The sequence below is a fragment of the Bos indicus genome, chromosome 6 (assembly GCF_029378745.1).
Source record: "Bos indicus isolate NIAB-ARS_2022 breed Sahiwal x Tharparkar chromosome 6, NIAB-ARS_B.indTharparkar_mat_pri_1.0, whole genome shotgun sequence".
NCBI classification, from domain to species: Eukaryota; Metazoa; Chordata; class Mammalia; order Artiodactyla; family Bovidae; genus Bos; species Bos indicus.
In genome coordinates, this window is record NC_091765.1 from 68,922,498 (window position 1) to 68,994,586 (window position 72,089).

A 72,089-nucleotide genomic window follows, 5' to 3' on the forward strand; every position below is an offset into this window, starting at 1 on the left:
ACTACCAGGGAAGACCAAGAATACTGGAGTGGGTAGCCTATCCCTTCTCCAGTGGATCTTCCCAACCCAGGAATAGAACTGGGGTCTCCTGAATTGCAGGTGGATTCATTACCAACTGAGCTACCAGGGAAGCCCTGACGAGGGGGCAAAGGAAATCATGATGTGGGTGAAATCTCTGGGAAATTCAAAGTCACTGTAAAATCTAAGGTCATAATTACCAGGTAAAGAATCTGTCTGCAATGCAGGAGACACAGGAGATGCAGGTTCAATCCCTGGGTTGGGAAGATCTCCCTGAGAAGGAAATGGCAACCCACTCCAGTATTCTTGCCTGAAAAATTCCCACGGTGGGCTATAGTCCAAAGCATCACAAAGAGTTGGACGCGGCTGAGCAACTAAGCAAGCAAGCAAATTACAAATGCAGCTTCCCATTTTACCAAACATAGAAATGAAGCTCCAAATTTTTATTTTCTGGCCCCACAGCTCCATAGTCCTTCATGGCACAAACTGGTGTTTCTTTCTGTTTTGGAGCATCTTTCAGAGCTGGGAAGTTTTAAGACTTGGAGGTCATTTAATAAATAATTCTTAGTTAATCCAGCAACTCAAAAAAAATTCAATGACCTGATCTGACCTCTTATACCACTCCCATAGAGATCAGGCCTGCCATTTCCTTTCTCCATCAGTGATGGACTTTCCTCTCTCACCTTCCACCCCAGAATGTATAGTAATCTACCATCTTGAAAGGAAATTCTGTAAAAATAAAGTTTCACGGAAATGATGGATGAAGGCCACCCTCACTGTTAAGATGTTAGATTTCCACAACAGCAAAGCAGACTGTAAGTTTGAACCTTAACAGAGGCAGCATCAATCTAAGATATGGTCTAGTTTCCTAAGGCTAGAGTCTACTAACATTACAAACAGAGTTTGATTAAGGACAAAGTTAAATGATTTTAGAATTATGCTGAAGAGGAGGAAGGAGAGAGTAAAATCCTTTGGGAAACAGGAAAAGGCCTGGAAGATCAAAGGCTCTTGTCCCCAAAGTAAGCGTTCATTACTCATACAGTTCTTTTTTAAAAGCCAGAAGGATGCAGAGGAAGCCCAGTTGGAAAAGTAATATTCGAGTCTGGGAGGCCTCCTCTAGTTTCTGAGTAACACAAAATACAAGAGAGTCATTGAGCATGAGGGTGCAGGGCCTCTGCTATTGGAGGAAGGAGGGTGGGGATGCTCAAAGCCGTGAAAGCCTTGGGATGTAATGTTGTTGTCGTTTTTCATTTCTTTAGAGTCTCAGCACTGTTGATATTTTGGACCAGATAATTCTTTGTCATGGAGGCTGTCCTCTGCACTGTCGGATGTTGAAAATAGCTCCCTGGCCTCTACCCGGTACATGCCAGGAGCATGCTCCAGTTATGACCACCAAAGTGCCTCCAGACACTACAGTGTGCTTTCATTGACAAAATAGCCCTCCTCTCCCCAGCTTGAGAGTCTTATTCTAGAGACTGCAAATATTGGGAGTGGCTTCTGAGCTCCTCACATTCATGTTTAGTTTAGTTTTGTGTAGTTTAAAAATGCAATACTGCCTTTTTGTTTACTCAGACATCAACAAAACAGGCAAGGCTGGTGCGAAGGGTATAGATGTGGGAGGAGGGCAGGACTGATCTAGAAGGAACCGTGGGGACCACGGGTAGGGGATGAAATGCTCGGGCAGGGTGGGTGGGGGTAGGTGTCTGGGGAAGAGATTCAGCTGGTAATACTGCAGGAAAAGTATCTGGGCAGAGAAGATGCTTTGAGTAAAATCAGCTCAGATAGGGAGAATCTGGTCAGTACCACAGGCCCAGGCAAGTAAGATTCAAGGGTACAGAGGATGCAAGAACTAATATTAGTAACAGTCATGAGAAACAGCCAGAACTAAGTCTCCTGTCCCTAAGTCTGATGCACTTTTCATTGTTTGTGCTTCACAATTGCATCTTCACTATGCATTACAGATCTATGCAGGGGTGTTTCCCTGGGGCGCTTTGGGCAACATTTATACATAATCCAGTTTAAACTGGCCTAAACAACAAAGACATTTATTATCTCAATCAGACATGTGTTATGTACAAAAAGACCAGAAATCAAATGTCTTCAGGGGCTAAACAATATCATTGACCACCCAGGTTCCTCTCTCCTTTCTAGTCTGCCATTCTCCGTGGGTTGGCTTGTCCTTAGCTAATTCTCTTCATGCTTTCAGAATGGCTGCCACAGCTCCCAACATCATGGCATAGAAGAAACAGAGGAAGAAATCAGTTCCTATATATCTCTAACAAATGGAGAAAAATCATTTTAATTGGCCTCCCTGGGCCCCAGAGATGGAGTTCACCTTTCTTGAGCCTGTGCTTCTGCAAATCCCCAAACAAAACTGTGATCTGTCAGCAAGTAAGAAATAGAGAACTATTGAATAGGCATCCAAGGGAATCTACTATATGTGAATCATTTCCTTCCGTTTACACTTTACTACAGTCCTGTACAGGAAGTATATTAACTTCATTTTACAGATAAGGAATTTAGGCAAAGTTAAATGCCTTGCCCACAGTCATTCAACGGGCAAGTGGTAGGGCGAGGTTTCAAATAGGTGGTCTGACTGAAGACCCCATGTTCCATCAGAGTTATTCTACATTGCTCTGATTGCCCCACACTCATACCTACATTAACTGTACTGAGAACTGGGCTACTGCTGGCACCCTGCCCCACTAGGTTCTAGAAATGGATCATAATTTCAAGGTCTAATCTGAAGAACGTGTAAATTTGTATGAGTTGCATGTGTGGGCGTGGGTGTATGTGTAAACACAAAAGTCAATAGGATACTTTTATTTTTTCCTTCTTCCCTCTTTCCTGCATCTCTCCTGACTTACTCTTTCATTCTCTTTAAATACCTAAGCCAAAAAAACACACTTTCTGAGAATAGCTCTTCTTTCCTTTTAAACATCACCCAAAAACCCGTGGAAATAGCTCCTGGACCACCCAAGACACTGATACCTTATCTCCAGGTTACAAACAATTTGGTCATAATGTGTTAAAAGGAGTCTCACTACATAAAAAGAAAACCCAATAAACATATATCCTGTAACATACTGTCATACTGCCCAGATATTTATTTTCAACAGAGCCTCAATCTCTACCTTTGTTAAAGAAAGAAGGAAGAATTCACCAAAAGCCAATTCACTGAGTTACTTGTTTTTTTTAAGTACTTGCAGAGCATACAGTCCCATTCCTGAATACAAGGGCATCTTTGGGAAAACTACTTAGCCTCTGAACATCATCTTTCCCCTGTGAACGCAAGACAACAGTGCCTGACCCTCTGAGCAACAGTCATGTTCAGTGATAATGGGGATGCTGTGTGTTGATCACAAAGCAGAGTCTGGTCCAGATAGAAACAGCTCACTTTAGTTCTCTCCACATTCCTGTTTGCTGATGAGTTACCCATCAGGCATTTCCTTCTCTTGAGGTTCACTCCACCTCTTCCCCATGATTTACAGCACAGCTTGAAGATGCCCGCTTTAGTGCTGCCTACCTATGAGCTCCTTCTGCAGGAAACCCTTGCCCTGCCCACTCCCGGGTCTCCTCTTGAATAACTTACTCATCCTCTGTGTCTTTTCAACATCACTTCCCTAAGAAAACCTCCTCTGATTGCCTCCTAGACCAAGTCAAGTCCTCCTGTTGAAAACTCTCTTGATTGCACGTGTTTCTCCTCCACAGCCCTCAATACATTTGTGATCAAAGTACTGACATGATTAACTGTGTAATGTCTCTACCTTCAGACTGAAAGCCATTCAAGGGGAGTGGCTCCACCTGTCTTGTTTGTAGTTGTATCACAAGCATATAGAACACACTCATAGAAATATCAGTTTGCTGAACTAATGAGCTCCAAGTAGTGCCTGGTCCTCCCCACCTCCCATTCCCCAAGCTTCATCTGACAATACATGAGAGCTCCTATAAATTGCCTTGGACCAGGCAAGAGGGCCCCATGCTTTAAAGTGTCCTGCTCTGGCCAACACTGGGCAGCATCCTTGCCCACTAGGTGAGGAATCAGTGGGCTAAGCAGATGTGCCCCTGGAGTCTATGTTCCAGAAAACGGACCACACCCAGTATGTGTGCTCCCTGGACCTAACACGTGACCATGGGGCCACTGTTTGTAGGCATGTGGGTAGAGCTGGGACAGTGAGGCCAGGGCATGCGGGACAGGATGGGAGTGGGAGGGAAGGAGAGAGGAGAAGCCTGCAGGGTGTGGCCAGGGATCTATCTTCCTGTGCTGCCATGTTCAAGCTCAGATTTCAGAGGAGTCCAGGAATTCTGAATTCAAACCAGGTCTTTCAGGTCTTTCTAATGGTATATTTGTCAAAGTCAGAGGAGTTAACATTTTGTTTAAAATACCTTCTAGATGTTTAGACATAAGATATACAAGCCTCCATTTGTATCTGGCTGTAGGCCTTGCAAATACTGGGGGCAGGGCTGTACAGCAGAGGATGGAAACTTCCCAGGGGCCCTTCCTCTCTCTCCACTGTTGATACGAATGTTCCTCCCTAGGCCCCATGCCTCCTGAGATGGTGGTCCACCATGGCCCCAAGAGCTCCCTTTAGTGAGTTACCTTGGAGTTAAAGAGGCCCCTTTCTCCGATCCGTTAGAGCCAGTTGCCATGGCCACCCTCGGTCCTTCCTGAACTAGGTCATCAGGAGCTAAAATCCTCATCATGGTGCTAGGGCGATGAGATGGAAAGGTGGGAGGAGGCAGGGGGAGTACTTTAGGGAACAGTTGGAGGCAGGAACCACTGCTCTGCACCCTCAGCTTCCAAAAGAGCTCCAAGTGGAGGATAGGGTTTAAGAGAGCCCTCTTGACTTGGCTGGACATGGCCAAAAAAGGCAAGACTTTATAAATCAAGCACCAATCAGAGAGGAAAAATTCTGTGAGACCATCTTCAACACTAAAATGAGTCGGTCATGGCACACTGCAAAATGGAATTTCTGTGAAATTCATTGAATGTTAAATCCACTGAGAAAATTCTGTGCATGCAATTAGTCAGACACTGGATTAGCAACACTGATACCCAGGATGACTTGTCTCTTAGCATTCTCAAAGCTTACAAAATATTTTCTCCTAAACGCAGACTGGTCCTGATGTGTTTAGAATGCAGAGAGCCCAGATCAACTAATTCTGTGTCATGTGGTCACTTCTGCTTTGCATTTTGGTACTGCAGGAGCTAAGAACTCTACATTCTTCAGTGCTCCATTTCTAGAAGTTACTAGAACTAGCCTGTAGCAGCTTGCCACTCACTTAGGAGTTAATTGGCTAGTTAGTAGATTATCCTTAATACTGAAACAACAGCCAGGTCAGCTAGCAAACTTCTGTTTTTGCAGATAGAAAGCTCTCTTCTATTTCTCTGCCTTTGTCAAGATTTGTCCACATTTGGTGGGGTGGGGCGGTGGGGTAGGAGAAGGAACCTCTACAGGCCTATCATCAGAGCTGGGCTTGGCACAAAATACCTCTCTTGGGGAATGAATGACTTTTGAAGGTTTCTTCCTGCTGGTGAAAGTTTTAATGGTTTAGAGGTTTGTTTTTTACCATTATCATAAGTTGTGTCATCAATTTGTCTTTATTTTTATAGGCCTTAGCTATTAAACACTGAAATTCATCCAAGTGTCCAAACTGTGTTTATCTTTTTTCCCCCAAGGACTCAAGGACTTTATGTTCCTCTCCAGACAAATGATTTTTAATTCTTTTGCTGTTAAAAGATTTTCACAGCTCCAGTTAATGTTAGCATTCTGAAGTGCTTGAGGGGAAATATATTGATGTCTGCAACTCTTTGAAATGCAGCAAAAAATAAAATAGATTGATGGATGGATAGAGCATTGGCTAGATGGATGGAAATGTGATAAATCCAGTATGCTGTTGCTGTTTAGTCGGTAAGTTGTATCCGATTCTTTGTGACCTCAGGCTACTCTGTCCATGAGATTTCCAAAACAAGAATACTGGAGTGGGTTGCCATTTCCTTCTCCAGGGGACCTTCCCGACCCAGCGATGGAACCCATGTCTCCTGCTTGACAGGCAGATTATTTACCATTGAATCAGCTGTGAACCAAATCTAGTATAGTAAAATGTTAATTGTAGAATCTAAGTGGTGAATATTTGGGGGATTGCTGTAAAATTCTTTCATGTTTTCTATATATTTTTAAACTTCCATAACAAAATGTTAAGTAATATAAAAATGACTTTCACAAACTCCCTGATTATGAGTAGTCAAAACATTCCTTCAGTCAAAGCATCTGAACGGTTATCAGCTTCAGGCTCCATTTGCAAATAACAAGGAAAAAAAAAGTGCACATTTGTGTCCAGTTTAAGAGAATAAAAAAGTAACATTTTGATTAGCTTTTTAAAATAAAGAGAATTTAGAACACTTTTATAAAGTCAGAGTGTATGGTGATTGCATATGCTCAGCTGATGTCCTTCAGTTCAGTCACTCAGTCATGTCCAACTCTTTGCAACCCCCTGGACTATAGCACTCCAGGCTTCCCTGTCCATCACCAACTCCTGGAGTTTACCCAAACTCGTGTCCATCGAGTCAGTGATGCCATCTAACCATCTCATTCTGTTGTCCCCTTCTCCTCCCGCCTTCAATCTTTCCCAGCATTAGGGTTGTTTCAAATGAGTCAGTTCTTTGCATCAGGTGGCCAAAGTATTGGAATTTCAGCTTCATCATCAGTCCTTTCAATGAACACTCAAGACTGGGCTCCTTTAGGATGGACTGGTTAGATCTCCTTGCAGTCCAAGGGACTGTCAAGAGTCTTCTTCAACACCACAGTTCAAAAGCATCAATTCTTCAGCGCTCAGCTTTCTTTCTATTCCAACTCTCACATCCATACATGACTACTGGAAAAACCATAGCCTTGACTAGACCGACCTTTGTTGGCAAAGTAATGTCTCTGCTTTTTAATATACTGTCTAGGTTGCTCATAACGCTCCTTCCAAGGAGTAAGTGTTTTTTAATTTCATGGCTGCTGTCACTATCTGCAGTGATTTTGGAGCCCCCCAAAGTAAAGTCTGCCACTATTTCCACTGTTTCCCCATCTATTTGCCATGAAGTGATGGTACCGGATGCCATGATCTTAGTTTTCTGAATGTTGAGCTTTAAGGCAACTTTTTCACTCTCCTCTTTCACTTTTATCACAAGGCTCTTTAGTTCTTCTTCACTTGATGTGCTTAAACTTCTAGTATCATATAATACCTTGAAAACAAGATTTACTGTGGCATCTGGGTGTCATATTCTATACACAGTTGCCTTGTGTTAGATAACCTAAATAAATTTCCAAGATGATCATTTCAACAATACAAATCCAGAGAAATGACAACCTATATTACTTCCTTAATTTCCTCTTCTAATACCTAGACTGCTTTTAATCTTTTGATATGTTAAAGCTTATATATCAATTAAGATTTTTAATCTTTTATAATTTCCTTTATTCAAATTTGAACATTACATGTCCACAAAATGAAAGATAAAATTTTCATAGACAATCTAACCATCATGTATTTTTTAATCTCATTAGAATATTTTATCGCCTCTCTCAACCTTAACTGTTCATAAAAATCTCAGTTCAATTGAGACATGTAAAAGGAAATTATTCTCAATTTTCTACTTGCTTTCCAAAAAAACATAGTCACAGAAAAACTAAAAGTATCATACTCCCCAAAGTGAATTTCTATTTTCTTAAATGTACAATTACTTGTTAATTTTCCCCCTTAAGATGGTCTTACACTAATTGAGCTGCCTATTTAAAAATTAAAGAAAAAAACAGACTCTTAGAACATATAAAAGAATACATTTTCTTTGGCTCAAGATTATCAAAATACAATTGCTATATTTCTAAAATATCAAAGGCTATTTCCTCATTCATTTTTTAAAAGTTACTTTTACTTATGGAAAGATGTTAGATTCAGATTTGACAATTTAGTCTAGAAGAGAGAAAATTACACCTATTTAAACATCTAATTCAATTAATTTAGCCAAGAAGCACCAGTCAACTAAAATAATACTATTCTGTTCACAGCAGCTGTATCTTTCATTAAGGGAGTAGCTTTATAATATTGAGGAGTTTGAGAATGGCTGCATATCAGGATAGAAGCAAATCTAACACATATGTACATACATGATCATATGTGTATTTCAGGGCTGCCTCATGCATCCTGGAAAAGGAGGTGTATGGTGCATGCAAGTTATGACACTAACAACATTTATATATGGTGCAGATATAACCACTGATTACATTAAAAATTAATAAAAATGATATAGCAAAGAAAAAATTTGCTATATATACTCATTCCATTTTTATAGCATGAAAGTAGGTCAATCAACTGTTTCTTTTGTAATAATTCTTATCAATGATTTAGAATTTATATGAGAGCCATGAAAATGCCCTCATTTACAGTCATCATTCACTTGGCTCTAACATATACTCTGCATGAAGTTCAGTTTCTCTGTATTTAACACTCACTCTTCAGTGTAGATCTGTTGCTTTTTTACATTACCTTATGACTTCCAAGGAAATTTTCCCTGAAAAGAACAGGTGAAATTAAAAGCACAAGGTGAACGAACGCAGGGACCACCAGAAACACGTGTGCTCTTATGTAGACGATTAGAACCGTGTCTTCAAATGGAAGGAACACTTGGAGAGAGAAGAATCTGTGACAATATCTCTTTCCAGTTGTTCAAGCTATGTAGAGAGAGATACAGTTGACTTTGGACATTGGTCATGTATCTTGCAACCATTCAAAACTGACTTATTAGTCCTAGGAGCCTTTTTGTAGAATCTTTGGAATTTTCCTTTCAGTCAGTTATGCTGCCCAAAATGAGATACAGCTGGTTTCTGTTTTTCCAAGTAAAACACCAAGAACTGTTGACCTTGTGGGTTTAAGTACTGAGCACAAGACCACTCGGGATAAGGAGAAACTAAAACCATCCCAGTGACTTCTATGAAGCTTCAAGGTAGCACATCACATTTGTCCTTAAATAAGTAGAATCTTCTCAAAACCTTTATTATAATTTTTCCAAGAAAGTGGATCACACTGCAGGAAGACAGCTACATCAAGAAACTGCCTTTTATCTCTACACTGGCTGAAAGGATGCTTCTGCTGGTGACTGATTCCATTTGTGAGAAATTTTAAGCTGCTGCTGCAGAACAATTAGTGCCACCATTCTCTTTAAGGGCTGTGCTATCCACTGTCACAAAACGTATCCCTTTGCAAGAAAGGAGCTTTTCGGAGTTGACAATGTTCTCACGTCATCTTACTCTGTGTATCTTCATCTGATAGTGGAAGCCAGCTGTCATGGTGGCCAGCAACTACCCAGACCTACATATATGGTAGATGACTGAACACTTGATGACATCTCCACTAACTCATCCATCAGCCCAGAAGGAGCCCCACGTTCCTTCTTCTGAGGCCTTAATCAGAGTAAAGATGGTTTCAGATTGCAGCAATGACGAATAGGCTGAAAGGTTCTCTCTGTTAGTTATTTTCTTAATAACCCATCTACCTCATGACCTTTTATTTCCCCAAGTAAGTGGCCAAAAATGATCCATTTTAGCAAAGGATCAGGGAACATGTACTTTGCAAAAAATGGCATTTGCACCTCAGGCCAACTATATTGAAAGATTACTAAGTAATAGATTAAAAATTCACAAAAGAGAACAGCTGTGAATATCAGCTGTAAAAAATTTTTCCTTTTTAATGGAAAAAAAAAAAATCTGCCTTCTGAATCCTAAACTGATTGGAGCCTTTTCTTCTGCATAAGCTGGGTTCTAGTGTTGACATGTTGGGTCAACATCATGTGATATCATTTATATGTGGAGTCTAAAAAATAAAAATGTCCCTTTCTAGTTGTTCAAGCTATGTAGAGAGAGATAACAATTGATTTTGGACATTGATCATGTACCTTGCAACCATTCTAAACTGACTTCCTAGTCCTAGGAGCCTTTTTGTAGAATCTTTGGAATTTTCTACGTGGATTGTCTTGTCATCTGTGAATGAAGCCAGTTTTATTTCTTTCCTTTCAGTCTGTATGCCTTTAAGTCTTTTTCTTGTCTTACTGCACTGACTAGAAAGTAAAAAATAAAATCTACCCCTGTATCAGTCATTCTTCAAGATTTAATTTTTCTCCCCATATGCATGCTGTAATTTTCTCTTCAGCATTCTCAGATAGCTTTATACATTCTGTCTAAAGCTGCAATCAGGGAGATACTGTAAAGCATGCTTAATCCATCACAGTCACTCAAAGTTAATTTTGTCTATAAGTTATTTTTGTTTTTCTCACAGACTTTGGAATCTAACCTCTGATTTAAGATTCACTCCCATTCTTTTGTTTTCTCTCTTATCATAGCAACTTTTTCCACGTGTCATCAGATTTCTCTAGCTGTCATTTCTTATGTGAAAGCACTGAACGTTGTAAAGAGACTCACAAATAGTAGGAACATTGTGTCCCATAAGAGCGTGGGGTTTGGTGTCAGTAGAAGCTGGGCCAAGTCCATTCTGCCACTTATCAGTTAGGAGGCCTTGAGCAAGCTATTCAGTCCCTTTGAACTGCAGTTTCCTCATCCAGTAAATAAGGATCATTATAAAACACTGTAAAATTGCTATGATGATTAAATCAGACATTACGTGTGCAGGGCTTGCCTGTGCTAGGCACGTAAGAAATGGTAGCTATTTTTATTGCCAGGTACAGTTTGCTTTGTTCATGTTTCTTTAATCAGTTCTGGCCAAAAGACATTCTCCTTTGCTTTGCGGTCTTTTTTCAGAGCTCATAGTAACAGCAATCATCAGACCTCAATCGAGATCATTGCAAAATCAATTAGAAATATCTTAAAAATGAAGACTCATAAGGAATCTGTTTGCTTGTGTATCTTTTGAGGATGTGGTTATGGCAGATGGCAGTGACCCAACAACCAGCAAAAAAACAATGTTTTTCTCTCCCAGAAAAACATTTACCAGAGGTTTGACCCCCCCTAAATGGAAGAATCAAAATAGTTGTGGAAGCACAAAGGAGGGCGGAGAGAGTACAGTGACATCTTGTACTTTTAGCAGAAATTGTTCAGCCCAGTAGCCTGATTTCATCCTGTAGCTTGGACTGGTTTCTCTTTGTTCCCTGAAATATTCCAATACAGGTTCTTTTCTATTCATCAATCCTCATTGTAAGTTTAAAAGCTTGTCACTGCCTGGAATTTCTTTGTTAAAACTGAAGAAGCATTTTCCATAATTCAGCTTCTATGGGGCCTCTAATTATCTTTTTCCATTTGCTAATTAATGGTCACACTGTTCTGTTTCTTTTCTTCTCTTTTTTGATTTTCTGTTGCCTTTCTCATATCTGGCAGGTGATAACAACACTGGCTTCTTAAATTTCTTCGTCTTGCTAGCTCCCTTGTTTATGAGCTTATAATGCTTGCCTGGAACTTTTTAATTGCACTCTATTTGAACACAAATGGCTTCTGAACTTTTTATTCTTCACATTTCTGCAATGATAATAAGTAATAGAGTCAAATTTAACTAAAGAAGAATATTACAAATTCTCTTAAGCAGAACACAGAATAATACAGCATTTCATTAGTTTTCAACACCCACACTAGAAATCTCACTTGCTGATAATTCTTTTTTATTCCATTGCTATTGCTCCTGCATTCAAAATGTCTGCCATTATTTCAAAAGTGCCCAAATAAAGCAATGATTCCTTCCACAGGGAAATGTAGGGCTGAAAATGAGATGACTGTTAATAAAGGAAAAATACCAGTTATGCTGAATGTTGAAAGTGAAGTGAAAGTGTTCATCGCTCATTTGTGTCCAACTCTTTGCGACCCTATGGACTGTAGCCTGCCAGCGTTCTCTGCCCATGGGATTTCCCAGTCAAGAATACTGAAGTGGGTAACCATTCCCTTCTCCAAGGGATCTTCCCAACCCAGGGATGGAACCCAGGTCTCCTGCACTGAAGGCAGATTCTTTACTATCTGAACCACCAGGGAAACTTTCTGTATACCCAGCAGTGTACAAAAATGTACCCTGTACAGTGTACAAAAATTTCATGAAAATGAAATATATCAAGACCTCCTCCCATCTCTATACCAGTTCCTGCTTCCTTTCATTTGAGAAAACCAATTTTTATCCCAAATATGCTTTCTTGAAAAACAGTACCTTAGAAGCTTTCCCAAATTTGACTTTTGGCCCCCCACACCCCAGAATGTGTAGGTATAAAGAATCCTGAGAGTTCCCAGAGTGGTCTACCAGAGCCCCACTGTGCAAATATGCAAACACCACTGAGGTTTGTGAGCAGAACTGGTTTGTGCAGGAACACATCATGAAGCTCTTCTGTTTTGGCTGATCTGTCAGGAAAGCTGCCATGAAACTGGTGTATGTGATTAATTCAATTTTTGAAAAAAGGATATTATAGGGATGGGAGGGGGAGGAGTGCACATCTGAATAGAGACCTACATTAGCCAAACATTCTGAACTGTGATCTAGGTTTATAGCTATTTCCAAGTTTGTTAAGCTTTTGTAGTCAACTAAGGAAAAATATATCTTAAAATGATAAAATAGTATTAAAAATAAATTTCTAATAAAGATAATGAAAATAAATGTCTTTGAAACTGGTTATCAAAAGCTAAACTGAGATCTTTTTTCTTCCTAACCTGTTTGAGGATTGGCCTTAAACCAACTCTCCTATTGAAAATAACAATAAAACTGATAAAGGAATACAAGCCATTGAGTTTCTTTGACTATAAGAATGCAGGATTATGATCCCAGAGTAAAGGGAAGCAAAGGGCATGAGCCCCACCACCAGCCCAGCACTTCCTGGACTGGGGGGCAAGAGGCAGAAGGCTCATGGACACTGGTTATCTCAGAGAGCTGAGGACACCATGCAGATACTGACTGGGTTGGCACTAATGGGGCCCACCTGTCTGCAAAGCACTCCCCATCAATTGTCATGACCTTCTTGAAGCAACCTTCAAGGAAAGATAAAAATACTTGGCCTAACACCCTAACAAGCAGCACTGGCTCCAAAGACCCCTGCCTGCCAGTTGAAGTTAGCAGAGTATTTGTTGAAGTTTAACTTCTAGCTTCACCCCATACTCCTCACTCTCCCAATAGAGGTGTTGCTGCTGCTGCTGCTAAGTCGCTTCAGTCCTGTCCGACTCTGTGCGACCGCATAGACTGCAGCCCACCAGGCTCTGCCGTCCCTGGGATTCTCCAGGCAAGAACACTGGAGTGGGTTGCCATTTCCTTCTCCAATGCATGAAAGTGAAAAGTGAAAGTGAAGTCACTCAGTCCTGTCCGACTCTTCACGACCGCATGAACTGCAGCCTACTAGGCTCCTCCGTCCATGGGATTTTCCAGGCAAGGGTACTGGAGTGGGTTGCCATTGTGTTAAACACCAGCAAATATCTTTCACACTCAAACTCCAGCTCGCCTTTGTTACAGAGATTCCAACTTGCCTTACTGATAACTTCTAACATTTAAAGAGGAAATAATAACAATCTTATACACACATGGGAAATAGAGGAGATGAAAACACTACTGATCTATGATCTGTAGAACCTGATACCAAGATCTGACAAAAGCATTATAGGAAAACCAAAGATCAGTATCTCTCATAAACATGCATTTAAAAATCAAATTTAATTGACTACATTTAAAGCAAAGCTAAATCACATGACCATCTCAATAGATGCAGAAAAAGCTTTTAACAAATTTCAGTGTGACTTCGTGATTTAAAACTCTCAACAAAATGAAATAGAAAACAATGTCTCATTTTGATGAAGAACACGTACAAAAAATCTACATGTAACATGGTATTTAATGGTGAAAGAATTAAATCTTTCCTCGTAAGATCAGGAATGAAGCAAGGACACCTAATCCTATTCCTCTGCTCACACTATACTGGAAATTCTAGCCAGCTCAATAAGGCAACAGAACAAAATACAAGGCAAAAAGTCTGGAAAGAAAGAGGTGTTAACTGTTTTTATTCACAGACGACAGGACTGAGTATGTACAAAATTCTTATAAATATATAGAAAACATTAAGACAACTCAGTGAATTTAGTAATGTTGTAGGGTAAAACATCAATACACTGAAATCAAATGTATTTATTTACACCAGCAACAAGAACCTAGAAAATACATTTTAAAACAATACTATGTACAATAACCAACAATATTAAACTACCTAAGGATAAATATAATAAATAACACATATTATCTCTATGTTGAAAACTGAGACATTAGAGACTGAAATAATTGGAGAGTAATCCTATGTTCGGGCTTCCCTGGTGGCTCAGCAGTAAAGAATCCACCTGCAATGCAAAAGACTTAGGTTTGATCCCTCGGTTGGGAAGATCCCCTGGAGAAGAAAATGGCAATCCACTCCAGTATTCTTGCCTGGGAAATCCCAGGGACAGTGGAGCATCAGGAGCCACAGTCCGCAGGGTTGCAAAAGAGTTGGACACGATTGAGCAACTAAACAACAACAATCCTATATTTATAAATTGTAAGAGTTAATTTTATTAAGAGCTCATTTCTCCCCAAATTGATCTATAGATTGAGAGCAATGACAATCAGAATCCTAACAGAATTTTTGTAGTAATTAATAAGTTGACTTTAAAATTTATATAGAAATGCTAGGACATGATAAATAAAACGTGGCATATCCATATAATGAAGTATTACTTGGCCATAAAATGGAAAGAAATTCTGATAGATCCTACCATTTGAACAAACCTTGAAAATATTATGTTAAGTGAAAGAAGCCAGACTCAGAAGCCTGCATATCACAAGATTCAATTTTTGCAAAATGCCCAGAATAGGCAAATCAGTATAAACAGATGAGTGGTTGCCAGGAACTGGAGAGAATGAAAAATGGAGAGTCACTGCTGAAAAGTAAGGGGCTTCTTTGCAGGGTGATGAAGATGTTCTGGAATCAGATAGTGGTGATGGCTACACAGCATTGTGAATTGCTAAAAACCACTGAATTGTACACTTTAAATGAACTTTACCTTACATGAATCATATCTGGTTTTTTCCTATGTAGAAACATAACATTGGCACAAATTCTCAGAACACCTCGATCATTATCTCTAGTTCCTATTGTTACTGTTGTTGTTCAGTTGCTCAGTTGTGTCTGACCCTTTGCAACCTCATGGACTGCAGAATGCCAACCTACCCTGTCCTTCACTATCTCCCGGAGCTTGCTCAAACTCTTATTCACTGTGTCAAGCCATACAGCCATTTCATCCTCTGTCAGCTCCTTCTCCTCCTGCCCTCAGTCTTTCCCAGGATCAGGGACTTTTCCAATGAGTTGGCTCTTCACATCAGGTGGCTAAAGTATTGGAGATTGAGCTTCAGCATCAGTCCTTCCAATGAATATTCAGGATTGATTTCTTTTAGGACTGACTGGTTTAATCTCCTTGCTGTCCAAGTGACTCTCAAGAGTCTTCTCCAACACCACAATTCGAAAGCATCAGTTCTTTGTTACTCAGCCTTCTTTATGGTCCAGCTCTCACATCTGTACATGACTATTGGAAAAACCATAGCTTTGACTATACAGACCTTCATTGGACAAGTTATGTCTTTGGTTTTTAATACACTAATACACAGGTTTGTCATAACTTTCCTTCCATGGAGCAAGCATCTTTTAATTTCATAGCTGCAGTCACCATCTGCAGTGATTTTGGAGCCCAAGAAAATAAAATCGGTCACTCTTTCCACTTTTCCCTCATCTATTTGCCATGAAGTAATGAGACTGGATGCCATGATCTTAGTTTTTTGAATGTTGAGTTTTAAGCCAAATTTTTCACTCTCCTCTTTCATCCTCATCCTTTCAGGCTCTTTAGTTCCTCTTCACTTTCTGCCATTAGAGTGGTATCATCTGCATATCTGAGGTTATTGATATTTCTCCCAGCAATCTTGATTCCAGCTTGGGAATCATCCAGCCTGTCATTTTATGTGATGTACTCTGCATATAACTTAAATAAGCAGGATGACAATATACAGCCTTGATGTACTCCTTTCCCAATTTTGAACCAGTCAGTTCTTCCATGTCCAGTTCTAACTGTTGCTTCTTGACCTGCATATAGGTTTCTCAGGAGGCAGGTAAGATGGTCTGGTATTTCCATCACTTTAAGAATTTTCCTCAGCTTGTTGTGATCCACACAGTCAAAGGCTTTAGTGTAGTCAATAAAGCAGAAGTAGATTTTTTCTGGAACTCCCTTGCTTTCTCTACAATCCAATGGATAGTTCCTATGAACTCTTTCTGAAAAGTCTTTGCTGACATGACCTAATTTTTGGTACAGAAAATATTGTCATAGTATGCACAGAAATTATGATTCTTCCTGGTGTCTGTTCCAGAGAGACTATTTTTTATTTCCATCCACACACAAGGGAGAATGAGACACAGGGCTACTTATATAAACATTGCCATAGAGAGTTAGTTTATTTTTGAGCTTTGAAAGTAAAATTGGATTCTAGTCTGCTAAATCCTGAGTGCTTACGGTATTTCTCTGCTCTAACATTTGTGTTTTTACTTTGGTGATATTGGCATTTGTTTGCGGAATTCAATCACCAATTCAGCTACCAGACAGATTATAGAGGATGTTCTGTTCCAAGGCAGACCATTAAAATTGCAAAATATGCTTGTTTTCCACATCTTCCCATCATTTTAGCCTAGGAAAAACCTTCATATGAAAAGTGAATTTTTATTTTTCAGTTTCTATGGAGATTATTCAAATAATAGGAAACCTAAGGTCAACTGTGCTTTAGAAGCAGTACATGAATATGCCTTTTAGTAAAATATAGTGTTTTCAACAGTAATATGACCTGAAAGACAAGAAAACACTCTATAAAGAGAAAATTAGACTGATTTGTATAAGATTAGATCTAATCCTGGATTTGTGACTGTCTAGTTTATGGGGTGACGGCAAGAGGAGCTACCCACACCCGAGGTCAGGGGTGGCGGTGGAGAGGAGCAACCCCACGTCCAAGAAGCTGCGGCTGCGCGGGCACAGGAGGGCCGAGAGGAGCTACTCCACATTCAAGGTCAGGAGGGGCAACCTAGTCCAAGGTAAGGAGCAGCGGCTGTGCTTTGCTGGAGGGGCCATGAAGAGATACCCCACGTCCAAGGTAAGAGAAACCCAAGTAAGACGATAGGTGTTGTGAGAGGGCATCACAGGGCAGACACACTGAAACGATAATCGCAGAAAATTAGCCAATCTGATCACACAGACCACAGCCTTGTCTAACTCAATGAAATTAAGCCATGCCGTGTTGGGCCACCCAAGATGGGCGGGTCATGGTGGAGAGATCTGACAGAATGTGGTCCACTGGAGAAGGGAATGGCAAACCACGTCAGTATTCTTGCCTTGAGAACCCCATGAACAGTATGAAAAGGCAAAATGATAGGATACTGAAAGAGGAACTCCCCAGGTTGGTAGGTGCCTAATATGCTACTGGAGATCAGTGGAGAAATAACTCCAGAAAGAATGAAGGTATGGAGCCAAAGCAAGAACAATACCCAGTTGTGGATGTGACTTGTGATAGAAGCAAGGTCCAATGCTGTAAAGAGCAATATTGCATAGGAACCTGGAATGCTAGGTCCATGAATCAAGGCAAATTGGAAGTGGTCAAACAGGAGCTGGCAAGAGTGAACATCAACATTCTAGGAATCAGTAAACTAAAATGGATTGGAATGGATGAATTTAACTCAGATGACCATTATATCTACTACTGTGGGCAGGAATCCCTTAGAAGAAATGGAGTAGCCATCATGGTCAACAAAAGAGTCCTAAATGCAGTACTTGGATGCAATCTCAAAAATGACAGAATGATCTCTGTTCATTTCCAAGGCAAACCATTCAATAACACGGTGATCCAAGCCTATGCCCCAACCAGTAACACTGAAGAAGCTGAAGTTGAACGGTTCTATGAAGACCTACAAGACCTTTTAGAACTAACACCCAAAAAAGATGTCTTTTTCATTATAGGGGACTGGAATGCAAAACTAGGAAGTCAAGAAACACCTGGAGTAATAGGCAAATTTGGCCTTGGAGTACAGAATCAAGCAGGGCAAAGGCTAATAGAGTTTTGCCAAGAGAATGCACTGGTCAAAGCAAACGCCATCTTCCAACAACACAAGAGAAGACTCTATACATGGAGATCACCAGAGGGTCAACACCGAAATCATATTGATTATATTCTTTGCAGCCAAAGATGGAGAAGCTCTATACAGTCAGCAAAAATAAGACCAGGAGCTGACTGTGGCTCAGATCATGAACTCCTTATTGCCAAATTCAGACTTCAATTGAAGAAAGTAGGGAAAACCACTAGACCATTCAGGTATGACCTAAATCAAATCCCTTATAATTATACAGTGGACGTGAAAAATAGATTTAAGGGACTAGATCTGATAGACAGAGTGCCTGTTGAACTATGGACGGAGGTTCGTGACATTGTACAGGAGACAGGGATCAAGACCATCCCCATGGAAAAGAAATGCAAAAAAACAAAATGGCTGTCTGAGGAGGCCTTACAAATAGCTGTGAAAATAAGAGAAACAAAAAGCAAAGGAGAAAAGGAAAGATATTCCAATTTGAATGCAGAGTTCCAAAAAATAGCAAGGAGAGATAAGAAAGCCTTCCTTAGCAATCAATGCAAAGAAATGAGGAAAACAACAGAATGGGAAAGACTAGCGATCTCTTCAAGAAAATTAGAGATACCAAGGGAACATTTCATGCAAAGATGGGCTCAATAAAGGACAGAAATGGTATGTACTCAACAGAAGCAGAAGATATTAAGAAGAGGTAGCAAGAATACACAGAAGACTGTACAAAAAAGATCTTCATGACCCAGATAATCACAATGGTGTGATCACTCACCTAGAGCCAGACATCCTGGAATGTGAAGTCAAGTGGGCCTTAGAAAGCATCACTATGAACAAAGCTAGTGGAGGTGATGGAATTCAAGTTGAGCTATTTCAAATCCTGAAACATGATGCTGTGAAAGTGCTGCACTCAATATGCCATCAAATTTGGAAAACTCAGCAGTGGTCACAGGACTGGAAAAGGTCAGTTTTCATTTCAATCCCAAAGAAAGGCAATGCCAAAGAATGCTCAAACTACCGCACAATTGCACTCATCTCACATGCTAGTAAAGTAGTGCTCAAAATTCTCCAAGCCAGGCTTCAGCAACATGTGAACTGTGAACTTCCAGATGTTCAAGCTGGTTTTAGAAAAAGCAGAGGAACCAGAGATCAAATTGCCAACATCCGTTGGATCATGGAAAAAGCAAGAGAGTTCCAGAAAAACATCTATTTCTGCTTTATTGACTACGCCAAAGTCTTTGACTGTGTGGATCACAATAAACTGTGGGAAATTCTGAAAGAGATGGGAATACCAGACAACCTGACCTGCCTCTTGAGAAACTTATATGCAGGTCAAGAAGCAACAGTTAGAACTGGACATGGAACAACAGACTGGTTCTAAATAGGAAAAGGAGTATGTCAAGGCTGTATATTGTCACCCTGCTTATTTAACTTATATGCAGAGTACATCATGAGAAACACAGGCTGGAAGAAGCACAAGCTGAAATCAAGATTGCCGGGAGAAATATCAATAACCTCAGATATGCAGATGACACCAGCCTTATGGCAGAAAGTGAGAGGAACTAAAAAGCCTCTTGATGAAAGTGAAAGAGGAGAGTGAAAAAGTTGGCTTAAAGCTCAACATTCAGAAAACTAAGATCATGGCATCCGGTCCCATCACTTCATGGGAAATAGATGGGGAAACAGTGTAAACAGTATCAGACTTTATTTTTTTGGGCAGATGGTGATTGCAGCCATGAAATTAAAAGATGCTTACTCCTTAGAAGGAAAGTTATAACCAACCTAGATAGCATATTAAAAAGCAGAGATATTACTTTGCCAACAAAGGTTCGTCTAGTCAAGGCTATGGTTTTTCCAGTAGTCATGTATGGATGTGGAAGTTGGATTGTGAAGAAAGCTGAGTGCCGAAGAATTGATGCTTTTAAACTGTGATGCTGAAGAAGACTCTTGCAAGTCCCTTGGACTGCAAGGAGATCCAACCAGTCCATCCTAAAGGAGATCAGTCCTGGGTGTTCATTGGAAGGACTGATGCTGAGGCTGAAACTCCAATACTTTGGCCACCTCATGTGAAGAGTTGACTCATTGGAAAAGACCCTGATGCTGGGAGTGACTGGGGGCAGGGGGAGAAGGGGATGACAGAGGATGAGATGGTTGGATGGCATCACCGACTCGATGCACTTGAGTTTGAGTGAGCTCCGGGAGTTGGTGATGGACAGGGAGGCCTGGCGTGCTGTGATTCATGGGGTTGCAGAGTCGGATGTGACTGAGCGACTGAACTGAACTGAACTGAATTTATGGGAGCCACTTAATGGTTCTGGGCTTCAATTTCTCCATCGGTTACATATAGGGACTATATCAGTGTCTTCTAGTCTTTTTAAAAGTTGTGTATTAGTCAGGATTCTCCAGATAAACAGAACTGATAGGAGATAGAGATAGAGGAAAAGATAAAAGTAGAGATATTATAGAGAGAAATAGAGAGGTTTATTGTAAGGAATTGATTCACGCAATTGTGGAGGCTGAGAAGTCCCAAGATCTTCAGTCATCAGGCTGGAGGTCTGGAGATTCTGGAGGTGTAAGTTCATCTGAAAGTCAGCAGGCTTATACCCCAAGAAAAGACAATGCTTCAGTACAAGTTGGAAAGTAGGAAAAGGCTATGTCCCTGTTCAAGGCAGTCAAGCAGGGAAAGTTCTGCCTTATTCATGGAAGGTCAACCCTCTTGTTCTATTCAGGCCTTCAACTGGTTGGATGAGGTCAATCTGCTTTACTCAGGCTACCAAGTCCAGTGGTAATCTCATCCCCAAACACTTTCACAGACATAATCAGAATAATATTTGATCAAACTATGGGGTACCCCCCATGGCTCAAAAGAGATGACAAATAAGTTAACCATCACAGCTAGGTAACACTTTATTCAAATAGTATCTTATCTGAAAGTCAATATATGAAGCAATTGAAGGAGATCCTGCTGCGCTTGTTGAAAATTTATTATAGGATCATCTCTCTATACCTCCTCCTCATCTTTGTGCCTATCCCACGGGTGGATGCCAAATAAGATGCAGGCCAGCCACTTGCCCAAGTGCCAAACTCTAAGGAAGAACCAGAAACATAACACATCATAGGATAAGAATACAATTGAAACAGAGACTGCTGCTTTTATGCAGGTATGCATCTTCCTGTCTCCTACAGTGATTTTTTTTTTTTAGCGAAGTATAAGGCCAGTCTGACTATAGGCTATCTGCCCTAGGCACCCTTGTGACTGGCCAAGTACTGGTCAAGGATAAGGATAAAGTGATATGTGTAACACTAGGTTCTGCCCTTAAAGGGAAAGGAAGACACCTACTTCCTCCTCTTTTCTCATTCCCACTAGCTGGAGTACAACAAACATGGGGGTGAGTTGTCTTGAAACTTGCAGATGAGAACTACACCACACAGTTGGTGGGTCAACAAGCAAGAAGGAGTCTGGGCTTCCAGGAATCTTGCAGAGCAAAGCTGCTATACCAGCAAGATTTTTCTGTGTGTGGTGGAAATAGAGTACTATTTCATTTATGCCACTGCTATTTTTTGTGCTAACAAGAAATGTGTATCTATCAGAATTTTTCTAAAGAAGATCAATATGTTATGTTAGAAGGAATATTTGAAGTAAAGAAGTGAGGTCCATAATAAAGGGCATGATAATGGACATATTGTATACCTATGAGGCAGGCAATCAGTGCTGGCAGGGTCAATGCTGGCATGCCTGGCAGAAAAGAGAAAAGGTTGATAGTGACCATCAGTCTTCTATCCTCCCACTCAGAGAATATGGTTCAGTTTCTCAGTTTCCTCCCTACAAAAATTTAAACAAATGTTTTAAAAATATCAATATGAAAAAGAACTAAAGTCCTAAAACATACCCAAATTAACTGTGTGAGCCTATCCAATCCTATCTTGAGGGCGAAGCTCCACAGGTTTTGTTAGAATGCTTCTTGAAAATTACTGGAGGATACAGTTCCTAAGTTCTCGTCTAGCATCATCATTCTCTAGTATGCGTGCATGTGCATGTTGAGTCGTTCAGTGGGGTCTGACTTTTTGCAACCCCATGGACTGCAGCCCACCACCTCTGTCCATGGGATTATCCAGGCAAGAGTACCGGAATAGGTTGCCATTTCCTTCTCCAGGGGATATTCCTGACCCAGGAATGCAACCGCATCTCCTCCTTGGCAGGTGGATTCTTTACCACTAGCATCACCTGGGAAGCCCCCATTTACATACTAATGACTCTCAAACTTGTAAGTACCAACTTGCATTTCAGACTTACATATCCAACTTATATCCAACTCACGCTGACTGCTTCACTTTGATGTCTAACAAATCTAAACCAAACATATCTAAAGTCAACTGGCATCCTGCTGTCATCCCTTCAGCTTTCCATCCCAACAATAAACCAAATACCACCCAAACCCTGAAACTTTGACCTCTCCCTAAAATTGATCAACTCACAGAAAGTTAGCACAAATCTTCTCCATTTGAATTTTACAATTACTTACAAAGGTCCGTCTAGTCAAGGCTATGGCTTCTCCAGTGGTCATGTATGGATGTGAGAGTTGGACTGTGAAGAAAGCTAAGCGCCAAAGAATTGATGCTTTTGAACTGTGGTGTTGGAGAAGACTCTTGAGAGTCCCTTGATCTGCAAAGAGATCCAACCAGTCCATTCTGAAGGAGATCAGCCCTGGGATTTCTTTGGAAGGAATGATGCTAAAGCTGAAACTCCAGTACTTTGGCCACCTCATGCGAAGAGTTGACTCATTGGAAAAGACTCTGATGCTGGGAAGGATTGGGGGCAGGAGGAGAAGGAGACGACAGAGGATGAGATGGCTGGATGGCATCACTGACTCGATGGACGTGAGTCTGAGTGAACTCTGGGAGTTGGTGATGGACAGGGAGGCCTGGCGTGCTGTGATTCATGGGGTCGCAAAGAGTCGGACACAACTGAGCGACTGAACTGAACTGAACTGATGCTATACAATAGGACCTTGTTGCTTATCCATTCTGTATATAAAAGTTTGCCTCTGCTAATCTCAGATTCCCAATCCTTCCTCCCCTCTCCCTGTCTTGGCAACCACAAATCTATTCTCTCTAACTGTGACTCTTAAACAAAGAAGAAAACACAGGGGAAACTAGAAAACACTCTGAGATGAATGAAAACTAAAACATAACACACCAAGACTTATGGGATGCAGCAAAAACAGGGAAATTTGTAGCTGCAAACACTTATACTTAAAGAAAACAAAACCAAAAAAACCCTCAAATTTCTAACATAACCTTCCACCTGAAAGAATTAAGGAAAAACAGCAAAATAAACCTAAAGTAACAAAAATAAAAACGATTGCAAGCGAATACTCTAAACAACTGCATGCCAACACATTTGATGAGCTAGATGAAATGGACAAGTTCTTACAAACACACAAGCTACCAAAACTGACTCAAAGTATAAACAGGAAATCTGAATGAAACTGTAACTAGTAGGAAGATGGAATCAATCAACAAAAAACTTTCATCAACAAAAATTCAAGACCAGATAGCTTCACCTGTGAATTTTAAGGCTTTAAAACTCAAAACTCAGGAGAGGGTTAGATTGAGAGTTTGGGATTCGCAGATGCAAACTATCGTGTACAGAATGAGTAAACAAGGCTCTATTGCATAGCACAGGGAACTATATTCAGAATCCTGTAATAAAACATAATAGAAAAGAATATGAAAAAGAAATTCTAAAAAACTCTCAAAATTCAATAATGAGAAAAGCATCTCAATTAAAATGGACAAAATATTTAAACAGACATTTTTACAAAGAAGTTATAGAGGGCAAATAAATGCATGAAAATATGCTCAAATGCATGAAATAATGCTCAACATTCTTAACCATTCGGTTGAATGACAATAAGATGTCAACAGGGCTTCCCTGGTGGCTCAGTGGTAAAGAATCTGACTGCCAATGCAGGAAGCACAGTTTATCTGGGTCCAGAAGATGCCCCCTGGAGAAGCAAATGGGAACCCACTCCAGTGTTCTTGCCTGGGAAATCCCATGGACAGAGGAGCCTGGTGGGTTACAGTCCATAGGGTCGCAAAGAGTTGGACATGACGGTGACTAAACCACCACCAAGATGCTGATACCATCTTGAGAATGGCAAAAATTGAACAGCTATTCTAAGTGTTGGTGAGGATGTGGAGGAGTATGAACCCTCATGCCCTGCTGGTGGGAGTGTAAAATGGTGCAAGTACTTTGGAAACCTCTTTTACAGTTTTTGAAAATATGAAATGTACATCTAGCATCTGACCCGGTCTTCTCTCTCCTAGGTATTTACCAAAGAGAAATGAAAGAATATGTCCATACAAAGATGTATGTGTTATTGTTCACAGCAAATTTATACTAACCAAAACCTGAAACAATCCAAATGCCTATTAACCAGTGTCTTTATCCGTTCAGGCCACTAGAACAAAATGCAACAAACTGAGTAGCTTATAAACAACAGAAATCTATGTCTCATAGTTCTGGAGGCTGCAAGTCTCAGATCAGGGTGCCAGCCAGGTGGGGCAAGGGCTCTCTTCTGGGCTGCAGACTTCCTGTTGTACATTCAAGTGCCAGAGAAGCCAATCAAGCTCTCTAGGCCTCTTTTAATATTTTTATTTATTTATTTGGTTACATCGGGTCTTAGTTGCACTTAGGATCTTTAGTTGCGCATATGGGATCTAGTTCCCTGACCAGGGATCAAACCCGGACCCCCTGAATTGGGAGCATGGAGTCTTAGCCACTGGACTACTAGGGAAGTCCCATCTCTGGGTCTCTTTTATGGACACTAATTCTATTCGTGAGGGCTCTGTCCTCATGACCTAATCACCTCCCTAAGACCCCACCTCCTAATACCATCACCTTAGGCTTTACGTTTTCAACATATAAATTTCAGGGGGACACCCACATTCACACCATAGCAATGGGTGAATCAAAAAACAAATTATGTTATATCCATACAATGGAAGAATACTCAACACTGAAAATGAATGAGCTTTTGATACATGCAAAAACACAGGTGAATCTCAAGGCAGACAAAAAAGTGTACATATTGTATGAACGCATTTATATAAAATTCTAGAGAATGCACAGTAAAGCAGAATGACAGAAAGGAGATCAGTGGTTGTCTGGAAATGAGGGAGGCAAGTCAGGGAGGGAGGGAGAAATTTAAAAGGGAATTTTTGAGAGTGGTGGATATATTCATTATCTTGATCGGGGTGATGGTTTCAACGGATGTGCTCATACCTCAAAATTTATCAAACTGTACACTTTAAAACATAGGTAGTTTATTATATTTCAGTTATACCTTAATAAAGCTGTTTAAAGAGATAACTTAATTTTCCAAAACAAATTAGTGAGCAAAGCACCATTGCTTGACATTTTTACACATCTGCTTTATGTCATACTTAATAAAAGACAGCTGGGTTCTCATATCTGCTTGCTATTCAGTATGTTGTGTTATGTTGTTTTAGTTTACATATGTAAAGAAAACCCATCGACATACAAATGCATGGTTGGAAAAGGGAGAGATTTTTGAGATAATTGTGGATATTCTTCCTTGATACCACATCAGAACTTGACAAGTGGCAGTTTCTTAAAGGTTAACTTCAGTATGGATTACATCAGATTAATGAATTTTCCATATTTTGTTATATTAAAATCCTTTGGTCCATTTTATAGTTTGAATGGATCTTTCCCCATGCATGTTTGTACAACAGCACACATTGGTCACTTAAAAAATATTGGTTCGCTGGATTATGTAGATCTTTCAGATGTTGACACATTTCATTTTATATATAATATCATTTTTATGGAATATCAAAATTATATATAAGATGAAATATGTCAATATCCAAAAGATCTCTGTGCATGTGTATGTGTGTGATCTTATCTCAAAGTCTTCAAGTATTGGAAAGCTGTCAAATTCTAATTTTCATTTGAAAACTCAAATTTTATAAATGGCAACAGATGCTGTTGGTTGTTTTTCTTGAAATTATCATCTCATTTCATTTATTTTCTAGAAAATGTCTCCTGAACATTCAAATCTAAATAACAATGTCAATCATTCTTATAAAAAATAGTTTATCCAAAAAAAAGATTTATCCAAAAGAAAGTGGCTATTTCAACTTGCAGCTCAAACAAACTCACAAGGCTTTTCCTAAAGACAACCATTATATATTACCAGCTGAGCTACCAGGGAGTCCTTACTTATCTTTATACAGCAAAAGTGCTTTTTATGCATACTTCTCATTTCCTAACGCCAAATGTCAAAAAGTTATTTACTCAAGGGCTGAGACAATATAGTTTTTACATCAAGGACATTCTTAAGTGAAACTGGTAATTCTTTTTCCTACGATGTATGATGGTAAATTGTATGTATGTATGATGTGAGAGTTGGACTATAAAGAAAGCTGAGCACTGAAGAATTGATGCTTTTGAACTGTGGTGTTGGAGAAGACTTTTGAGAGTCCCTTGGACTGCAAGGAGATCCAACCAGTCCATCCTAAAGGAAATCAGTCCTGGGTGTTCATTGGAAGGACTGATGTTGAAGCTGAAACTCCAATACTTTGGCCACCTGATGCGGAGAGCTGACTCATTTGAAAAGACCCTGATGCTGGGAAAGATTGAGGGCAGGAGGAGAAGGGGATGACAGAGGATGAGATGGTTGGATGGCATCACCAACTCAGTGGACATGAGTTGGTGGACATGAGTTTGGGTAAACTCCAGGAGTTGGTGATGGACAGGGAGGCCTAGCGTGCTGTGGTTCATGGGGTCACAAAGAGTTGGACACGACTGAGCGACTGAACTGACTGACTGATGATGGTAAATTAGGTAATAAGTGTAGTGCTAAGAGTACAGCTTGGTTCTACTGCATTAATTTTTGCAACATTGTCAGAAATTTTGCCAGCATTGTTTTGAACTATCAGTCCAAATAATAACACAGTGGGAAAAAAGTCTCTAGGACCCCCTTGGGTCTCCACAGATCACACCTTGAAAAATGTGGATCAAGCCCATGTCTCCTGTGTCTCCCAGATTACAGGCAGAGTCTTTACCTCTGAGCTACCGGGGAACCCATCAATTGGCTATAGTGAGTGAGTGAGTGAAGTCTCTCAGTCGTGTCCGACTCTTTGCCACCCCGTGGACTGTAGCCCACCAGGCTCCTCCATGCATGGGATTCTCCAGGCAGGAATACTGAAGTGGGTTGCCATTTCCTTCTCCAGGGGATCTTCCCGACCCAGGGATCGAACCCAGGTCTCCTGCATTGCAGGCAGACGCTTTAACCTCTGAGCCACCAGGGATATACTCCAACATAAAACAAAAGTTTAAATAAAAATTAAAAAAAAAAAAAAAACCCAAACTAGCTTGAATAAAAGTAGGACTTCTTACAAAGATACACAGCCTTCAGAAAGTTGAAGGTATTGGACCCAAGGCTCACCCAGGAAAGCAGCTCTGGTTTGGCTCCAGTGTCCTAGGTGGGAGTGAGGGTTGTTAAGTTGAGCAGGGGCTCTCCCTGGACTGCAGCTGATCACCCACAGCCTCTGTGAGAGCTTGTGTAAAACAAACTTCAAAGTTACTTGGAGGCCTAAGGAGAAAATAAAATTGTTAAAATATATTTTATGTGACTTATTAAAAAAAATTATAAAGAGCACTCTGCATTGCCTCTGGGTGAAGGAGTGTGTTTGATTGCCCAGACGCCCCTCTGTTCATCTCTCCTGCTCTTTTTCAAACAACTGTTGGCAGATGGATTCTAAGAGTCTTGCGAGAGCTCTTTCAAGCAGTCTCACTCTGCCTGCAGTGCTCTCCTCTGGTCTTTCATCTCCATCCTCTTTGTGCTTCTCAGCCATTCTTTTCCTTCACACACTCTCTCCGCTGGCTAGCGTTCTCAATGATACCTTCTTCCTTAAGTTTGAAAGTGAAGTCGCTCAGTCGTGTCTGACTCTTTGAGACCCCATGGACTGTGGCCCACCAGGTTCCTCTGTCCATGGCATTTCCCAGGCAAGAATACTGGAGTAGGTTGCCATTTCCTTCTCCAGGGGATTTTCCTGACCCAGGGATCGAACCCGGGTCTCCGGCATTGCGGGCAGATGCTTTACTGTCTGAGCCACCAGGGAATCCCTTAAGTTTAACTTGGTATATTTAACTAGTTAGCTGCTGCTGCTGCTGCTGCTGCTGCTGCTGCTGCTGCTGCAAAGTCGCTTCAGTCGTGTCCGACTCTGTGCGACCCCATAGACGGCAGCCCACCAGGCTTCCCCATCCCTGGGATTCTCCAGGCAAGAACACTGGTTTGTGGCATCCCTTTATTTAGCTGCAACACTCATTCCCTATGATCTTCCAATGCAAATTAGCAGTCTCTGTAAATCTTCTCAGATGAGAGAATGAATTAGGAGTTTGAATTGACATATGTACACTATTGATACTATATAAAAAACATAACCGATGACAACCTGCTATGTATCACAGGGAACTAGAGTCAGTGCTCTGTGGTGACCCAAGGGAGAAGGAAATCCAAAAAAGAGGGGATATATGCAAACTATAGCTGATTCACTTTGCTGTTCCATAGAAACTAACACAACATTGTAAAGCAACTATACTCCAATAAAAATTAAAAAAAAAAAGATTCTCACAAGAGGGAGAATGCTTGTTGGAAGGTCATCCAGTAGCTAAGTAGGACTGGGTCAGCAGTGATATAATCACTGATATAATCGGAAGTGACTGAAGAAGGAAGGTGATCACTAGCTAGCTGTATAGGAAGAGGCATAAAAAGCCAGGAGGGAGTTAGGATGTGGCAGCAAACAGATCAATGTTCTCTGCTCCTAAGTCTCCCGGACCCCTTGAAAGAAACAGCCCTGAAGGCAAGGGTTTCTAATACTCAATCCAATGCCACATTCACTACAATATTTGCAGTGAATATACTAAAAATGGAACTCCTTCCTCCAGAAATGGACTTACATATTGCTTTCACTTGATTTACAGCAGAAGTGCCATCACACTGCAGTGAGAAAGGCTGACCTTTCCAATAAATAGTACTGGAGCAATTGGATATTCATAACACTCCAGTGTTCTTGCCTGGAGAATCCCAGGGACGGGGAGCCTGGTGGGCTGCCGTCTATGGGGTTGCACATAGTTGGACACGACTGAAGCGACTTAGCAGCAGCAGCAGCAGCAACAGGGGAAGGAGGCGGATAAACTTCCACAATTCCTCATTTGCTGTTGATGTTGTTTAGTTGCTCGTGAGTGCATACTCAGTCATGCCCAACTCTTTGAAACCTCATGGACTGTAGTCTGCTGGGCTCCTCTATTCATGGGATTTCCCTGGCATGAATACTGGAGTGGGTTGCCATGTCCTCCTCCAGGGGATTTGCCCAACCCAGGGATCCAATCCATGTCTCTTGTGTCTCCTGCATTGGCAGGTGGGTTCTTTACCACTACCCCCACCTTATCACCTGTTTAGCTGCTCAGTCGTGTCCAGCTCTTTGCAACCCCATGGACTGTAGCCAGCCAGGCTCCTCTGTCTATGGGATTTCCCAGGCAAAAATACTGGAGTGGGTTGCCATTTCCTTCTCCATGGGTTCTTTCCAACTCAAGAATCTAACCTGTGTCTCCTGCATTGGTAGGGATTGACATGCGGATCCTTTAGCGCTAAACCACCAGGGGAGCCCCCACTTCCTTGTCATACTTAAAAGCTAATTTGAAACATATCCCAGATATAATGTGAAAGGTACAATGACAAAGCTTCAAGAAGACACATGGGAGAATATTTCCTAGACTTAATGCTAGGCAAAGATTTCTTCAATGATACACAAAAAAGCAGCAACCGTAAAAGTCTTACAAAATTGTTTGAGAATTTGAGTCTCAATAAAACAAAGAACTTCTGTTTTTCACTATCAAGCTGGAAAACAGACAAGCCATAGAATGGGAGAAAATATTAGTAATGCATAATACAATGAAGGACCCATATCAAGAATATATAAAGAACTCCTCCAAATCAGCAAGAAAAAGACAGTCAATCCAAAATTAAAAATAGGCAAAAGAAATGCACGTCTCAAAACAATGTATCCAATTGGCCTATAGGCTTATGAAAAGTTGGTCAATGTCAGAACTTCCCTGGTGGTACAGTGGGTAAGAATTCGCCTGCCAATGCAGGAGACACAGGTTCAGTCCCTGGTCTAGGAAGATTCCACATGCCTCAGGGCTACTAGGGCTTCCCTCATAGCTCAGTTAGTAAAGAGTCCACCTGCAATGTGGGAGACTTGGGTTCGATTCCTGGGTTGGGAAGATCCCCTGGAGAAGGGAAAGGCTACCCACTCCAGTATTCTGGCCTGGAGAATTACATGAACTGTATAGTCCATGGGGTCACAAAGAGTCAGACAAAGTGAGCAACTTTCACTTTCAGGGTTACTAAGCCCCTGCGCCACAACCAGGAGCCTGAAAGCTGTAGAGCCCTTGCGCTGCAACAAGAGAAGCCACTGCAATGAGAAGCCCGAGCACCGCAACAAAGAGCAGCCCCCCCCTCTGCAAATAGAGAAAGCCCATCAAAGCAATGAAGACGCAAAAATAAATCAATAAAATGAAATAAATAAGTTGGTCAATGTTATTACTCACCAAGGAAATGCAAACTAAAACCACATGATCAGAAAGAGAAAGACAAGTATCATTTGTATGTGGAAACTAAAAAAATTATGCAAATGAATTTATTTACCAAGCAGAAACAGACTCACAGATTTAGAAAACAAGTTTATGATTATCAAAGGGGAAGGCAAGGAGGATAAATTAGGAATTTGGAATTAGCAGATACAAATTACATAAAATACATAAACAACAAGGTCCTACTATATAGCACAGGGAACTATATTCATTACCTTGTAATAAACTATAATGGAAAAGAAAAAAATAAAAACCACAATGAGTTACCACTACATACCCCTGGAATGGCTAAAATTAAAGACTGAGATACCAACACTGGTAAGGCTATTGAGCAATTGAAAATCTTACATGTTAGTGATGAAATCTCAGCCTGACTTATCCTCCCTGCCTTCCCCTTTGATAACCATAAATTTGTTTTCTAAATATCAGGAAACTGTTTGGTAACAAGCACTGAAATTAAACATATACCTACCCTTGTTTGTTTTGTCGTTCAGTTGCCAAGTTGTGTACCACTCTTTGCAATCTCATGGACAGGGCACACCAGGCTCCTCTATCCTCCACCATCTCCTGGGGTTTGTTTAAATTCATGTCCATTGAGTTGGTGATGGTATCTAACCATTGCCCTCTCTGCCCTAGAAGCCAACAATTCTCCACTTGGGTATATAATGAAAAGAAAAGAGTACTTGTGCCAACTAAAATATAAATGCCAGTATGTTCTTAGCAGCTTTATTTATAATGACCCAATATTGAATACAACCCACATGTCCATTCAACTGGAGAATAGATCCATTCTGATACAGTCACATAAAGAACACAATTGTTGTTTAGTCACTAAATCACGTCTGACTCTTCCCAACCCCAAGGACTGTAGTCCACCAGGCTCCTCTGTCTTTAGGAGTTCTGCAGGCAAGAATACTGGAGTGGGTTGCCATTTCCTTCTCAGGGGATCTTCCTGATCGAACCTGCATCTCCTGCTTTGGTAGATAGATTCTTCACCACTGAGCCACCAGGAAAGCTCCATCCCTGCTGCTACTACTGCTGCTAAGGCGCTTCAGTCGTGTCCGACTCTGTGCGACCCCATAGACGGCAGCCCACCAGGCTCCCCCGTCCCTGGGATTCTCCAGGCAAGAACACTGGAGTGGGTTGCCATTTCCTTCTCCAGTGCATGAAAGTGAGAAGTGAAAGTGAAGTCGCTCAGTCGTGTCCGACTCTAGCGATCCCATGGACTGCAGCCCACCAGGCTCCTCTGTCCATGGGATTTTCCAGGCAAGAGTACTGGAGTGGGATGCCATTGCCTTCTCCACCATCCCTACTCAGACCCTATTATTTGGATTGTATCTAAAACAAAATTTATTAAATCATCCATTGCGAAAAAAATAAAATAAAATTCAACAAAGTTGATAAAGATGAATGTACCCGAAATTATCAAACAAGAATTGATATTCTGAAGATAGTTGAGGATAATAAATCTATGAAATGCTATTCCCAACAGTCCTTAGTTCTTAGCTTCCCCATCCTCAGTTTTACAAAGAAAAACCTACTGATGCAAGCAACAATGTAAATGAGTCTCACAGTCATGCAGAATAGAAGAAACCAGACGCAAAAGAGAAATAGAGTTCAATTCCATTGATATGAGGTCCATGAAGAGGCAAAGCTATGGACTGTGGTAAAAATCACTTTAGTGGTAAACTCCAGAGAGGGCCAGGTATGTGCAGGCAAGAGCATGAGGGAACTTTCAGGAGTGCTGTAGATTTTTACATCTAGATCTGAATCGTAATTACATGACTGTGTATATATATATAAAATAGAAAGAACTAAACTTTACACTTAGGGTTGGACTTTTTGTGCACTTTGATGTTCACGTAAATTTTGTACCTCGGGGCTTCCCTAGTGGTCCAGTGGTTAAGATTCTGCACAGCTACTGCAGGGGCACAAGTTCCATCCTTGGTCGGGGAACTAAGATCCCACATGCTGTACAGCACAGCTAAAAACAAAATGTGCCTCAATAGGAAAGAAAATACATAAATTCTAAGTAAAAGACCAAACGGTGGAAGCAATGATGCTTCTCATTGTTTGTCCTTTCTAGACTATACTTGAAGCCATAATGAAATAAGGGAGTAGAAAGTAATAGTACTGATACTATAATAAATTGTGAATAGTTTTTAAAATAATGATGACATTGATATCCATATGACAAGAAATCCATATATTCTCTTATAGGGAAATGGAAAATGCTGTTCCATTTTCTGTGTTCTGGGGTCTTAATTTTCCTTGAAATCTACTGTTGAGCTTTAACAAACACACAGCACACTCTCTACCCTTAAAGCATTCTGGGAATCTGTTAGTTCAGGAAAAGTGAAGAGGGAAACAGTTTTTATCTAATCTGCAAAAGACGCACTGATTTCTGTAAAGGACAGAATGAAACTGTTAATGCTTATAGTTACCCTGTGTGCAGTGGTGCCTCTGGAGGGCAATACAGCTGTAATCCAAGTACATCCCACACTTGGCCTCCTGTTTGTTAGGAAAATAGGAAACAACACTGACATCAAGAAGACAAATCATGGATGGAATGCTGCTCCAGACAAAAGGGCAAATAGAAGCAGCCACCAGTGCCAGCCTGGAGGAGAGAAGAGTGTGTTGTATACGTTGGGACAAAGTCGGGAGGTGTGAGGTGGTATCTGAAAGCAACATGCAGAAAAGTAGAAATAAACTTGAGCAGATGGAAACTCCTGGGTCTGAAGGACAGCTTGCCTTCATCATTATGCCCTCATGCTGACCTCCCAGAAAATTAGATTTGCATCTAGGAGTAAATGTTCTTAGCCATAATTTATTTCTTAATACTATTTAAATACTAATAAAATAATAAGACTTTAAAGAGGAAAAAAATTGCATGGCAGGATGAAACAGAACTTTCCAAACATTTCTTGAAGGCCTGGTTCTATGATGAATGGGTTACATGGCCTTGTGCGTGTCCCCCAACTTTTCTAAGCCTCAAGAACGTTTGCTGCCCTAAAATTTAGATCAGTCTCTGAAAAAGAAAGAATTCACAGTTTGTAAATTCAATACAAAAGGCGTTAGACTTTGGATCAATCCACCAAGTTTCTGACTCAGGATGTACCTTTTTTTTTTTCTTTCAAATAAAATGGACTTTTCTCCTATATAGCTCAGCTGAAGATAGTACCACTAACTGCACTTCATGATTCAAGTAGGCCAGGAAGACACTGACATAATCTGCTAGGTTGAGCAAATTAAAAATACTCTTCATCATAAAACTTTCCATGTTTTAGCTGGGAACTGCCAGGAAGGCATAAGGTAAAGTGCTTTGGCCACAGTTGACCCTGAAAGTGGTGCTTGGTATCAAGGGCCAGTGATCACCAGCTTCAACAAAGTACACAGGGGAAGGACAGATTCGATCCCATTCTCTCTTCTAATGGGCTTCCCTGGTGGCTCAGTGGTAAAGAATCTGCCTGCCAATGCAGGAGACCTGGGTTCAAGCCCTGGGTCAGGAAGATTTCCTGGAGGAAGAAGTAGCAACTTCCAGTATTCTTGCCTACAAAATCTCATGGACAGAGGAGCCTGGTGGGCTATCATCCATGGAGTTGCAAAAGAGTTGGACACAACTTAGCAACTGAACAACTGTCTTCTAATACTTCTACAATCTGACACTCCACTCTTATCTTTTAACCTTTTCCTGCTTCTGGAATTTGTATTTAAAAATCTCAACTGCAGTCACAAAATAGCACTTTAAAAAATATGATTCCCCTAAACATGATCAATGGATAGCCAGCATCACTGAGTGGGGAAGTGGGGGATGTGGTCCTTGAGAATACACAGATTCCTAGGCCCGGGCCCAGAGCTTCTGAGTCAGGATCTGTGGATAGGAAGCTGGCAATGTGTGTTTCTGACAAACATCCCTAGTGATTCTAAAACACAATGAATTTGAGAACTGTTTACACAGCTTCACAGCCTGAACAAAACTAATTTTCACTGTTACATTTTAACAACAGCTAAAAAAAGATAAAGGATAGAGGGTTAGAAGTTTAAATCATCATAGCTTTGGTCCCATAATATAGGGTATCATTTTTAAAGTGCTTTTTTATGTGCACAAGGCTCACCCGGGGATCTTGTTAAAAGGCAGATTCTGATTCAGTGGCTCTAAGGTGGGTCATGGTGTCTGCGGTTCCCAAGGCTCCCGGGTGATGGTGCTGCTGCTGATTCTTGGACCCCATTTTTAGCAGGAGGGATATAGAATTTGGAGATCTGCTCTAGAGCTCTGTATCTGTCTCATAGCTAAGGGATCTGGTCTCTGGCATTCTGTTAACCAATACATCCTCTTGTCAACTCGTCTGCATCTAGAATGTCATGGTAACCAGGGAACAGCCCTTCCGGGTGCTGACAGTACTCTAGAAATAATAATTCGGATTTGGGAGTTAATCAGTTTTGCCTTCGTGTCCCACTTTAACCACCTAGTTCTTGTGTACGACCTTGGGCAGAAAATTTCATAAATTTCATAACCTGTGCCACAGTTTCTTCGTCTGAAAAGAGGGTGCACTCCTGATGCCTAATGTCTGAGTTGTTGGGAGAATCAGATGAGATGAAAAGTAAAAACAGTCTGAGCTATAAAGTGCAGCATCAGTATGGATCATCGAGAGCACAGTCTCCAAAGTTCAGCGTTCCAGTTGTGCGACTTTGAATGAGTCCCATAATCTCTCAGGGCTTCAGTTCCTTCATCTGTACCATAAATGTGTCTCAAGATGTTGTTAAGAGAATTAAATCAGATACTGTGTAATGTAAGGCATATATCTGTTAGATGCCACTTAAGATAATTGCTATATTTAATATGATTTGCATATTAATATCATTGTTATATTTTTATTTCACTTGTTTAGTCACTAAGTCATGTTCAACTCTTTGTGACCCCATGGATTGTAGCCCACCAGGCTCCGCCATGGGATTTCCCAGGCAAGAATACTGGAGTGGGTTGCCATTTCCTCCTCCAGAGGATCTTCCTGACCCAGGGATCAAACCCATGTCTCCTGTGTCTCCTGGCAGGCAGATTCTTTACCACTGAGCCACCAGGGAAGCCCTTTATTTTATTACTACAAGTATTTTAGAGCATTCTAATTTTTTAAAAAAGAAAATGTGCACTATATTCATTAATCAGATTAATAAATCCTTGCTCTTATTGTGACAACCTTCCCTGAGTTTACCTAATGTCTCAACTCAAAACATGAATCTCCTGAAAAAGGGCATTAAGAGGAATTGATGATGGGAATTTGGGCAGAGAGAATGTTAAATTTAAACAAGGCCTTATGGGTGGGGCTCTAATCCTATATGTTTGGTGTCCTTATAAGAAGAGGAAGAGACACCAGGGGTGTGTACACAGAGGGACGGCCATGTGAGAGCATATAGAGAAGACTGCTATCTACAAGCCACGGAAAGAGGCCTCAGAAGTAACCGATCCTGTTGACAGCTTAATCTTGGACTCCCAGACTCCAGAATTGCAAGAAAATAAAATGTTGTCTAAGCTGCCCAGGCTGTGGGATTTTGTTATCGCAGCCCTAGCAAATGAACACAAGGAGAAGGAAACCCTGGGATGGAAGAAGATTTTGTCATGAACAAACATACCTCAAAAATACGCTGCTGTTTTTAAGCAGCGCCTCCTATTCTACATAGTTATTGCTATGTTCAGTAAAAGCATTTACTGCACAGCTAATGGTGTCGTTTTCATACTTTCACGTGAGTCTGAGCAGTTCCATGAACATGGAGGGAGGAATCCTTGCAGGGCCTCTGGATGAGTTTGGATTCATACTCTGGTCTTCCTTCCTGCAGCAGGTGTGAGGCTCCTACAGAACAGCCACACTCAGGCATCCCTCCATAACCTGGCAGGCCTGGGCAACTGGGCAGTTTGATGGGCATACCATGGGCAGAATAGTGGCACCTCAAAGACATTCATATCCTAATCTCTGTGAATATAGTAAAAGGGATCATGCTGTGTGATTAAATTAAGTGCTCAGTTGCTCAGTCATGTCTGACTCTGAGACCCCATGGACTGTAGCCCACCAGGCTCCTCAGGGAGATTCTCCAGGCAAGAATACTGAAGTGGGTTGCCATGCCCTCCTCCAGGGCATCTTCCCACCCCAGGGATCAAACTCAGGTCTCCTGCATTTCAGGCAGATTCTTTACTGTCTAAGGCACCAGGGAAGCCCAAGAATACTGGAGTGGGTAGCCTATCCCTTCTCCAGGGTATCTTCCCGACCCAGGAATCAAACTAGGGTCTCCTGCATTGCAGGTGATTCTTTACCAGCTGAGCTACCAGGGAAGCCCACATATTATGTATATGCTATGGATATTCTACGTTTATGGTGGTTTAGTCAATAAGTCGTGTCCAATTCTATGTATATACCAGCTAAACCTGTCTTACTTGAAGTTCCATGGGTAAGTGTATTCCTCTGTGTTCTTTGCTACCAAGGAGTGGAGAGTGTGCGTGCTTGTAGAGTGTGCATGCATGGGTTTGCACGGTGTGTTTGTGTCAGGAAGATGAAGAGAGAAGTGAAAAGGCACAGAAGGCAGAAAGCAGTGACGATTTGGGGAGAACAAGGAGATAATGGGGTAGGAGAGCCTGGCCATGGGACTAACAGAAATGGACAAGGTCATCATCGAGGCTTCTTGATACGTTTGGCACATGTGGCTTCCTGTGTCCCTCGGAGTCCCTTTCTCTTAAATATACCACATAGAGAAGAGGGCACAGTAGCCCTTCTATCTACATTACTGATCCATCATTGGATTTACTCAAAAAGTCAGTTCATCTTCTTCCAAAGAGCTGGTCTGTAGACCCTATAGGTTAGGACTCCTGCTCAAAAGGAGTAGAAACCCAGTTTGGACCAACATCTGGCTTCTCCTGGGCTGTCGGGCACCTTCCCGCTGGCCTGCTTAGGGCTGGGACCATGAGGAGGTGACTCCTGCATCCATATTCTGCAGGTTTCACCAGTCCAGACCACAGAGACACTTAGAGTGAGTGCTATAACCAGAAGGGAGCCATCAGCTGTGTTTTCATCAAATGTGAGAGCCTTGAAAAAGGTATGGGGCAGACTCGGCAAGCACAACAGGAGAGTTTGTTGGGTCTGTCTCTGAGCTGTTGGTCTGGCTCTGGGTGTGACCAGCACAGCCAGCACGGCCCGGACAGCCCAGTAGACTTGCAGCTCGTGTCTAGCCCAGTAGGAGGCAGCATCGCCCCTCCCATTATTCAGCCTTGCCGTATCTGCAGGCTGTGATGCCGGGCTTCCGTCTCAGCAGGAACAGGATTGGAAAAGTGATCTTATCTTCAGAAAAACTGCATCACACCTCAAATGTCAAGACTCTCCAAGAGTAATCTAGACTTTCCTCTTCCTTTTAAGTCTCAAATTTCAAAGCAGAATCATAAAACAGAAAGAGACTTTGGGATTATATTACTTCCAACATTCTGGTTTAAAGATGAAGAAATAGAAAAATTTAAGACCTAGAAATAGAATACATGACAAGAGGCAAAGGGAGATTCAAATATATATTTTAGTATTTGGTAGCAAGTTGCAAGTCATCTGAACCAAACATAGAGCAATAAAGGAAAGATTAAATGATCTAAATGAGGTGTCCGTTATCAGTTTTTAAAAGGCAGGACTAAACTTTTACTAGGAAGACAAATCACACACACAAAAAACCACCCAAGTAACCTTGAGGAAGAAACACTTGTACAATGATTTGGACAAGCACTGTGTGCTAGAAATATAATTTGAGCCACAAAGATTAAGTCATAGACATAATTTTAAGGTGACTGCCAGAATATTTTTGAAAGATAAGAAGAAATGGGTGAAATTAATTTTAATAACACTTTAATATTTAATCCACATATCCAATATATTATTTTACCATGTAATCAATTAAACATTGTGAACGGGAGCTTTCACATTCTTTTTCTGTACTAAGTCTTTGAAAGGCTGGTGTGTATTTTACACTCAGAGCACCTCTCAGTTCTGACATTTCAAATGCTCAGCGGCCACGTGCTGGTGGTTCCTGTGCAGGACTGTGCAGAATGAACAGGTTCATTCTGGGCCTGGCAAAGCTAAGGACTCGTCACACAGACACCTGTGCTCACCCAGAGCCCTTCCGAGAAATGTTTTCCCCAAATATAATGGGTAAAACGCCTTTGATCAAAAGGAGCTTCCTGTAACAAAATAACCTACGTTTGACTCCACCTCCCCTCCTCAGCTAAAGTCCAGAAGGACACATATTCATCGCCTCCTTGCTATTCTTAAACAGTGAGCTAGGGTGGACATGGTCAGGTCAATGCCAATGGGGCTGGATAGGAGAGTCTGTCCTGCTCTCTCCCAGAGGGACCCCACCTTCCATGACCCAGGAGGGGTTCATACGCTCTCAGCAAGCCCACTGAGAACAAATGTGCTGCAAACACCAGGGTCAACTTTCACAGAACTGCTCTTTCTGTGTAGGGGCTAGGGGAAGAAGCGGCTGTTCTCAGAGTGTGTTACGAGGACAAACAGAACACCTCAGGCACGTTGCTCCTTCTAGACAATAGCAGCCAAATAAACAAAACAGCTTTCAGGACCACCAGACACTTTCACGTACTCAGGAAAGGACAGCTGTTTCAGTCTCAACATCAAAATGGAGACCACTCAAGGCCAACCTGGACACCAGCAAGGAGTGGGTTAAGGGGCCTCCGAGGCCCACCTTCCCAGCAGGGACTGGGGTGCACACGTGTCTTTTTCGGGCAGTGGGTGGTTTGTACTCTGCTCTCCTCAGCAGCCTTTGCTGTTATTGTTAGCTGGGGCCCGTGTCTGTGCACACCCCTAAACACCACCATCTCCCGCCCTGGGGGGCTGCGGCTTTTCTCTCCCTTGCAGTGACCTCGGAGGTTGAGGATTTCTCATTGAACACTGAGCAGAGCTGCACACTGACCCTGACCCAGCTTCACCCTAACTGCACTGAAGTAAAAGAAGCATCTGCTCTAAAAGGAGCCTGAGTCTTCCCTGTATTTATGGAGTCCACCCATCCCTAGAAGCCTGTGATAAGGATCTTTGTCATTCAGAGCCTCTGAGTCTTTTGTTCTAAAAATAATGATTGTCAGCCACCGACCACTAACTCTATTCTGCACTGGTTCACTGTAGTAACTCATGTGATGCCCTTTCCAGCAGTACTACCTTCAACTCCGTTCTAAGTGCTTTACTTACTGCATCAGTTTCCTAGGGCTGCTGTAACAAAGCACCACCAACTGGGCAGGTTCAGCAAAAGGGATTTGTTTTCTCATAGTTCTGGCGACTAGAAGTCCAGGATCAAGGTGTTGGCAAGCCTGATTCCTCCTTGCGGTTTTGAGAAAGAGTCAGTTCCATGCCCACCGCAAGCTTCTGCAGGCTTGTTGGAGATCTTTGGTGCTCCTTAGCTTATAATAGAAGCATTGTCCTGATTTCTGCCTTTATCTTCACATGCCATTCTCCCTGCGTATATCTGTGTCTAACTTCCCCATTTTCTAAGGACACCAGTCATCCTAGATTAGGGCCCACCCTAAGGACCTCATCTTGACTAATTACATCTGCAATGACCTTGTTTGCAAAGAAGGTCGTTCTCTGCGGTACTAGGGCTTAGGACTTGAACATGTATTATCGGGGGCACAATCCAAGCTCTAACTCATACATTAGCTCATTTAGTCTTCTGAGGAGCTCCTCTGAGACATGTTCTTTGATAGTTTCTCCCCAGTTTGTAGAGGAGAGCGCACAGAGAGAGGAAATGACTTGCTGAGATCACATGGTGAGTGCAAGTCTGCTGAGCAACCCTGAGACATGAACTGTTACTGCTATCTTGAACTTACATTTGAGGAAACAAAAGTATGCAAGGGTCACAAAACGCACCCTGGATTACAGCTAGTCATTGGTAGAGCTGAAACTGAACCCATTGCTTCTTAGCTCCAGTGTCCAAGCTGTTGACCACTCAGCTCTCCAACTTCTCTAAAATGAAAGAAGTCTTCCCAGAATTTAGGAAAGGCTAGTTTATTGCCATTTCACACTTTCAAAGCCTACACAATGTCTTGGCATGGGTGGTTGTATCATATTAGTGCTTGGAAAGGCGTGATACTGATACTTTGTATCAGTGGAACCAGGAGAGCATCAGGAATCAGGAATGGATAAAGGGACCTAGAAGGTTGCAAGTGCTTGATCCCCTACCCCAGCACTGTCCTGAACCACCCCAGGCTCTGCCATGGAACAGGGAGAGGACGAACCAGGTCATTCTGGGCTTCTTTGGCTAAAATAAAAGTGGGATAGGGAGTGAAAGGATTCGGGCTGAGAAGAGCAGAAATCCCATAGATTTCCCCTTATTCTTTCTTCATCGCTGGAGGAAAATGAGTCCCACCTTACTCACTCATGAGGAAATGGGGAGTCCAGCTTCAGAGCCAACAGACTAGTCTCACACTGGGTCATGTGCAGTGGTTTGCTCTAAATGAAGAGGCACAGAAACTAGGATTTGAGAGTTGTCTCATTAAAGTCACAGTTGGGGTCAACGTGGCCCTCAGGACTTGCTGTTCAACGTCTGCTTGAATTCTGAGAGTAATTTGCTGAATTCCTCTCTCCTAACCTGGTTGTTCATTGTAATTGTTGGTGAATAGCATTTGAGTTGTTTTTTCAATACAGTTGGTATGAGTCTGGTATATGCATGATTCTAACAGATCATCTCCCAGTTTAAAGAAGTTTCCTTTATTTATTTTTTTAAAGTGTGATCTCTTCTCTATACCTTTATTGCCTATCTATACACTTACACACACCCACACCCCACCACATATACTTATTTCCAAAACCATTCAAAAGTAAATCATGACATTTTATTCCTAGAAACTTCAGCATGTATCTCTTGAGAACAAGAACATTCTACAAAACCAAAATATCCTACCCAAGAAAAGTCATGTTGGTACAATGTTATAAACCAATATATAGTCTATATTCAGAGTCTCTAAATGGCTCCAAGGATGTCCTTCAAAAAAAATTTTTTTTTCCAGTTTGGAAGCCCATCAAGATCACTTACTTCATTTTGGTCCCACTTAATTTCCTTTGAACTATGACATTCCCCCATCAATCTCCCTTTAATAGAAGTGACATTTTTGAGAAGTTCAGGCAGCTGTCTTGAAGAATGTCTCACAGAGGATGTCCAGCCATAAAACTATGTTCAAAAGTTAATCTATTCTTTCATTCTGTGTGGTTAATTAAGAAGTTTCCTTTATTTGACTCTTATGAACTAGACACCATACTACGAATAACTGTGTCTAAAATAAATCAATCATATTTACACTCTTAGTGTAAAAGCTCCATGAGGGCATTGATGTCATCTGTTTGATTTACTTCTATATCCTGAAGACCTACAAAAATGCCTATTACTGAGTGGCGTAAGTAATGATGACAATAATAATAATAATGAACAAATAGACATGTATAAATATTTCCTTCCATTTTATACATGTAGAAACTTGCTAAATATACTGTTCTGCATGTTGCTTTTTTTTCTTTAAGCTTATTTATATATACTGCAGATTGTCAACAGAGAGGCAGGAGGCAGAACTGAAAAGAATTCCAAGCAGAAAAAAGCAACTCTCCATCTATGCATTTGGGTACTAATCCCAGGAAGCAGCCATCACCCAGCATGAATCAGACCCACTGGGCAGGGCATGCCTGGTATGTGTCAGAGCCCCTCTTTGTTCTGTTTTTAAGTAAGATGATCCACATGATAGCCATTGTGTCTCAGTGCTCAGCATGGAGAATCAGTTAAATTTTTAAATGTCTGTTTTGCCCTGTGGAATCCTTTTATCTTCCTACCAAGCTAAACATGAGTGACTTACACATTTGCTGCTGTTAAGTCACAAAGCCGTGTCCGATTCTTTGCCACCCCATGGACTGCAGCCAGGCTTCCTTGTCCCTCACAATCTCCCCAAGTTTGCCCAAGTTCATGTCCATTGAGTCGATGACGCTATCCAACCATCTCATTCTCTGCTACCCTCTTCTCCTTTTGCCTTCAATCTTTCCCAGCATCAGGGTGTTTTCCAATGAGTCGGCTCTTTATATCAGGTGGCCAAAGTATTGGAGCTTCAGCTTCAGTATTAGTTCTTCCAATGAGTATTCAGTATTTATTTCCTTCAGGATTGACTGATTTGATCTCCTTGCAGTCCAAGAGACTCTCAAGAGTCTTCTCCAGCACCACAATTTGAAAGCATCAGTTCTTTGGCACTCAGCCATCCTTATGGTCCAACTCTCACATCCATACATGACTACTGGAAAGACCATGGCTTTGACTATATGGACCTCTGTTGTCAAAGTGATGTCTTTGCTTTTTAATACACTGTCTAGGTTTATCATAGCTTTCCTTCCAAGAAGCAAGTATCTTCTAATTTCATGGCTGCAGTCACCATCCGCAGTGATTTTGAAGCCTTAGAAGAGGAAATCTGTCACTGTTTCCACTTTTCCCTCCAATATTTGCCATGAAGTGATGGGGCCAGATGCCATGACCGTAACTTTTTTAATGCTGAATTTTAAGCCAGCATTTTCATTCTCCTCTTTCACCTTCATCAAGAGGTTCTTTAGTTCTTTGCTTTCTGCCATTAGAGTGATATCATCTGCATACCTGAGGTTGTTGATATTTCTCCCAGCAATCTTGACTCCAGTTTGTGCTTTATTCAGCCTACCATTTCGAATGATGAACTCTGCATATAAGTTAAATAAACATGGTGACAATATACAGCCTTGATATACTTCTTTCCCAATTTGGAACCAGTCCCTGGTTCCATGTCTGGTTCTAACTGTTGCTTCCTGACCCACATACAGTTTTCTCAGAAGCCAGGTAAGATGGTCTGATGTTCTCATCTCTTTAAATAATTTTCCACAGTTTGTTGTGGTCCACACAGTCTTCCCTGGTGGCTCGGATGGTAAAGAGTCTACCTGCAGTGCAGGAGACCCAGGTTCAATCCCTGGGTTGGGAAAATCCCCTGGAGAAGGCAATGGCACCCCACTCCAGTACTCTTGCCTGGAAAATCCTGGGACGGAGGAGCCTGGTAGGCTACAGTCCATGGGGTCGCTAAGAGTCGGACACGACTGAGCGACTTCACTTTCACTTTCCACTTTCATGCACTGGAGAAGGAAATGGCAACCCACTCCAGTGTTCTTGCATGGAGAATCCCATGGACGGAGAAGCCTGGTAGGCTGCAGTCCATGGGGTCGCACAGAGTCGGACATGACTGAGCGACTTAGCAGCAGCAGCAGCAACTGAGTAAAATAGTACCTCAGAGTTTAATTTGACTTAAAATAATTGTGGTATAATGGAAAATATATATTGGTCTTTATTCCTAGTTCCTGGCACATAGCTTCTAAGACCTTTGTAATTTCTGAAACAGTAAGAATTTTTTTTTTGCTTTGGTTTGCCTTTTTGGCCGCTTGTAGGATCTTAGTTCCCTGACCAGGGACTGAACCCAGGCTGCACAACAGCAATGAAAGCACCAAATCTAGACCACCAAGGAATTCCCCAAGAGTGTCTTTTAAATGCCATTGTGATGACTGGTGGCTGGAGATGCCTAGATGGCTTTAGGATGGGGGCTGATGGCCAAAAAAGTGATGGTTAGAGGGTTGGAAATTTCAGAGTCCCCTGTCCTCACACCCCCGATCACTTCCTAGTCCCTTCCCAGGCCTTGGGAGAGGGGAGAAGGGCTGGAGGTTGAGTTTGATCACTAATAGCCAATGATCTGATCAAGCATCCATATAATGTTACCTTAGTTAAAAACCCTAAACAACAAGGGTCAGAAAGCTTCATCAAGGTGCTGGGAGGGCATGGAAATCCCACCCCCTTCTTCTAATCTTACACTGCATATCTCTCCCATCTGGCTCAGATTTTCCAAATAAATGAATAAATGATTTAATCAACTGCAAGTCCTCCAAACTCAGTCCATTTGGATCTAGTGTTTAGCATGAGAGCTCAGGCTTCTGGCAGCATGAAACCTTTTATTGGCTTTCATGTTTTCACTGTGGAGGAGCCCAGACAAATGATCTGGTTTCATTGTGTCTCAAGTCTTAAAATGGGAATTGTAAAATCACCATGAAATTAAATAATTTTAGAGCCATGAAGGATGTTCATTATTAAAATTCTCCTGCAGGGCTAGCCTCGGGCAAAATTGTGAAGCAAAGGAAACGGCTTTGCTACCTCAATTCTGCAAATCTCCTCAATCCTCTCCCCACCACCTAACATATGCAACATTCAGTTCCATAGACAGGCATGTTTTTTGCAGGGTTTGTTTCTATATACCTTGAGAAAATATCAGTTAGAGATCATAATACTATATACGTGTACATTTCAGTAAATTTAGTTAGGCAAATTTTTCTTCTGGCTTTGAAACATATCACTAAATCTCTGTGAACATCTGATGAAATTGTTGGCTTATAACTAGGAGTTGAGGTATGTGGAAATCCTTAACACTAGCAAGGTTCACTGTGGAGAGATAATCAATGTCTAGACCTCACTGCGTGCATGTATGCTAAACCACTTCAGCTGTGTCCGACTTTCTGCAACTCCATGGACTGTAATCTACCAGGCTCCTCTGTCCATGGGATTCTCCAGGCATGAATACGGGAATATGTTGCCATGCCCTCCTCCAGCGGATCTTCCTGACCCAAGGATTGAACCCACATCTCTTACGTCTCCTGAATTGCTAGGCAAGTTCTTTACCACTAGTGCCACCTGGGAAGCCCCCAGATCTCACTAAAGGGCAGCATATTCCCATACCCCATTTCAGGGCTCACCTGAAGAATGCATGCAGTGAGTGGAAGGATGGACAGAGTTTACTCATCTGTTCATTCAACAAATCTTCTCTGAGCCAGGCATTGCTCTAGGTGCCAAGCTACTCTCACTTCTGGTCTTTACTCAAATATGCTTTCAATGAAGTTTAGCCTGACTTTTATATTTTAAGTTGCAATGTCAATTTCAGATTTTTTGTATCCCTTACTCTGCTCTAGGCTTTCTGATTTTATAACATGTGCTACCTACTAACATACTTTAACATAAGAACATTTTTTTAATTTTATATTGAAGGATGTGTGTGTGTTAGTTGTTCAGTCACGTGCAGCTCTTTGTGATCCCATGGACTGTAACCCACCAGACTCCTCTGTCCATGGAATTTCCAGGCCAGAATATGAGAATGGGTTGCCTTTTCCTTCTCCATTATATTGAGGTATAGTTGATTAATGGGCTTCCCTCATGGATCAGCAGTAAAGAATCCACCTGCTAATGCAGAGTACTCAGGTTTGATCCCTGGGTCAGGAAGATCCCCTGGAGAAGGAAATGGCAGCCCACTCCAGTATTTTTGCCTGGGAAGTCCCATGGACAGGGGAGCCTGGCGAGCTTAGTCCATGGGATCACGAAAGAGTCAGACACAACTTAGCAACTGAACAACAACAACAGTTGATTAACAGTTTCAGGTGTACAGCAAAGTGATTCAGTTATACAAATACATGTATGTATTCTTTTTCAAGTTCTTTTCCCACTTAGGATATAACAGAATGTTGAGCAGAGTTCCCTGTGGTACACAGTAAGTCCTTGTTGGTTAAGTGAAGTGAAATCGCTCAGTCGTGTCCGACTCTTTGCGACCCTGTGGACAGTAGCCCACCAGGCTCCTCAGTCCATGGGATTCTCCAGGCAAGAATACTGGAGTGGGTTGCCATTTCCTTCTCCAGGGGATCTTCCTGAGCCAGGGATCAAACCTAGGTCTCCTGCATTGCAGGCAGACGCTTTAACCTCTGAGCCACCAGGGAAGCTGTACATGTCAATTCCAGTCTATCCCTCCCTCTCCTCCTCCCCCCTTATAAGTTACATATTTATTGCATTTTATTTGTATCTTTCTCCCCGACCCTGACTCTCAGTGTTCCAGCTCCAGAAGGCAGGAATCTTAATCTGTTTTTTTCACTGATATGGGACCTGGCCCATAATAGGTACTGAATAGTTGGTGAGTGAACAGAACAAGGCCCCCAAAGATACAATAGTGAATAAAACAGACAAAATTCTCTGCCTTCTGCAAATTTACCCTCCTGTCCCACTCCCTCCATCTGGGCACAGAGTTGTGATTCCCTGGATTGAGATGATGGATTTAACACGGGGTCCTGACATTTCCATTGTTTCCTGCAGGTGCTCCAGGCCATCTGTGGCTTCTCTCCAGAGCTAAGTGCCTTGGCTGTAAAACCTACACCTCCAGGTCATTCCAGACTCTAACTTCACACTGGTTCTTATGAAAATAAAGTTTGCCCTTTAAATGTAAAATGTTCCAGAGCCCCAGCCCTGCTTCCTGAACTCTCCGCATGGCAGTATTTCTGGGTTTAGCAAAGAAAACTTGCTTGTTCTTACTCTGATAATTCGAAACAGAGTTACAAAGGGACTTCTCTGGTGGCACAGTGGATAGGAATCTGCCTGCCAATGCAGGGGACACGAGTTCAATCCCTGGTCCAGGAAGATTCCACATGCCTTGGAGCAACTAAGCCCGTGCGTGGCAACTACTGAAGCTGTGTGCCAGGAGGCTGTGTTCTGCCACCAGAGAAGCCACCACAATGAGAAGCCCACGAACCACAACTAGAGAGCGGCCCCCCTCTCCCCAACCAGAGGAAGACTACATGCGGTAGCAAAGACCCAACACAGCCTCAAATACATACAGCAGTGTGTACGTGTCAAAAAGGAAACCAGGGTTACAAAGCTATACATCTTGGTCAATAAAGTTAAGATTGCCACTTGCCCCTCTCCAAACTATGAAAAAGACAATGCTTGTTCCTCTCCCCAAAACCACATTAAAAGCAAGAGCATTCCAGTGATAGTTTAATAAAAAACAGGACATGCCAATAGAAAGACAGCTGGAATTAAAGAAGGGGGCCAGAAAGGCCAGATTAAAGATTCTCAGTGAGCTTGTCAACAACAGGAATGTTTAAAGGCAGGTTTTCATTAAAGTGCATGAAAATGATAACTGGCTTAAGTAACATCAGTGACCTTTCAACAGAATCACATTAGTATATGTGATACAGATTAGACATGAGGAAGTATTTTTCCAAGTAGAAAGCAAAATGGGAACAAAAAAATGATATATGGAAACAAATTAGGCAGAAAACCAGAGGAAAAAAGAGAGGATGTGAATAGAAGGCAGCTAAGAAGGGCTATCTCAGGAATTTGAAGGAGTGTTTTGGTGGGAGCAGAAAGGGACAAAAAGAAACTTTTGTGGTTTTTGTTTATTTTGCTGAAGAAAGAGAGGCCAGTAGTATCTGGTTCTGCAAACCTGGGACAGAATTACACCAAACCTGATCCTCTAGAGCTCAGTTCAATAAGGTTGCCACCAGTCCCCTGTGTTATTTAGAATTAAACTAAAATTAATGGAAATGAAATAAATTTAAAACATAGTTTCCCAGTCACTCTAATCACATCTCAAGGGCTCAATGGCCACATGTGACATGACATATTGTTGTTGTTGTTTAGTCACTAAGTCGTGTCCGACTTTTTTGCAACCCCCATGGACTGTAGCCTGCCAGGCTCCTCTGTCCATGGGATTTCCTAGGCAAGAATACCGAAGTGGGTTCTCATTTCCTTCTCCAGGGGATCTTCCTGACCCAGGGATAGAACCTGCATCTCCTGCATTGGCAGGCGAATTCTTTACCACTGAGTCACCAGGGAAAGTGACATAACATAGCACAGATAGTAATCTTTTCCATCACTCCAGAAAGTTCTATGGAACAACACTGCTATAGAGCTTGACAGTGGAAAAGCAAACACAGGTCAATATCTATGTCAGCTTGATCATTACTTATCCCCCTAAAGAAAGGCAGACTCATAATGTGGTAGCTGGCAAGGACCTTGGCAACCTAGATCAAAATTCTTACTGCTCCTAATGCTTTTTTTTCTCCTTTAACAAATGAGGCCCAGACAGGTTAGTTTAAACCCTTTATTAAACATATATTTATAAAGATTCCAGAGACACTAAAGTGAATAAAACACAGTCCAAAACTTCCAGATGCTCACACTTAAGTCAGGAGAATAGAGATAAAAGAAACTAATTATGTCAGGATGGTAAATATTATGGTAGAGGTATGTATTAGGCATTGGAACAGATAGGACTTTCTAAATATGGCATGGCAGTATTTTTAGTTCCACATGCCTTTCCAGCCCGCTGCCACATCACACATCAAGAGTCAGAATCATCCCCTCCAACCTCAGTGGGCTCATGACTGCTCTGCCAGATATAGTATGGCAGAAGTGATGCTATGTGACTTCCAAGGCTAGGTCGTATAAAGAATACAACTCTCTCCTGGTTTTCCCTTTCTCTCTCTCTCTCTCTCTCTCTCTCTCTCTCTCCCCCTCTCTCTCCCTCTCTCTCTGTACGCCTTTTGAGCCCTGAACCACCTTGGAAAAACTTCAGTTACCTTGAAGGTGCAATATGGGGAAACAACCGAGATATAGAAAGAGATGCCCAAGGATCCCCTGCTATTCCACCCTCCATATGATTGATCCCTCCCATCAACCACCAGCCAGGTGAACGAACCAGTCATCAGATGGTCCCAGTCCTGCTGTCAAGATTTCCAACTGAGGTAGGGACAAGACCCCCTGCCATGCCGAGCACAAATTCCAGGGAATCCAGGGACATAATAAACGGTCATTTTCCCCACTAAGTTTTGGAGTAAACTGTTACACAGAAACACCAAGTGAAACTCTGGGAGCATGAAATTCTTCACTCTATTTAGGGAAGTCAAATAAGGTTGTCCAGAGCAGCTGATATTTGAGCTCAGTTCTGAAGGAGGAATGCACAAGGAATTCTCCGGATGAACAATAAAGGGATATTCTTCCAGACACAGAATAAATTGTGCAAAATGCTGAAGCTAGAGAGCAAGGCCCAGGCTGCAACTAGTAACAGTCAGACACAGCTGGAGTGTGGAAATGTGTGGTCAAAGTAGGAGTTTCATTGACTCATTCTCTTATTAATTCATCCATTAAATACACATGGAGCCCATATTGCCTGGTACCCAACTCATGTATCTGTGAGGATTGCTTTTGACTGCAAATCCCCACTCCAAAAAAGTGACTTAAACACTAAGGACCTGTTATTTATTTAATGAGAAAATCAGAGGTTCCAAGGCAGGCAGCATCAGGTAATAAGAGGCAGAGCATGGAAAGATAAGCAATGGTTTCAGACAGCACGTTGATTTATTCAGAAACACAATGAGAAACAAACAAGAGGGAAAGAAGGGGAGGCAGAGTTAAGTAATGTCCACATCACACCTTCACAATAGTCACCCTTACCCACATGCACAATTGAATAGTTATTATTTAATTCAATAATAGGATATATTAGAAAACTCTGGTGCAGTATAGGAGAAGGATTGTCTTGGATTAGGTCAGAAACAGGAAGAATAGACTTGTCCAAAAAAAAAAAAAAAAACCCACCTGAAATGGACATTTCTCTGAAGAAGAAATACAGATGGCAAAGAGGTACATGAAAAGATGTTTAGCATCACTAATTATTAGAGAAATGCAAATCAAAACTAAATGAGGTATCACCTCACACTGGTCGGAATGGCCATCATTAAAAAGTCTATAGACAGCAGTGCTGGAGAGGGTGTGGAAAAAAGGGAATCCTCCTGCACTGTTGGTGTGAATGTACATTGGTACAACCACTGTGGAAAATAGTAAGGAGGCTCCTTAAAAAACTAAAAATAGAGTTACCATGTGATCAGTGGTCCCAACCCTGAGTATATATTTGGGGGAAAACATCATTTGAAAAAATACATGCACCCAAAATTCATAGCAGCACTATTTACAATAGCCAAGACATGGAAGCCACCTAAGTAGACTTCAACAGATGAATGAGATAACAAAATTGTGGCACATATACACAATGGAATATTATCCAGCCATAAAAATGAATGAAATAATGTCATTTGGAACAGCAGGGATGGACCTAGAGATTACACCATAGAAAGTCAGACAGAGATTACCATGGTAAGTCACACAGAGAAAGACAAATATCATATATCGCTTATATGTGGAACCTTAAAAAACATGATACAAATGAACTTATTTACAAAACAGAAATAGACTCACAAACATAGAAAACAAGTTTAAGATTAGCAAAGGGAGAGGGTTGGGAGAGATAAATTAGGAGTTTAGGATTAAAATATACACATTACTATATATGGAATAGATAACCAACAAAGACCTACTGTAGGGCAGAGGGAAATATACTCAATATCTTGTATTAACTTACAAGGGAAAAGAATCTGAAAAAGAACATATATATGTGTGTGTGTGTGTATTTATGATGCATAACTGAATCACTTTGCCATATACCTGAAACTGACATGACATTTTAAATCAACTGTATTTCAAAAAAGCTTAAAAAAAAATTCACCTTAGTTTTAAAACAAATTGGAAGTCAAGTTTGAAGAACCGACTTCATTGTTATATGATCTACAGAAGCATGAAAATTGCCGTCTCCAGAGATCCTTTCAATTTAAATGTTTTCTATAATCATAGAAAAAGAAAGAGGCAGAAGTAAATTTCTTTAGATTCAAAGAACTTTCCAGTGCATTAAAAAGGAACAAAGGAACTTTGTAACAAAGAGTGTCAGTGCCAGAGAAGATGCCCATCCCTTCCCTACCAACAGTTCACCTTCCCCCAACACAGGAGGCAAAATGCAACTCATGTTTCACTGAACTGCCAAACCATATTTTCTCTCTTCCAACTCAGTCCTGGGCTTGATAGATAGTGTTCTAACAAGAAATGGCTCTGAGATATTCTAAAATAATAAGCTGCATGCACAATTGCTCTAGCCTAAACCGTCTCTAAGCATTTTTCTGCGGATAAGAAATAGACATGATTACCCCAAGGTTTCTGAATATCGGTGTTCAGAGGGCATATTGAGAGTGTAATTACACTGGAATGCTAGACTAAATGCAAAAGTAAACTGGATCATTCTTCTATGAAGTTACCTTTCTGCAGAAAAACGAATCTAACTGCTAGGTCTTGCTTTTCTCCCAAATCAGTGTTCACCAGGAGATTTGAAGACCCTGCTGCTGCTGCTGAGTCGCTTCAGTTGTGTCCGACTCTGTGTGACCCCTTAGACGGCAGCCCACCAGGCTCCCCCGTCCCTGGGATTCTCCAGGCAAGAACACTGAAGTGGGTTGCCATTTCCTTCTCCAATGCATGAAAGCAAAAAGTGAAAGGGAAGTCGCTCAGTTGTGTCTGACTCCTAGTGACCCCATGGACTGCAGCCCACCAGGCTCCTCCATCCATGGGATTTGCCAGGCAAGAATACTAGAGTGGTTTGAAGACCCTACAGGGATGGAAAAGAAACACATGTGAGTGTTGGTGTGTGGATGGAAGGGAATGGACACAACTCTTTGCTGAGGGCAGAGAAGGAAGTGAAGGTTTGTACGTAAGAAGTCAAATTTCCCTTCTAGCTGCCCTTGGCCCTGAGCTGCCCCAGCCAGCTGTAGCTCTGGGTGACTGCGGCACAGTGATGTGGGACCCGGGTAAGACAGACTAGTAAGCGCTGACCCCACTGTCCTGCAGAAGCCACTCAAACTACATTTTGCCCCTCCTGTGGGTCCTCAGTCAACCTCTGTGTTCAAGCCATGCCCCTCAAAACAAACAGCCATCCAGTAGGGGCAGAGCCATGGTACATGTGAGAGAGTGACCTGTTTGATTGGGGAAGAAGCGGGATGGGAGAGGGAAGTGACTGGGAAACTGTACCTCCTCTCCCCACCCCCACCTCCCATGATCTAACCCTCCCACCCTCTCTCACACATAGGCATGCTGATTGTTCACTTTATGTGTCAGCTTGGCTAAGCCACCCTACTCAGATATTTGGCCAAACTTTGTTCCAGATGTTTCTATGAAGGTATTTTTAGATGAGATTAACATTTAAACCAGTAGAGTTCGAGTAAACAGATTCCCTTCTATAATGTTGGTGGGCCCTGTTCAATCAGTCAAAGACCTTAATAAAACAAAGATTGACCTCCCCTGAAGAAGAGGAAATTCTGCCAGCAGACCTGTGGATTCAAGCTGCAACTCTTTCCTGGGTCTCCAATTTGCCAACCCACCCTATAGATTCTGATTTTGCCAACCTTCACTACTGTGTGAACCAATTCCTTACAACAGTTCCTCTTTTTCTCTCTCTCATCTGTCACGCTGGGGAAGCAAGCTGCCTTGTGTGACCAGCCCTGCAGAGAATCCCATGAAGCAAAGAACTGATGCCTGTGTGCTCAGGTGCTCCAGCCAGGATCCAGTGAGGTTCTGAGACTTGACAACAGCTGTGGGACTTCACTTGGAAACGAGTATTCCGTAGCATGTCAATGACCTGAGTGAGCTTAGAAGCAGACCATCTTGCAACCAAGCCTTCAGCGGCCCCGGCTTGAATGCAACCTCATGAGAAATCCTGAGAGACACCCAAATTCCTGACCCATCGAAACTGAAATACTGGATATTTGTAGTTGCTGTTTTTTAGTAAACAAGGCTTTATTTTAAAAAATATTTATTTGGCTGTGTCAGGTCTTTGTTACGTCATTCAGGATCTTTGTTTGCATTGCACAGACTCTCTAGTGGTGGTGTGGGGGCTCCACAGCATGCGGGCTCCATAGTTGCTGTGTGAAGGCTTAGTGCCCTCAGGCATGTGGGATCTTAGTTTCCTGACGAGGGATCGAACCTGCATCCCCTGCACTGGCAGGTGGATTCTTAACCACAGGAGCACCAGGAAGTCCCTCAAGAAGTATTTCTTAAATTGCATGAATTGAACAGTTTGGGATATCCACAAGTTTGTGGGTGTAGGTGGTGCTGGCTGTTAGACAGTGGTAAAACTGAGTGTCAGGAAGAGTGAAAGGACACATCTAACCCTCTGTGAATTTCCTTTTTAATATGCTCGATAATCAGCAAGAGTTTTCCTGGTGGCTCAGTGGTAAAGAATCCACCTGCAATGCAGGAGCCACAGGAGACTCAGGTTCAATCCCTGGATCAGGAAGATCCCCTGGAGGAGCGCTTGGCAACCCACTCCAGTGTTCTTGCCTGGACAGAGGAGCCTGGCAGGTTACAGTCCTTAGGGTCGCAAAGAGTTGGACTTAACTGAAGCAACTAAGCACACAAAATTACTAAACCCACATGATTAGGCTACTCAGAATTTTTTAAAGATACCCAATAAATATGGTCTTATTTATTTCTTATTCCAGGTAAAATGGGAAGCATAGTTTTATTTACTTTTTTAGTATGTTAGTCAATAAATTTTCATTAGAAAAGACCCTGATGTTGGGAAAGATTGAAGGCAGAAGGAGAAGGGGATGACAGAGGATAAGATGGTTGGATGGCATCACCGACTCGATGGACATGAGTTTGAGCAAGCTCGGGAGTTGGTGATGGACAGGGAAGCCTGGAGTGCTGCAGTCCATGGGGTTGCAACAAGTCAGACACAACTAAGCAACTGAACTGAGTCAATAAATTTGCACAGACTGTTAGAAGAACTCTCCCAGCACTCCCCCTTTTCTCTGCCACCACCTGGACCAACTATATTCTTGCCCTTTGGATTTTAATTTAGAAGCGATCCCCTCCAGGACGTTAATTTTACTGACATGCATCACACTCTATATACTTTCCTGTATACCTGTCTGTTTCCCTGAGGGCAATATACATGATTTACTCATCATTAAATGCCTAGATCTTGGCAGAATGCTGAGTGCATGATAGGCAATTGTTGAATTTAACTATTCTGGCCCAATCCTTTATAATGCCCGAATATCATTTTATCATGTTTGCTTTACTTGGTGGGAACAAGGTACTCTTCACCCCATAAGACAGCTTGTTCCCAGCTTAGAAAGTTCTAGATTCAGAAAAGTGAATCTTCTTCAAAATAGGCTCATGCCTGCCTTCCTGTAATTGCTTCCACCCAGTGACCCCAGTTCCCCCTTCCTAAGCTGCACAGAAGCAGCCCAGTGCCTGTTCCATCAATCAGTCCTTGAGCCTGTGAAGCCACATCTTCCCTTCCTAAACTGCGCACATCACCTCCTCATTAGTCTTTAAATCAAGCGTCTGGATACTCATCAATGCATGTGAAGTATGTATCTTCTTAGTGAATACTTTTAGGAAATCAAACAGAAACCAAACTTCGGTCCAAAAAGAAGTAAGACATTTCTCAAAGCCAAGAATCTGTTGTTACTTTTCTTTATGTCCACTTTCCAGGGCTCAATAGACGTTCAAACTCAGTTACTTTGGCTATTCCTTTTCTTTTATTGTATAAATGTGAAAAGAGAAGCATGGCTCCCCAAAGTCCTCTCTAATATCACCCCCTCCTCATGCCCGCACTCAGCCCTGGGGGAAGGAATTCACTGATCCTTTAGGTATTTCCACAGCCCCTTGTATAAACATATGTAAGAGTCCTATCACAGTGTGTTACAGTGAAGCTTCGTGTATGTGTCTATCCCCACTAGACCAGCAGCCCCTTGAGGAGGGCAGGATCTTATTTGTTGCTGTATTACAATACCTAGCACAGGGCCTGGCACATCATAGATATTCAATATGTTGCAAGTAAATACCATGGAGTATCTAAGCTAAAAATACTTTAGGGTACACAGGATTCTTTGTCGCATCCATTTTGAATAAAGAGATAAAGTTCTGCTTTGCTGACCATTTAGGGGCAAGAGAAGATGACTGTATCTATATTGTACTGTTCAGATATTTGGAGACTATCAGAACAGAGTCCTTAACAGGCTTTTAGAAGAAAAGGTATGTATTTTTTTTATGCTTCCATGTAGTAAATTTGCAGAGCACAGACTATACCCTGAATTGAATTTAATGGCATGACACTTCATTGAGGGCACTCTGACTTTCCAAAACACTATGCCTGGAGACTGCAGGTGATGCCCTAGTCCCTTTAAGGCAACCTGCATGGGAAACCAGCAATCCAAGACAAAACCCACCCTAGGAATCAACCCTTACAATGAAATTTCTTGCTTTTAAAAATTAATTTCTATCATCATTTTAATCTTCTTTAAGGACCTAATGAATTGATGGGTTAGAAATCAATAGCCATGACAACTTTTCTTAGCAGTTACGAAATTGGAAACGTGTGTGTAGCATGGGTGTGTGTCAGGCAGTCTTCAGTTCAAATAGAACCAAAGGTTTCTGAAATTTCACTGAGATGCCCCCAAAGACAGACGCTGAATCTCCAAAGTGGAGTATGGACAAAGACTCCATGGCAACCATTGCTAGGAGATATGGATGTAGTAAGAGAGAAAAGAGTTAGGAGCAACTGATGAGCTTTTATCTTATGACTATTACAAAGCAGGTAACTGTCCATTTCCCTTTTGCAGTTGACTTTGAAAGAGTGAGCCAGCCCACCCTTAACAAGTGTGTTTACATTTTGTACACAGCCTCTTTGCTGAACCATCTCATATCTCTGTGTTATTTGTATCAGTCCTCATAAATTAGTTTGGGAACAATGTGAGAAATAGCAGAGACTGTGCATGGGGCTTGTCGCCTGGGGGGCTTCTCTGGTTGGACAGCAGGCTATAGATGCCTAATTCTTTACATGCTCAGGCTAAACACCACTAATTCTCTTTTCTTGGGCGGATTGATTTTACCAGAGAGGCATCCTCTGATTTCCTGCCTGGGACAGAGAGGGACATAAAGCCTCTTTTCCAGTCTGCATGTGCTTTCAGAACCCAGTGGTGAAGGAGGACTAGGGAAGAGGGTAGTCACTGTTCAGCTGATGTCCTCTTGTGATTTCCCCTTTGGTTGTCCCTTTACTAAATACTGGTGATGGGGGAATGGTTGTAGACTGAGGTAAGTATGTGTCACCTACTATGATTCATGGCGATGGTCCTTCCAGTGATGTCAGGGTGGGGTTGGGCCACCTGTGATTGCATGAGAAGGAACATCAGGTATGACCTGTATCTAGTATCACGTATGACCTGGAGAACATTCAGCTGAACTTTCTCTGTTGGAAACAGAGCTGCTATTCTTCAGGTTGTCTACCTTTCCTCAGATCGTATTAACCCAGTTTGTTCCTGGGGGATTTAAAGGTCCCATGGTGAGAGCCCCAGAAAAGGTCCAGACGCTATCTGCCAAGTAGGTTCTAAGCTAGCCCCTATCACTAGGGACTCCACAGTCTTTGGAACCACTGTTAAGAGAGGTTCAGGTACACAGCAGGACCATCCTTGTCCGCTTCCTCCAAAGGGATGCTCCAGACTAGATTTCAGGCCAGGGTCCTGCCAGGTGTGCCTGGTCTCCTTCTCTGTGATTGTCAACTCTAGAGAGCCCTAGTTTCCTCAAACAAACTCAAGTGTCCCCAAGCAAACTCAAGCCCAGGAAACACTGGGAGGTTTGGGCAATATGGGGAGGGTGCCCGTGTGGTACTAGGCAAGAGGGAAAGGGAAAAAACCCTTTCCTGGTGGAGCTTATATTCTCATGGGGATGAAAGAGAGCTTACATTTAAAGGGATTAAGACCAATTTTAGAAAACACTTACCCACTCATTCTAATTTGGTAAGAAAAATAAATACAAGGGGTGCATGTAGGCTTCTAAATCTTAGGAAACACAAGATCTCTTTATAAGCTCAAAGAGTGAAGATGGTGGGCACAGAGGAGAAGAATGGCAGGTTAGCAGGTCAGCAGTGGGTCAGCAATGTTCCCTGAGTCCCTGCGTGGTCTGAGGAAAGGTAGACAACCTGAAGAATATCAGCTCTGTTCCCAACAGAGAAAGTTCAGCTGAATGTCCTCTCCATCCATTGCTGACCCGGGGACCTAACATTCTAAAGTGCTGAATACAATGCTCAAAGGATAAATTTTGATATTACAGCCACTTTAGTGAACTGTTCTGCTTTCTACCCCTTGTTTGAGGACGACTCTGTACCCATACGCTCCCAGACACACTTCGCTTATCTGAAACACTGTTCCTCTAAAGCACTTGGATTTATGCTCCAGATAAAAATTCTCACTTAATCCAGAGCAAAAGCATTTGGAAAGCTGAGGTCTACTCTGCCTGTTTAGGATGTTGACTTCTCTTGCTGTTTTAATGCAGAAAAGAGGGTTAGGCAGGTCTGGTAATGGACATTTGTTGATTTCGGGTCATCCAGTATCCATTCACCCTACTTCCACCAACAGGCCCTGCTCTCATTTCCTTTGGGAAACCCATGCTCCCTTATTCTTATACCATGTAGATCAGATGTACACCACCCCTCACCTTCCCCCGTCCCCATGGCCCCCAAAGTACAGGGTATGAAACATGTGAGGTCAGCTATGCAGTTCATGCAAACTCTCTCCAGCAGTGATTGGTCTTAGGTACCCACATATGTTCTAATCAGAGCCAGGGAAATGCAATGAGACCTTCGATTAATTACTAGAATAGAAATCAGTGCTCTTACTTGACAAACTTGAACCTTGACGTTGGAAAATCGAGGGCCACAACCATCTTGAATGAGGAAGGCACTGAGAATAAAGCTAAAATTGAGGAAATAGGACCAAAAGTGTGAGATAAAATAGGAGAGACAAAGGATATGAAAGGAGGAACTTCCCTAGTGGTACAGAGGTTAAGACTCTGCAATTCCAATGCAAGGGGTGTGGGTTAAATCCCTGGATGGGGAACTAAGATCCTGCATTCCATGCAACACAGCCAAAAAATAAAATAACAATAAGAATGTTTTAAGTTAAAAATAAAGAATGAAGTAAGCCAGAAAGAAAAACACCAATACAGTATACTAACGCATATATATGGAATTTAGAAAGATGGTAACAATAACCCTGTATACGAGACAGAAAAAGAGACACTGATGTATAGAACAGTCTTATGGACTCTGTGGGAGAGGGAGAGGGTGGGAAGATTTGGGAGAATGACATTGAAACATGTATAATATCATATATGAAATGAGTCGCCAGTCCAGGTGCGATGTATGATACTGGATGCTTGGGGCTGGTGCACTGGGACGACCCAGAGGGATGGTATGGGGAGGGAGGAGGGAGGAGGGTTCAGGATGGGGAACACATGTATACCTGTGGCGGATTCATTTCAATATTTGGCAAAACAAATACAATATTGTAAAGTTTAAAAATAAAAAAAATTAAAAAAAATAAGTAAAACAAAACAAAACACACAAAAATAAATAAATAAATAAAGAATATACAATGAAAGTAGGAAGAGAGATTGGATCCTGTTGACATTCTGTGAGCCCTGGATCAAACTGTGCTGGAGGCTGGAGGTAGATGCATAGATTTTTCAATTATGTCAGGCAATCATCTATTTCTACTTAAATCAATTTGCATTACCTTTACAATCGTGTGCAGAGAAAAAAGCCTGGTTGATAGGCTGGTGCAGCTACCAACACAGAGCAAGGAGGAAAGGATACCTCACTGATGTGACTTGAAGGACACCAGGTCCAGGAATTGCAGATGTAACGGGAGAGATTGTATTCGTGGAAGACCCTCCTGATTATCCTTTGGAACCTGGGATTGCTGAGACCTTGGAAAGAGGATACATTGTTTGTGTCAAGTAACACCAAGCCTATATGGCTATACATTTGGAAGGTCATGTGATTTGATAGACTGCAATTAGGAAAATAACAAACTGCTTCATAGGGAGATTTCCTAAGTCTCTCAGATTCCAGAAAGGAAATGATTCTCACAGGGTTTTAACACATTCATCAAAACGGTCCCCAGATCAAGGGAAAGAACCCAGTTTCCACACTCTAAACCGCAGAAGCTCTTTCTAATGTGAAGTACAAAGTCAACCACTGTCTTAGCTCAGGGTACTATAACAAAACAGCATAGACTGGTGGTTTAAACAACATTTATTTCTCACAGTTCTGGAGGCTGAGAAGTCTGAGATCAGGGTGCCAGTCCAGCAAGATTCTGGTGAGAACCCTCTTCCTGACTTGCAGACGGCTGCCTACTTTCTGTATCCCCTCATGGCAGGGAGAGGGGAAGCTCCAGTCTCTCTTTCTCTACTTACAAGGGCACTAATCCAATCATGAGGCCTGCACCCTCACGATCTCATTCAAACCTCATTACCTTCCAAAGGCTCCACCTCCTAATACCATCACACTGGAGGTTAGGACTTCAACATATTAATGGGGGGAGGGGCACAAATATTCGGTCTATAACCATCACCAAGATGCTGCCAATATTCAGAGGACTCCTGGCTGGTGCAGCATTTAAATGTCATGCTATTACAAATGCCTTCTGGCTTTTCAGAGGTTGCTGTGGCAATTTTGATAGTTGAGATTCCTGACTCTCAGTTTCCATCTGGCATCCCCAAACCAACGTGCATCTATTATCATGAAGTGGGTAGGTTTCCTCTGCATTTTCTTTCCATTCCAAGTTGGGGCCTGTTTTCTAAAATGGATATGCTGCCCTTGGCTGCTGATCATGGTGACCTTCTAAAGGGGCGTAGCCAAAAGAATAAGCCTTGTTCATAAGAAAGACCCCTACTGAGAAAGCTTAACTTAAACCACATTCCACAAATCACAGCACCCCAGGAGAACTTTCCATTCTAAGAAGATGATTGCACTTTTGTCTTTAAAGTAGAGCTCAAGCTCCTCTAAATTCTGTCAGGGATTCTCCATGGGATAATGAGATTTAGGACTAGGATGAATACCAGAGTATGTATCCCCCAAATTTCAAAGAATTACTATTCTTCAAACCCTGTTTTTCATTTTGTTAGAAGATGAAGTTAAAGGGACAGCAAATTACTCATTGGCTTGTCTGTTAATTAAAACAATATGGAGCAAGAATTCCATCTGTGGTCAGCTTGAACAAAGCATTCTCTACCCGGTGGTATACCCTTAAATTGCAGAGTGTGATTTCCATCTGGTCCCAGCCCAAAAGTAAAATAAAACAGAACTAGACAAAGGTTCTCATCTTCTCTATTAGAATCCACTCGCTATTGCAATAAGTAACTTAGTAATTTAACATTCATCAATTTTCTTACTTGCTTATGCAAAGTTCAACTGGCTATAAGGCAAGCAGTCTAGTGGGGTCACCAACTTCGAGCAGAGCCTTGGGACTCTGCTCCATGCACACCTCTACCCACCTCCCTCCTAACCACCTCCCACCATACCCCAGCAGTGGATTCCTGCAGTAAACCCCAACAGAGTACCACAAGAGTGTACCCAGGAATGTACCCTAGCAGAGGACCCCAGCAATGTACCTCAGTAGTGGACTCCTGCAGTGAACCTCATCAGTGTTCCCCAGCAGTACCCATAGGAAATCTCCCATCATGTAGAATCTCCTACTCATCTTGGGTCCCAGGGAATGTTGCTATGAACACTCCTATATCCCCCAAAGCCAGAAACCTGCTGTGCATGGACAGTCCTAGTGACCATGCTGAGACACCCCAGGGTGCTTCACTCCTCCCACAAACCCTTACTGACCACTGTCATGTAGCAGGCCACGTGCCCAGCCCTGGGGAGACAGTGGTGAATAGGTGGAGCTTGTCTCTCCCTCCTCTCATGGAACCTGAAGCCTGGTGAGCGAGGTAGTCAACAGTAATCACTAAATAAAGTTTAGAATCACGGTGGAGGTGGTTTAGTCGCCAAGTTGTGTCCAATTATTTTGCAACCCCATGGACTGTATGTAGCCCACCAGTCTCCTCTGTCCATGGGATTCTCCAGACAAGAATACTGGAGTGGGTTGCCATTTCCTTCTCCAGGGGATCGACCCAACCCAGAGATCGAAACTGCATCTCTTGCATTGCAGGTGAATCCTTTACCACTGAGCCAGCGGAGATTCCCAACAGAGTCATATGCAAAGTGAAGGACATGCACAAGAGCCTGTAGGAGGGAGATGGCGCCTCACCTGGGCAGGTTTGCTGCAGAAGTGGCATTTGGTGTGCAGATGCTAAGACAAGAGGTATAAGGAGGAGATGGGACTGCCTTATAAAACCCTCAGAGAGGAAGAAACTCAACATCTGCAAAGACCTGAGAGGTCTGTGTGACTAAGGCACAGGAAGCTGGGAGGACAGGACCCCAGTGAAGCCTGACAATTTCAATGACTTGTCCCAAGGTCGAACATCCAGGACATTTGGGGAACAGATGGATCCTGAGCTGGATTATGCAGAACATTGTAGCTTTAAGTTGTTCATTTCATGAACGAGGACATTTACTGAACACATACTGTGTACCATGCTCTGTTTTAGGCATTGACACAGAGAAGAAAACAGAATCTCTTCTCTCAAAGAGTCTGATCTTTGTCCAGAACACTGGAAGCCCTGTGCAAGAATTTTAGGCAGGAGATAACACAATCAGACTCATAGTATTGAGAGACTGGGCTACTTGCAGCACGCTGAAGGGCACAGAGGCCATTTAGGAGGCATCTTGGTGGTCAGGGTGAGAACCAATGGTGGCTGGGCCCGGAGAGTGACAGAGGACCTAGAAAGAGTGCACACATTACAGAGACATTTAGAAGGAAATGGTTACAGCACTTGGTGACTCATTCAATGTCAGGGTGAAGGTGATCACAGTTAACTTCCAGGTCCCTGAAGATAAGCAGTGCCTTCAGAATCACCTCAGAATGAAGAGTTAGTGTGCAATGCAGTGTAAATATTTGGATTCCTAAAATCAAGGACCCTGCTGTGGGACACCGTAGTTAACCAGAACTTGCCCTTTACTCTACTATGTTTAATCTGGGATAAATAAAAGGTGCATGTGAGGAGGCACTGTTATTTTTACTGGCAGAAGTAGATTGTCTAGGTCTACCCTCTAATTTTGTCAGTTACTGAGATTAAAACAATTGTTCAGAATGTCCTTAATCATCATGAGGATATTATTAGCTTCCTAGGGCTGCCACAGCAAATGACCACAAACATGGCGGCATAAAACAACAGAAACGTGTTTGCTAACAGTTACAGAAGCCAGAAGTATGAAAGTAAGCTGTTAGCAGGGTTGGCTGGTCCTTTCTGGAGGCTCTGAGAGGGAATCCACCCCACCTGCCCCCTTTTAGTTTCCAGTCATTAGCAGCAATCCTTGGCCTTCCCTGACTTGCAGACAGACCACTTCAGCCTCAACCTCAGTCATCATTGGCTTTCCCCTTTATAAGGTCTCTTATTCGTTGGTGGCTCAGATGGTAAAGAATCTGCTCATAATGCGGGAGATCCAGGTTCGATCTCTGGGTGGGGAAGATCCCCTGGACAAGGGAATGGCAACCCACTCCAGTGTTTTTGCCTGGAGAATCCCATGGACAGAGGAGCCTCATCCATGGGGTCACAAAGAGTCAGACATGACTAACACTTTCTCTTTTTTCTTTCATAAGGACCAGCCATTGGATTTAGGATCCATCCCACTTCCAGGATGATCCCATCTCATGATCCCTAACTTAAGTATATCTGTTAAGATGCTATTTCCAAATTAGTTTCATTCAGAGTGTTAGGGCTTGAACACAAGTTTGGGGAGATACCCTTCAAGCCATTATGAAACCATGCACCTCAAATTGGGACTTAAACCCACACGGCTAGAACTTGAACCCAGCCTAAACCCAGATTGGGACTTGAACTCATACAGACAGGACAGGACCTAGCCAAAACCCAGATTTTTCTTAACTGAGATCACACACATGGTTTCAGAACTTAATGAAGCTCGGGTTCTTAATGTCTCATCACAGAAAGAATTCAGTGAGAGAAAAAGTGCTTGGTAAGAAATGGGCTTAGAGAAAAAGACACTCCACAGACAAAATGTGGGCCTTTCAAAGATGGTGAGAGTGGCCTTGAAATATTGTATGGTTAGTTTTTATGGGCTGGGTAATTTCATAGGCTAATGAGTGGGAGCTGTTTCAGGGAAGAAGTGAGGACTTCTGGGAACTGGGCCACTGCCCAGAGACTGAGCTTTGATGGTTGACCTCAGAACTGTCATGGTGCCGCTGGGCGTGTCACCCAGCTTTGCTGTTGTTGTTCAGTGGCCAAGTCGTGTCCAATTCTTTGTGACCCCGTGGACTGCAGCATGCCAGGCTTCCCTGTCCATCACCATCTCCCAGAGTTTGCTCAAACTCATGTCCATCGTGTTGATGAAGCCATCCAGCCATCTCATCCTCTGTCAGCCCCTTCTCCTTCTGCTATCAATCTTTCCCAGCATAGGGGTGTTTTCCAATGAGTCAGCTCTTTGCATCAGGCAGCCAAAGTATTGGAGCTTCAGGCTTGTCATTTAGCTTGCTGATATATTAAGATGAACATATACTGAGCCTCAAGGTCTCAAGTGGAAGTTGACTTGTCCACCACCTTGGACCAATTTGGTTCTAATCAGTTTATGTGGTGTCTTCAGGTTATGTCATTCTTTTAAAGTTTTTACCCTGCCCCTTTCCCTCCTGTTTCAATTACAAGAAGATAACCTCGTATATTAGGACATATGACTGCAGGAAATAGATTTGAAGAGAGACATTTCTGAGTTTCAAGGATGTGAAATGTGATAGAAATGCACCAGCTTTCTCTATGTTGCTAAACATTAATTACCATAGTCTTTTTTTTTTTCTTTCTGAAATGCCTTTAGAGGAAAGAGGAGGCTTCCATAGTTCCATCTCACAGTTTATATATAAACAGACAGAACAAAGGATTTGTTTCATTGTGCATGGCCTTGGAGATTTATACAAATTCTTTCAAGCTAAGACTAATTGTGTAGTTTAAAGGTTGATAATTTATGTGCCAAAGAGTCAGAAAGTAACCAGAGATTAAAGAACAGCTGTGGATGAATTAATTGTATCCCCAGTCACATGACTGAGAGCTGGAAATGTACCATGAGGAAAAGCAAACAAATGAATTGAAAATGTGAGCCATGTGCATCAGACTTAGGCTGATCATTTCCAGTCTATTCCCCACTGCAAAGAATAATAACAGCTTACAACTGAACATTTACTTTATGCTCGCCAACTACTGCTCAAAGCACTCTACACAAATGATCTAATGTGATCCTCACAACGCTATGACAATTACTGCCCTTATTTTGCAGAAGAGAACATTGAAGCAATAAGAAGCTAAGTACTTGCTCAAGGTCACAAAGGCAATAAGAAGTAGAGAGACCAGGATTTGAACTCAGGTAGACATCAAAGCACCTACTTCAAATCAGTACACAAATTTTTAAAGTCTTCTTTATTTCAAAGCTATATAATAACCACTATTACATATTTATTTATTTTTCTGCATAAGGCAAAAATGCTGGGTACCACATCCTGCCAGGCTCTACCAAACTCCCAAACTTCTAATTATCCTCCATCTTCCTACTTTCCAAAATGATAATTTAATTGTACCAAATGTCTCTCTACAGAGAATATTAAGTGTAAAATTGTTTCTTAGAGCAAGCAGCCTCTATTTGCCTATCTAACCAGTATATAAAGGACTCCACTGGGCAAGGTCACATAAAAGACACACTCTGAGATTAAAAACAAGAAAATGCAGATTGTAGACTTTATTTAAAAAAAAAAAAAAAAAAAAGATGGAACCTGTCAATTAGTCTAATCTAAACAAGCCATGGCACCCCACTCCAGTACTCTTGCCTGGAAAACCCCATGGACGGAGGTGCCTGGTAGGCTGCAGTCCATGGGGTCTCGAAGAGTCGGACACGACTGAGCGACTTCACTTTCACTTTTCACTTTCGTGCACTGGAGAAGGAAATGGCAACCCACTCCAGTGTTCTTGCCTGGAGAATCCCAGGGACGGCGGAGCCTGGTGGGCTGCCGTCTATGGGGTCACACAGAGTTGGACACGACTGAAATGACTTAGCAGCAGCAGCAGCAAACAAGCCATAGTGTCCGAGAATGCACACCAGATAATAACGCTATTTTTAAAAACACAAGAATATGATAGCAGAACTATTACTTCTGGGGAAGTGGTGGTGGCGACAAGCATGAGGCACACGGAGGGGCTTCTGGGTGACCCCTCGGGTTCTGTCTCACCCTGGGTGGTGGTTACAAGGAGTTCAGTATGCTCACCATATCCCGCTAAACCATTCATTGGCTTTATGCGGTGTTCCTTGTGTTTTATTTTACCTTAAACAGATTTTTTTTTTTAATTTAAGCATGTTATTTACAAATACAGAGGTGGCCAGGAGAGATGGCTAGAGCAAGTGAGGCTCCTTCCTTCTAAGGGGTTGTCTGGCTTAGGGGTGATGAACACCTATATTTCATTGTAAACCTTTTGATGCTGAGTCTTTTTATTAAAAAAAAAACCAATTTGGGGACTTCCCTGGTGGTCCAGTGGGACTCTGAGCTCCCAATGCAGGGGCCCAGGTTCAATCCCTGGTCAGGGAAGTAGATCCACAAGCCACAACTAAAAAGGTTAGTTTTTGTGTGCCATAACTAAAAGATCCCATGTGCTTAAAGAAATAAATATTTTTAAAAATAAAAATAAATCAATTTTTAAAATAATATGAGGAAACAATGGAAATAGTGACAGACTTTATTTAGGGGGCTCCAAAATCACTGCAGATGGTGACTGCAGCCATGAAATTAAAAGATGCTTGCTCCTTGGAAGAAAGCTATGACCAATTTAGACAGCAAATTAAAAAGCAGAGACATTCCTTTGCCAACAAAGGTCCATCTAGTCAAAGCTATAGTTTTTCCAGTAGCCATGTATGGATGTGAGAGTTGGACTATAAAGAAAGCTGAGCACCGAAGAATTGATGCTTTTGAACTGTGGTGTTGGATAAGACTCTTGAGAGTCCCTTGGACTTCAAGGAGATCCAACCAGTCCATCCTAAAGGAAATCAGTCCTGAATATTCATTAGAAGGACTGATGCTGAAGCTGAAACTCAAATACTTTGGCTACCTGACGCGAAGAACTGACTCATTGGAAAAGACACTGATGCTGGGAAAGATTGAAGGCGAGAGGAGAAGGGGACAACAGAGGATGATATGGTTGGATAGCATCACTGACTTGATGGACATGAGTTTGAGTTAGCTCCAGGAGTTGGCAATAGACAGGGAGGCTTGGTGTGCTGCAGTCCATGGGGTTGCAGAGTCGGATACGACTGAGTGACTAAACTGAACAGAGCACTGGGCCCAGTGCCCAGCTTGCAGGAGGCACTCAGTAAGTGGTGGGAATTCTATTCCTTCTCCCCCACCAAACCATGGGATGGAGAAATGTATCCATGGATCCCCAGCACGTGTATCCTCTGGCACATGGTATGCACTCAGTAAATATCTACTTATTAAACAAATAAGTGAATATGCTGCTGCTGCTGCTGCTAAGTCGCTTCAGTGGTGTCCGACTCTGTGCAACCCCATAGACGGCAGCCAACCAGGCTCCCCTATCCCTGGGATTCTCCAGGCAAGAACACTGGAGCGGGTTGCCATTTCCTTCTCCAATGCATGAAAGTGAAAAGTGAAAGTGAAGTCGATTAGTCGTGTCCGACTCTTAGTGACCCCATGGACTGCAGCCTACCAGGCTCCTCCATCCATGGGATTTGCCAGGCAAGAGTACTGGAGTGGAGTGCCATTGCCTTCTCTGAAGTGAATATCAGATCAGATCAGATCAGTTGCTCAGTCGTGTCCGACTCTTTTCGACCCCATGAATCGCAGCACGCCAGGCCTCCCTGTCCATCACCAACTCCCGGAGTTCATTGAGACTCACGTCCATCGAGAAGTGAATATAGGAGTCTCTATATAATTCAGAATCTTTTCAACAGAAGATGCCTGGTAAATCTTTGCTAGTTCTAGCTCTGAGTCAGCTCAAAATGCTACATCATACTAAGGCCTTTGTAATTAGTGTGGGGGAGGTACTGAAGTATGGTTCAATTAAAACATTTCAGAACACAGCCTTTCTGCCTCCAGAAATAGTTGAATAAAAAAAAAATATTAAATTCTAAATGGCAAAAGTAACAGGTAATGTACCACATGGGAGAGGGGGTGTACTTCAGAGTGTGCCGAGGGCATTATGGAACATCCTGCTTTTTGAGTAATACAGCATTAAAGGAATGAAGCAAAGAAAGCAAAAGACAAGTAGCCTTAAAGAGGGAAAACTGTTTTGAACACAAATCGCCTTACAGGGACTTCTTTTTCAAGGCAGTGGCAATTCCTCACTCTCTTTTCCTTGGGCAAGCTTATGGAATGTTCGAAATGATCAACTGTGAGAAGAATGAGGAAGAGCTTTCCACAATGAGGGTTTAACGGGCTGAAGGAACTAGAGGAAGCCCAGTGTGGCTGGAGAGATGATGTGAAAAGGCTAGGTCAATGAGATGCCTCTGGAGGGTGATAACGCAGAAGAACCACGGGCTGATGACTTACCATGGCACCTCCGACCCCGAATGTGATGCTCAGAAATAGAACCTATCCAAAATGAATCACCCACATTTATTTACTCATGAGAAAACCTCAGATGAACCCAGATGGAGGAGTGTTGTGTAAATGACAGGTCTGTACCCTTCAAAAGAGTCTAATGTTACAAAAGACAAAGTAAATATTTGCTGGGGACCAGATCCTAGAAGAAAAAAGAATGCTATAAAGCATATTTTGGGCGCAACTTGTGAATTTTGACTATGGACTATAAATTAAATAATAGTATTGAATCAATGTCAAATTTCCCAATTTGATCATTGTACTGTAGTTACTGTGTTAAGAGGTTGCTCTTGTTCTTGGAGGATACAGGCTGAAATGTTCAGAAGTGAAGGGCCATGATGTCTCCAGTGTACTCTCCAGTGTATCTGCAAAAATAATAATGCGAATAATAATAGTAATAATAATAAGACATACATATTTAAAGAGAGAAAGCAAATACGGCAAAATATTGCAATCAGTAAATCCAGGGAAAGGGTATATAGGTGCTTATTACTCTATTCTTGCAACTTTTCTGTAGGTTTGCAATTTTTCAAAATAAAAAGGTAAAAGTAATCCCTCAGGCTTCTGTACCATGAATGGCCTTTCTGGGTGGCATTATTGGTAAAGAACTCTCCTGCTGATGCAAGAGGTGCAAGTGACGTGCATTCTATCCCTCGGTTGGGAAGATCCCCTGGAGAAAGGAATGGCTACCCACTCCAGTATTCTTGTCTGGAGAGGAGCCTGGCAAACTTCAGTCCATAGCGTCGCAAAGAGCTGGACACAACTGAAGCAACCTAGCAGGCAGGCACCATGAATGGATTGTCATATCTGACTATCCATTCATATGGATATCTGACTCTTTGCAACCCCATGGACTGTAGCCCACCAGCCTCTCTCTCCATGGAATTTTCCAGGCAAGAATACTGGAGTGGTTTGCCATTTCCTACTCCAGGGGAATCTTCCCAACCCAGGAAGAGAACCCACATCTCTTGGGTCTCCTGTATTGGCAGGTGAATTCTTTACCACTGCACCACCTGGGAAGCCCATGAGTGAATGGATTGGAGGAAGCAGTAAAGAAGGTTGGTCCAGACAAGACATAAAGTAGGCTGGACTAGGCTTTTGACAACAGACATGGAGAGATGCCTATGTGATTGTCATATGTCTTGTAGGTGAAGGAATGACATTTACACTTGTGACTGTGACAAGCTAAATGTCAGCTCCTTTCTAGCTGCTGTATTAGCAAAATATTACCTTTCAACACATTATAATAATCACTAAAATCACCATATGCATAAATGTATATGTGCTATCGGAGAAGGCAATTATTACAAACTATATATGAGTAACTTGTTTCTACTTAGGTAACAAATGCTTATGGGTGAACTGTCACCACAGGCCAGAGTCTGTGATCCAGTAGGTGTGGGGTGAGACCCAGGAAATTATATTGAAAGCTTCTAGATGGTTCTGATGTTGTCAGGTTGGGGAACAATGGCTCCGGAAACCCAAATCCATTCTAGTCTGGGTTTGGATTCTAGCCTTTCACCCTGTCGCCTCAGTGTTTTGCAAGAAGCCACCCTCAGCCTAAGTGGATTTATTACTCACTGTGGCAGGGATTATCTGACAGACAGACTAGATGATTCAAGAGACCCTGACGTCAAAGCAGGAGGAGACACTCTCACTCTCATTAAGGACTTTAGCTCAACCGTAGCTTCTTAAATTCTCTCTCCAAGTCCTACCCTTCAACTTTTCAATTTACAAATTTTATCTCAAGAACAGTAGAATAAGAATACATTTTGTGGCATTGACAATTTAAGTCATGTGACTTTAGCAACAGTTACAAAACAACCCCAATCAAGGAAAAACATTTCAGCAAGAAGGCGAGTTTCACAAGTGGACCAGATGGAAAGTCTATATGCTGGTGGAAAGGAAACAACAGAAAACCACACACTATCAGTTTTCAAGCCTCTCTCTTGGCTCTCAGACACTTGAAAGAATTTCAGACACCAGATGAGGATAGACATCAAGTCTACTGTGCTATAATGATGACTCCTTAGATGATGGCTCTAGGGTCTACATACATTAAACCAACAGGAAACTAAGAAATCTCTAAGTATTCATAAACCAGACTAGTTCTGAAGTTCCGTGTTCATTCCTGTCCAAGATTTAGAGTCCCTCTAATTTCCCCAAGTGCTTCCCTGGACTAATGCAACATTTGCACTTAGACAGCTAAATCTTCCAAGCCTACAGGTATAAATCCTTCCTGCACTAAGGGGGAAAGTTGTAAGTTTGAATTAAAAATGCTGTTTGCATAAAGATATATGTACAAAGATACTTATTGCAAGGTTGCTTATCACAGCAAAAAAGGACCTAAATGTTTTTAAATAAGTTATGGTATGTCCATGTTATGGAACTGTATGCAGTACCTTTTTTTTTTTTTTTTTTTAAATGAAGTAGCTCAGGTACATAAAGATCTCCAAGGCTATTAAGTTGGGGGAGAGGGAAGCAAGTTGCAGAATAATATTTTAAAACATTTACATTTTCTTTTTCTTTTTTTGGACTCACCTCGTGGCATGCATGATCTTAGTTCCCTGCAGCTGCTAAGTCACTTCAGTCATGTCCAACTCTGTGCGACCCCATAGACGGCAGACCACCAGGCTCCCCCGTCCCTGGGATTCTCCAGGCAAGAACACTGGAGTTGGTGACCAGGGATAAAACCCCCCACACCCCCTACAGTGGAAACAAGGAGTCTTAACCACTGGACCACCAGGGAAGTCCCACATTTATGTTTAAAAATCAAAACTAAATACATATGTACATGTTAATATTATCTCTGGCACACATATGTGTGTTAATGCAAGAAAAGGTCTAGAAGAGTCTTCTACAACTTTCATTAGTAGTTATCTCTGGAGAAAGAAATAGAGTTGGGAGAAAGGAGAAACTTTCATTTTTACTCTATTTAACCAGGTCTTGTTGAATTTTTAACTATAATCATGATTCGTATGTCACTTCTATAATTTTCTAATTATTTATATGTAACTTAAATGTACAATAAAAAAATGGCAGCTGGTTTACTGGGCCAACCTTCAGCGGATGGACAGGGACAAAGAAGCCCTCACCCCAGGCTCCCCGTTCACTATCCCTCTGGGCCCAGGAGTGAACAGTATCTGGGAGTCTGGGACACAGCAAGCTGACTGCCCCTCGCTGAGCCCCACGGCCACAAAGGCCTGCAGCTGGCAAGCCCCTCTGTCCTGCAGGGGCAGAAACAGCCCCTGTGGGGACAGCACTGATTCATTAGACACCAGCATCAGCTTCCCACTCCCGGGGACCAAACTGCTCCCAGAGATACTTACAGAAGTTTGCACAAAATGCAAGGGTGACAGCTTGATGATCTCGGGTCTCTCTGCTGTCTTTTTTGTTGACTTGCCTCAAACAACATCCACCTATGCTGAGACTCCCACCTGCCCAAAGGGAAAAGAAGATATCAAACGTTAACTTTAGAACTGGCCATGGTAGAGGCCCAATATGAGCTGGTGTCTTTCCAGAGGAGATGATACTTTGAAAGGATCAAAGAATTAAGCTAGATGGTTTTAGCATCATCTCATTTCTTTCATTAGATTAATCCAGGCAGGGCTTCCCTGGTGATCCTGTGGTTGGGAGGCCCCTTGAAATGCAGGGGAAACCAGTTCAATCCCTGGTCTAGGGAAGATCCCCTGTGTCACAGAGCAACTGAGCCTATGGGGCACAGCTACCGAGCCCGAGCTCTAGAGCCTGCAGGTCCCGACTGCTGAAGCCCAGGAGCCCTAGAGCCCGTGATCCGAAATAAAAGAAGCCACTACAATGAGAAGCTCTGCAATGAGAAAGCCAAGCACCCCAACAAAGAGTACATCCCACTTGCCGAAGCTAAAGAAAACCTGCACACAGCAACAAAGACTCAGAACAGTCAAACATAAATAAATTA

At 42.1% G+C, this 72,089-nt stretch overlaps 1 long non-coding RNA gene across 2 annotated transcripts; it reads right to left on the minus strand.

Annotated features, from left to right (window-relative positions):
* Positions 1-20,982: 20,982 nt before the first annotated feature.
* LOC139183540 (uncharacterized) lies at positions 20,983-40,252 on the minus strand. Of its 2 annotated transcripts, none has more exons than XR_011567035.1 (4): positions 31,312-31,455; positions 27,631-27,777; positions 21,843-21,974; positions 20,983-21,237 (listed from the first exon to the last, which is right to left on the minus strand). It is a non-coding gene; the product is annotated as an uncharacterized lncRNA (long non-coding RNA). The 2 variants fall into 2 exon arrangements; XR_011567034.1 differs by lacking the exon at positions 31,312-31,455 and adding an exon at positions 40,061-40,252 and having other exon boundaries at positions 20,988-21,237.
* Positions 40,253-72,089: the final 31,837 nt, after the last annotated feature.